Source organism: Miscanthus floridulus, unplaced genomic scaffold (assembly GCF_019320115.1).
Source record: "Miscanthus floridulus cultivar M001 unplaced genomic scaffold, ASM1932011v1 fs_301_3, whole genome shotgun sequence".
Taxonomy (NCBI): domain Eukaryota; kingdom Viridiplantae; phylum Streptophyta; class Magnoliopsida; order Poales; family Poaceae; genus Miscanthus; species Miscanthus floridulus.
Window position 1 is genome coordinate 1 of NW_027096545.1, and position 69,753 is coordinate 69,753.

General features: G+C 46.9%; 1 protein-coding gene, 2 long non-coding RNA genes and 1 pseudogene across 3 annotated transcripts; 1 reads left to right on the forward strand and 3 right to left on the reverse strand.

The window, feature by feature from the left end:
- The first annotated feature begins 20,283 nt into the window (after positions 1 to 20,283).
- LOC136531197 (uncharacterized) lies at positions 20,284 to 21,280 on the forward strand. Its single transcript, XR_010777982.1, has 4 exons — positions 20,284 to 20,368; positions 20,438 to 20,656; positions 20,740 to 21,055; positions 21,141 to 21,280. It is a non-coding gene; the product is annotated as an uncharacterized lncRNA (long non-coding RNA).
- Positions 21,281 to 23,496: 2,216 nt separating this feature from the next.
- Positions 23,497 to 24,125, reverse strand: LOC136531199 (uncharacterized). The gene is made up of 3 exons (XR_010777983.1): positions 24,098 to 24,125; positions 23,794 to 23,877; positions 23,497 to 23,717 (listed from the first exon to the last, which is right to left on the reverse strand). It is a non-coding gene; the product is annotated as an uncharacterized lncRNA (long non-coding RNA).
- Positions 24,126 to 60,119: 35,994 nt separating this feature from the next.
- On the reverse strand, positions 60,120 to 62,632 carry LOC136531198 (protein Rf1, mitochondrial-like; annotated as a pseudogene).
- A 92-nt stretch (positions 62,633 to 62,724) lies between these two features.
- On the reverse strand, positions 62,725 to 65,200 carry LOC136531200 (protein Rf1, mitochondrial-like). Its single transcript, XM_066523889.1, has one exon. The coding sequence runs from the start codon at positions 65,174 to 65,176 to the stop codon at positions 62,855 to 62,857; it is 2,322 nt and encodes a 773-aa protein (XP_066379986.1). The 5' UTR covers positions 65,177 to 65,200; the 3' UTR covers positions 62,725 to 62,854.
- Positions 65,201 to 69,753: the final 4,553 nt, after the last annotated feature.

Sequence of the window (69,753 nt, forward strand, 5' to 3'; positions counted from 1 at the left end):
CCCTCAGCGGTTTGCAGACGAGGCGACCACCGCTACTGGTGGAGTTGAAAGCGGAGAGCGATTGGCGACGATAGCGGGCGAGTCGGCGGAGTCACCAGGAGCAACGGCGAGAGCCGCCGAATCTTCGGAGGTGAGAGCAGGAGCTGCCGACATCATGCCGGAGTCTAAGGTACAGAGGCCAGAAGCATCAGAGGAACAAGCGGCGTGCCCAGAGATGCCGCAGGGCATGGTCGAACGCTCTGTGCGACCACCGAGCCCCCAACGAGCGCCACCGGCTGCGGAGGAAGAGGACAAGGTCGAGGAGATTGTGCGTGAAAAATCATGACCTCAAGCCATCCGCATCCTCTACAAGTGGGGGGATCAAGTGGTGGTCATGGAAGAGGAGGACACCACTAGGGAGGTTAAGAGGCTACGGTCCACCCTTTCCACAACCATGAAGCAGATTGAGGTTAGTATTGCATCAACGGTGTCCGTCTTTGATGCTAGAGAATATAGTCCTTTTATAATCTTGGTGCTTTGTAGGGTATAGCATGAACTGTTGTACAAAGGCAGTAGCTAATCAAGAGGATGGAGCCCCTCACCGAGGAGAACATGAAGCTGAAGGAGGCGGTGAAGCTGATGGAGAAGAACATCCAGAGGGCCCAGCACAAACATGATCTTGCTGAATCCAACGCCAAGGACCTAGAGTACCAGAAGGGCATCCTATCCGAGCAGCTGAGAGGCATCTCTAAGCAGAAGAAAGGTACTGTGTATCGGTGAATTTGCTCTGCATTGCCGAACAGTTTTGATGTTGCTGACGATCGTCATGTTTGTAGAACAAGATGCGGAGCTTGGCTAGTTGCATCAAGTCATCAGTCAACTCCAAGAGGAGAAGGAGAGGGCGTCTGGGTGAGTTGAGAAGCTGGCCGAGGATCTAGAAGGTGAGTAGTTCATGGTCCGAGTTGTTGCTGATATGATTGCTTCATTTGACGAATCCCTTTGGTGTCTGTAGAATACTGTCGAATGACCAAGGCACATATCGACATGCTGGAGCTGGAGGCACAAACCTAGAGGGAAAAACTCAATGCCATGGTGGCCGGAGTCAAGCTAGTGCTCAACTATATGGACATGGAGGTAGCTCCTCAGCCCGACGACCAGCCACCACGTCCGGACACCATCATCGACAGGTGCAAAGCGGCATGGGAGAACTTCAAGAGCTTCAACCGAGACACCACTATCTCCGTCGTGACACATGCCTTGGCGGTGGTCCAGTCCCACTACCCTGCCATCAATCTTAGAGCGATAGGGGCCAGATTTGCTAGAGGGACGGGTGCAATGAAGCAGGAGCAGCTGAAGGATGAGGTGGAGGACGCGGCGAAGAGGCTGGCCGGCGATGTCGATCTGTTCAGCGAGGTAGACGGTGATGGCCAAGCCCAGTAACCTGAGTGTTGAGAAAACCTATATGGGACATCTGGAGAGGAGAGTTAGATGCACGAGGGCATAAGCAAACATTTATGTATTTGTATAAATGTTGTATGTAGATGACATGTGCATGTTTATGTGGCTTGCTAGCACTTTTGGCGAAAAATAGATGTATTGTTAATCCTAACGCATTTATACATGGTATAAGTAGCGTCTGAGCAGTTAGTTCGTTACTGGGCTCTTGGCCTTGGCTAGCCCGTATTCCATAATGTCAAGCGCTGGAGTCCGTGCACGTGTAGGAGGAACAAGTGTGATCAAGGAACCACAGCCGACCACCCATAACGTAGAGCGCGAAGCCCGTAGCACGTGTAGGGAGAGATCAGAGACAGGGTTTTCTCCAAAGAACATAGAGCAGAACATGTGCTGCTCGTTGGTTGGTGAAATATCTTAGAGATATTTTAGTACGAAGAATCGGGGTGGAGTGTTTATGGAGATCACGTATAATTGTCGGAGTTTGTTAAGGAGCAGCTCGGAGCTAGTAATCATAAGTGGAGATTAAACTAGAGTGGAGAAATAATGGGGATGAAGTATGGCGACAAAAACTTTATTCATTACGGAGTGGAGAGTACATATCTGGAGTGTTTCAAGGATAGAAACATATAAGTTACTCAATGTGCCATGAGTTGGGGATATCGGTTCTGTCCATGTCACTTAGCTGGTAAGACCCTGGTCGGGTAACCTCTTTGATCAAGTAAGGCCCTTCCCAGGAGGAGGAGAGCTTGTGCATCCCTTTGGTTTTCTGCTTCCTATGGAGAACGAGGTCGCCGATAGCAAATGAATGACCTTTGATATTGTGATTGTAGTATCTTCGCAAGCCTTCTAGGTATTTAGCTATGCGGATGCAAGTGATTAGGCATTCTTCTTCGGCCCTATTGACGTCCTCTGTTCGAACAGCTGTGGCTTGCTTTTCATTATAATGCTCTACTCTGTGTGCTCGAAAGGCAATGTCCATGGGAAGTACGGCCTCTGAGCCGTAGACCAAAAAATATGGAGATACACCGATGTTGCGACTAGCTTGAGTGCGTAGTCCCCAGACCACAGCTAGGAGCTCTTTGAGCCATCTGCCTGGATGCTTTTTCTCTTTCTGGTATAGTCTCTTTTTTAGTTCATCGAGGATCATGCCGTTCCCCGTTCGACCTAGCCGTTGGCTCTAGGATGGGCAATAGGGACGTATTTGACGGAGATGCATCGATCTTCGTAGAAGTCCCAAAAATGGTGACCAGTGAATGTAGTTTCGAGGTCGGTGATAATGCTGTTTGGGAGACCGAATCTGTGGATGATATCTTCAAAGAGCTCAATTGCCTTCTTTGCAGTGGCCAAAACAAGCGGCTTGTACTCAATCCACTTGGAGAACTTGTCAATGGCCATGTATATGTACCGAAAACCGCCTGGCGTAGGCTTGAAGGGCCTGATCATGTCTAGTCCACATCATGCAAAAGGCCAAGAAGCTGGGATGGTCAGTAATTCATGCGTCGGCACATGTATTTGCTTGGCGAAAAATTGACATCCTTCAGAACGTCGGACGAGATCTTCTGCATCAGTGATGGTCGTGGGCCAGTAAAAACTAGCTCGGAAAGCTTTGTCGACCAGGTTTCTGGAGGCCGCGTGATTGCCACAGGAGCCAGAGTGAATTTCAAGAAGTAGTTTCACTCCCTCTTCTTGGGTGATGCATTTCTATAGTATCCCTTCCTTGGCACTTTTCCTCATCAAGTTCCCATCTACCAGCACGTAATGCTTGCTACAATGGATGAGGCATTCAGTTTTGGTCTTATCAGCAGGTACGTCGGCGCTGGAGAGGTACTTGATGAACTGTTCCCTCCAATCTACGACCGGTGAAGGTACTGCAAGTACCAGCTGCTCATCAGGGGGGATTTCTTGAACTTCCTTCTCTTGCTTAATAGATGACGTAAAGAGGTCTTGAACGAAGACCCTAGGCGGAATCATGGCGCGAGAAGAGCCTATCTTAGATAGGTGGTCAGCGAGCTGATTTTGATCTCGTACCCGTGGTGATACTCGATACCGTAGAACTTTCCTTCGAGTTTCCTGATCTCAGCGTAGTATGCATCCATGTTCTCGCTGAAACAGAACCAATCTTTGTTGACTTGGTTGATGACCAGCGTGGAGTCTTCGTATACCATGAGGCATTTGACGCTAAGCTCAACGACTATACGAAGTCCGTGGAGACATGCTTCATATTCCGCGGCGTTGTTGGAGGCTGGAAAATGAATTCGGAGGACGTAACAGAGCTTGTCCTTAGTTGGAGTAATGAATAAAATGCCAGCACCAGCACCGTTGATGTTGAGGGCGCCGTCAAAGTACATCACCCAGTGCTCGGGGCAGGCAGTGGGGATGGGCTCTTGGATCTCGGTCCACTCAGCGATGAAATTAGCCAGCGCCTATGACTTAATGGTAGGTCTACTTCTGAATTCTATGGAGTAAGTGCCGAGCTTGACTACCCACTTGATGATGTGGCCATTGGCCTCTTTGTTATGGAGGATGTCCCTAGAGGGAACTTGGTGACCACGACGATCTTGTAGTACTCGAAGTAATGGTGGAGCTTGCGCGACGTGAATAGAATGGCATATAACAGCTTCTAAACATGAGGGTAACGAGTTTTGGACTCATTAAGAACCTCACTGATGAAGTAGACCAGACGTTGCACCGTATAGGCATGCCCGGCTTCCTCGCGCTCGACGACGATAGCTATGCTAACGACATGAGAAGTGGTGGCAATGTAGATCAATAGGGTTTCATCTGGTTGAGGCACCATCATGATCGGAGGCTTCGTTAAAAATGACTTGAGCTGCTCAAAAGTCATATCAGCCACCTCTGATCAGGAGAAGCGCTTGGAGGCCTTGAGTAGTTTGAAGAACGGTAGTCCCTTTTTGCCGAGGCGTGATATAAAGTGGCTGAGAGCAGTCATGCACCCTATGAGCTTCTGTATATCCTTTACGTAGGTTGGCCATTTCAAATTGGTGATGGCAGAGACATTGTTAGGGTTGGGTTTGGTGCCGCGGGCACTGATGATGTAGCCCAGGAGTATGCCGGATGGAACTCTAAAGATGCACTTTGAAGGGTTCAACTTCCATCGGTATGTTTTTAGGTTGGTGAACGTTTCTTCGAGGTCGGCGATGAGATTGTCGGTGGTTTTGGACTTGACGACCACATCGTCAATGTAAGCTTCGACGTTGCGGCCTATCTATTGGTCAAGGCACATCTGGATGACCCTTTGGTAGGTCTTCTTGGTGTTCTTGAGTCCAAAAGACATGGTGGTATAGCAATACGCACCGAAAGGCATGATGAACGATGTTTTGATCTGGTCGTCCTCTTTGAGGGATATCTGGTGATAGTCGGAGTAACAGTCGAGGAAGGAGAGGAGTTCGCAGCCGGTGGTGGAGTCTACAACCTCGTCTATCCAAGGCAGACTGAAGGGGTCTTTAGGGCACTAGGATTTCTAGGTCATCGGCAGGCACCGTCTTGGCGTCGGTGACCATGCTAGCCATCTGGATGGAGAGGTTGGTGGCTTTGATGAGGGCGAGACTCTCTATTTTATAGGCATAGGAGATGGAGAGGTTGGCCCGTAGAGCCAGAACTCCTACAGGCGAAGGCATCTTCAACACCAGATAGGCGTAATGCGGTATGGCCATGAACTTGGCTAGAGCTGGCCGACCAAGTATGGCGTGGTAGGCGGTGTTGAAGTCAGCAACGTAGAAGTTGATGTGCTAGACACGGTAGTTGCTAGCCATGCTGAATTGTATCGAGAGGGTGATCTCTCCATGAGGTTTGGATGCCCTGCCAGGTACCACGCCCCAAAAGGAGTTAGAGGGAGTGAGGTCTTCTATTCCAAGGCCCAGCTCCTTTAGGGCTCCAGCAAAGAGGAGGTTCAGGGCGCTTCCGCCATCGATGAGCACTTTCCTAAAGAGTACTTTCTTGATGGTTGCATCAAGAACAAGGGGGAAATGCCCTGTATAAGGGATGTCCACCCACTGGTCGGCCCTGCTGAAGGTGTTGGGGACCTCAGACCAGGGGCGATAGCTGGGGTTGGCAATAACGTCTTCTATGTTGATGACGAGCACCCGATGGGCGGTGAGCTTTCGATCTCTTCTGCTCTCGGCGGCGGCGAGGCCCTCGAAGATAGTGGCGACCACTTTGCCATGATCCTAGAAGGCATTATTGTTGTCCCTAGGTGGTCGGCGACCTTTGGCTCCGTCGTCGTCGTCCTTCTTCTTGGCTTGGAGCTCCTTAGCCAAGCCGATGCAGTCCTTCATCTTGTGCTTGCTATTCTTGTGGAGGGGGCATAGGCCTTCGAGGATTTCTTATATTGCTCGTCGTAGTTACACTTGTTGTGAGGTTCGTCAATAGCAGCGATGATGTGGTCTGGTCGACGGCGGCGATATTGACTAGCTCTGGACCCTTCTGGCCGATCACGACCACTGTCCTGATGGTGGCCGCGGTTGTCGTGGTGGCGGTCACTATGGCGTCGTTTGTTGGGGCGCTCGTCGCTACGGTGAGTTGGGCGGTGAGTGCCTGCATCCTCGTTGAAGTGAACTTTGGCCTCTTCAGCGTCGGCGTACTGATCGGCGGTCGTGATCATCTCGCCAATCACCTTTGGTGGCTTGCGATTGAATTTGGAGCGGAGGTTGCGGTGATGGAGTCCTCAGACGAAGGCGGTGATGACTTTTGCTTCCATGATGTTGGGAATATAATTCCTCATCTCGAAAAATCATCTGATGTAGCTACGGAGTAGCTCGGACAGTTTCTGATAGATGCGATTTAGATCGTGCTTGGTGCCTGGCCGAGTACACGTAGCCATGTAGTTCTCGGTGAAGACCTTCTTCAGCTATTCCCAAGATCCAATGGAATTCAGGGCGAGGCTCATGAGCCAGTTCATTACGGTTGGCGTGAGCATGATGGGAATATAGTTTGTCATGACACTGGTATCTCCCCCGACGGCATGCATAGCAGTGGCATAAGCTTGCAGCCACTATGTGGGGTTCAATTTCCCCTTGTAGACTTTGACCCCGATGATTTTGAAACCATGGGACCACTGGAGTGTTTAGAGTGCCCTTGTGAATGCTCAGGGCCCTTTGGGATTGTCACCGTCGTGATCTGCGGCGTTGCCGATGTTGAGTGGCTGGAGGGCTGTGTCCGAATTATCGAACTCTTGCTCGTATTCTTGACGCCGGCGTACTTCCTCTTCATGATGAGAGAAACATCGCCTATCGATATGACGCCGTGTGTCCCAGAGATTGTTGATGTGCGCTCAGACATCTTGGTCGACTTCTTGGTCGTGTTGGCAAGGGTAGTCGATGCGGTTTCCCCTAGCTCCCCCTAGAGGGGTTGTCCATCATCACGCTATTGGTCGGCGAAACGGCTTCGGCTGGGGCGGCAATTGGATCTTGGCGCGGTGGATCGGTGAATCGAGCTTGTTGAGTAGGAAGATCTCTAATCCTAGCAAATCTCGCTGACCTGGCAGTGCGTCGCTTTAAGCATGGCGGTGACCTTGGGGACTTCTGGCGTTTGTTCGAGCCGAGCGAGCTCATTAGCACCCATGGCCAAGTTGGCGCTTGGAACCTTGTAGACATCGTGGACATCGACACGGACGAATTCGTCATCAAGGTTGCGGTGAAGTGGGCGTGGCCTCCCTTGCGAGTCGAGCTATTCTGCATTGCGAGCAGCCTTGGCTAGCAAATGGTGGCCTCATTTGCTCGGCGCTGCGCACGGTTGGCATTTCTATTGACACGAGCGGCGCGGTCCTCGTCGGTTTCCCTATCCCGTGGGGGGCTATCGACTCTGACATTGAAAATCCTGCCTCTTCGGAAGGGTGGGAAAGGAGGTTGAACGACTTCAGTTTCGGCGACAGTCTCCATAGAGCCCTAGGACTCAGAGTCTGGGTTTTCCTCCAGGATGGTTTGGAGGGATCCTTCGGGACGCCGGCTGATTTCCAGCATGTTGACAGTCAGCGAGAGCTGGTCGGCGATCGGGTCGGTGAGAGGATAGATGTCTCCCACCTGGTCGTCGAATCTGCCCCTTAGGGCATCCTGACGGGTGGCGGTCGTAACCCCTGGAGTTTCCTGATCAGCCTCCGATAGATCAAGATCAGAGGGTGGTCGGCGTTGAACTAGAGTGTTCAGAGCCAATTCTACGATGGAGAGGCAGTCGGTGAGCTTCTGGCCAACCTAGTCGATGGATGCGATCAGATCATCGTTGTTGATCTGGTTCCTCGGATAGTGGGGAAGCAGACGGCGAATTGTTGATGAAGACGACCTCGGAGGCGGTTTCGAGATCGGATCTATTGTTACAGGTGCTGGTGTGGTCGACGCAGAATCAATCTACACCGGGTCGATGATCTCTCTGTCTTCGTCAGCATTGATAACCCAGGAGATCGATCCGACCGTAAAGATCTGGCCGGGCTTTGGGGAGAACGAAGAGCCTGCAAAACGTACCATCTTGTTCGTCATGGAAACAGCAAGCATACCCTACTTGACGCATCAACTGTCGATAGAATATCGTCGGCAGTCCTCCGAGGGGTATCCCACGAAGGTAGATTGATCGACAGAGGTGCGCGTAATCAAGAACCAGAAGGCAACAGAGACACAAGAGTTAGACAGGTTCGGGCCGTCAGCGCGACGTAATACCCTACTCCTGTTGTCAGTTAGTTTGTATTGGCTATCGCGTGTGTTTTGAGGGGGTCTCTGCCCGCCTTATATAGTATGGGGGGCAGGGTTACAAGTTGGTTAGATTTAGGAGATAACCGGAAAGTAATAACATATTATAGGAATTATGGGATCGTACATATCCTAACAGATCTCATAATATCTTCAGAATATCGTCCTTAATGTCTTGCGGTACATGTTGAGCAGTACCGTGCACCGTAGGTCTTCGTCTTGTGGGCCAGACCGCCTCTGGGAGCACAACCCATGTAGTCTGCCGTGGGTATCCGGGGTCGTACCCCCCACAGTCCCCTCTCCTTGTCATCAGTAGACTTACCGGAGAAAAAGAAGGAGACATGACCTAGACGGCAGCGACTGTGATAGCGAGGAGCAAAGGAATGGCAGAGGTCTCTATGTGAACGTACAACCTAGCGCACACAACACACCTTACAATACACGCATATCTATATCTCACCCTTTTCTAGTCTTTATTGCGGAAAAAATGAAGAGGAACTGTAAGTTATTCTTGCTTGTATCACGGGACATGTTGGATATCACATACACGTGCTTTATTACCATGTCACTCGACAGACATGTTTCCATTACGTGTCATCCGTTATATATACTAGCCCGGTAGGTGTGCTGCCGCCGCGCTCTGTAAACGCGCGGAAACAGTGAAATCGCAAAGCGAACAGTAAAAACTAGGTGAACAGAACGAAAAGCGATGAACAATACCTGAGAAATTTATCCCGTGTTGAGGGATTATATTATGTTTTTTTTAGCATCTTTTGTTGTAGTGGTTAGTTGTGTGGCCCCAAATTCACTGGTACTTATGTATGTTCAATATTTATTTTGTCTCTTTTGAATTACTCCTAGTACTTATGTCACTATCGGATTCAGTTTTTTTGTCGAGTGTCTCAGGTACTCAGCAAAGACTAATATACACTTAATAAAGCTTTTGCCGAGTGTTACACTCGGCAAAGTGCGCTCGGTAAACAGTTTATCAGCAAAGACCTCTTTACCGAGTGCACATTATCGGGCACTCGGCAGAGCCTTCGCCGAGTGCTAATCTGACACTCAGCAAAGCCTTTAACGGCGACGGCCCTTTGCCGAGTGTTATTGTTTGTCGAGTGCTCGGCACTCGGCAAACTACCTCTTTGCCGAGTGTCAGTTGTTTGCCGAGTGCTTTATCTCTGGCACTCGGTAAATAGCCTCTTTGCCGAGTGTCCGATAAAAAGCACTCGGCAAATAGCCTTTTGCCGAGCGTCCGATAAAAAGCACTCGACAAAGTATGTGACATTCAGCAAAGAAGCCGTCTCCGGTAGTGTGCATGTTAAATTTGCCAACTAGCTCACGCCGATGGACTAATTTTATTGGACTTCCATTAATGAAATGGACATATTAAATCGGTAGGCAGTAACACACACCCCAAAACGGAGAAATTCCTGTTGTACAATTTCTATGGCATGTACCACGCTCGTAGCCTCTTTCTTTGCAAGGCGTTTGGCAATCGAAATCCCCCCTACAGCGTGAATTAATAGCGACGCCAGCTGGCGAATCTTGGGCGGTGGCCACGGTGGCGACGGGGAAGGGCGGATCAAACCTACAATCAATAACACAATATAGAAATCCAACAAGACTGGTTGGTTAACTATTTTTTTCTAAAAGTATATCTAATTGAAACACGATGGAGGTATGCATGTAAAGTAATAACCACACCTGGCTGACGTCAAGGTTGAAGGCATGATAGTAAGAATCAAGAACATAGCAATCGTCACGGGCGCGATCCTCATTCTGTCGCTCTTAACGGGAGTCATGCAGAAGAGAGACACAGAGTATATATATTTTACTACTCTTTTCTTTTTTATATATACGAGGAGGTAGTGGAGGAACCTCCGGTCCAATTAATATATTGTGTTTGAATATCTTAAGTTACACCTACGACACCACGTGAACAAACACGATTATATATAATATATAGTGAAAAAGGTTAACTTTATATCTATACAGTACATTTCATCTTGTATATCTATATCTATATCTATATCTATATCTATATCTATATCTATACTTATATCTATACCTAATATCAAAGAGCAAAATTTCTTCCTCTAGGTTTTTGACGAGCCCAGTCACTCAGTGTCTTTCGGTCCAAATATATCTATATCTAAATCTATATTTGCATCAATATCTGTATTTGTATTGTATCTATACCTAATATTAAATGGCGATTTTTTTCTTAGATTTTTGTCCAGCCCGATCACCAAGTGTCCTTCAGCACTAACCACCTACTTAGTCCATTCCGTCGACAGTAGGGATGGAAACAGAATGGATTCACATGGAATCGGATCTAGATATCACCTTTCACCATATTTTAATTTGAATTCGAATACAGATATATATATATTTTTAAGATGTCTCAGATTCAGATTCCTATTTAGATATTTACTCAATTCAACTCATGAATATTGTTAAATTCAACATACATGAACAGGTTTTACTACTAACTTCACCCATAAGCAAGGTGAAATAAAATCAAAGTACGCTTCTAATAATCTCCGGTATCGAAGCGAACTAAAATATAATGAACAATATTTAATAAGATGATAGGTCATGTGAAGAAATTTAGATAAAAATGATAGGCAACAAGTAGCCATTTTGCTTTATCAATATTTTTGTAATTACAAAATTATTACACAAGTGGGGATTAAAGTGTGTGGGTGTATAACAGAGACAAGGATAACTCATCAAAATAATATAGTTATAAATAAATATTTTAATAAACTCTATAAAATAATATATTGATTAATCGATCAACATTTATAATATTATCATGAACTTATAAACTCTATAAAATAATTTATCACTAAAAATATATTAGGTTTAAACTAAATTAGAAAATTGCTAAAATTAATTTAATCTTTATGTATCATTAATAATATTAAAAGATATTTATAGATATACTATTAAATAGTTTCGATGCATCACTAGTAATATTAAAATTAAATAATTAGTCACTATTCATGAAGAGAAACCTTTTAAATAGATTCATTATAACTTATTTTTCGTGGATGTGGATAAATATCAGATATTCTATATTTTTGTCGAATACGGATCTGGAATCGGATATAGAAAAATACTAAAAAACGAATTCGGATACATCTATTTAGGGTCGTTTGACCGGGCTCCCGGCAGATCCGGCTTCCCCGCTGTACTGCCACTATAGCTCTACTATAGCACGCAGGAGTCAAAGCCAGAGAAGCTCGAATTTCTGGCTCCGGTTGCTGCGGTGGTGTTAGTGAGAGGGGAAGAATGGATTCTGGTAACAGTGTAGCTACATGAAAAGAAAATGTGAAAGAATAATAAAAGAAAAGGCCACATGAAACCATAAAGCTTTAAAACTTTAAAATATGAAAATAAATAACTACATGAAACAAAAACTTCACAATGTAATCAATGAACCCTAATTGATGTGCTAAACAGCTTTCCTTAAAGTGTTGGGCACAAACTATATAAAGTGAAGGATGAGATACGGCAAAACCCTAAATTGTTAATTAACATTTGATAGCTTTTGTGGAGCCAATTAAATGACTTGCACAACTGTTCGATTTTTAATCTTGAATTACAAAACTGGGTGTTGGGGGAGGACTCAATCTTTTCGCACCCTGTGCGGCCCTCCGCCGTCCTGTGCGTGCAAGGAATAACTGTTTGCACCATTTCGCCTCAGCGAAATGGCACACCTTTCTATGCAGACATGGCGCGGAGTAGGGCGACCTCGCTTCAATGTTTCACTAGTGCGAAATGACGTGTCCTATCAAGAAGGGATCCTAGGCGGATTCACCATTTCGGCCTAGCGAAACCGTAAAGCGGCCATGAAGTTTCCCAGGGGCTAGGCCGAAAGGGAGGTTTATTTTTTATCTGATCTTCAATACCATGACTGTGTTTAGTTGGGTGAAATTTAGGAATTTGGCTACCGTAGCATTTTTGTTTTTATTTGACAATTAGTATTCAATCATGGACTAATTAGGCTCAAAACGTTCGTCTCGCGATTTCGAACCAAACTGTGCAATTAGTTTTTTTTTCCGTCTACATTTAATGCTCCATACACGTATCGCAAGATTCGATGTGATAGCTGCTATAGTACTTTTTGAGAAAACTTTTTGAAACTAAACCAGGCCCATGTGTGGTCTCGCTTGTAGGTGGCCCCCAAGGTTTCGCCAGGGCGAAAGGCTACCAGGCCGTGAAGGGCCTCTGCGAGTCCTCGCCTGAGTAGGCCCACATCGGCTACGTGGCGTGGGGACCCAGTGGAAGCTATGGCCGGTGACAACCCAGGGAGGCGTTGGCCACATTTGATGGCAGCGTCCGGTTGGGATCGGAATATGTTTAGAATGTGTAGTGGTTGCAGGGGCATTTTGGTCAGATGAAAGCCAACAAGCTTGTATAAATAGCGCCCCCAAAGGGGTTGTAAGGAGGAGGACAACTAGATTAAGAAAACCCTAATTCATTGGCCATTCGTGTTCACTTCGTCGTTTCCTTCTCTTCCTCGTCATTTTGAGCGGCAACTACGTGTTCGAAGGTCCAATAACAACACTGAGTATTAGATGCCCTCCACCTATTGAACTCGCACAAATTTGGTCTTACAGCTAATTTTAAAGGTGGTTGTATATTTTCTAAAAATAATAAAATCTAATCTAATATTTAAAAATCATAATTAATTTATTTAAACTAGAAAAAATGAAACTAGTACTATTTTTTAATAAAAATATTATCTATTTGTTGGTATTCTATTTGGATCTTATGTGTTCATGTTTCCGGTGTTTCATTTGCTTGTAGCCACGTTTGTTATTTATTTAAGTCTTTAACCAAATTAGGCAATCAACTTAAAGTAAAGTGCTAGCAAGGTCTATAACCTAAATAGGATCTATGCATATGGTGACATCCGAGAGGTTTGTATTGTCTTTTTATATTTTTCTATGTGCTCATAGCCTGCTATATCCTCTTGATCGGTCTATAGGTCTGATATAGTACAAAACGATAATTTAAGTAAATAATAAACATTATTGTGAGCAATAAAATAATAGAAATAGAAATAAGTAAGATTCAAATAACTCTAAATAGATTGCCAAAATATAGATGATTTTTTAGAAAAAAAAATGTGCTAGTTATTTTTCCAATATAAAATAAATTAGTTATGATTTTTTAGATTAAACCAGATTTTTATTATTTTTTAGAAAACAGAAAACCACCCTTGGATCCGAACTAACTAGAGGACCAAATTTGTCCGACTTTAATAACTAGATGGTGTCCGGTACCCAATTTTGTAGTTTAGGGTTGAAAATCATACGAACATTCGGGTTGGAGGTTGAAAGTGTTTACTCTTGAATAAATTGTCAAAGAAAAGACTATCACTTTTCAGTTTTAAAGCAAGGTTCATAAAAACTCTGTGTAGAGGGCTGGTGGCGGTCCGGGGCCCGGCCTTCCGGGGATGCGACTTCTCCTCAACCATGTCCATGTTTGAGGGTGGCGTCGTTCCGTGTCCCTGCCAAGTGGGCCCAGATATTCTAGCTCGTACGGGCGCCCAAGCCAAATTCCACGCCACTTCGTCTCATCTCCTCGATCGGCCAGCCACGGGCTTCTGCGGCGGCCGCCCCAGCGGCACGGATCACCTCACGCGTCCAGCCACGGTGGCGCCGGCGTCCGCGGGGCGGCGCGCGGCATGGATGCAGTACCTACAGCTCAGGGTCACACAGAGATTGCATACTACCACGGTGACCGAGTCTGAACTGAAACCTGCGACTGCATTTCAGGATCAGTCGAACAGGTTGCAAAAGCAGGCAGCAGGCAGCAGCTTATATAAACAGAGTTCCTCGTTTTCAGAACACAACAGAACAGCACACAGAGCTCGATTGTTGATCGATTTATTTGTTGCATGCTGAAGTGCCGATGATCATCTGTGTCGACGACCGTGTTGAACTGGACATGCTTCCATAGCAGACACTCGACACATTTCTCTGTCACATGGTTCGTCTGGCCGTGAACACATTTCAGTACTTTGCCGCCGAGTTCCTTTCCTTTGTCGTCACCACCTTCTGTCTTTTGATCAGGTTCACCAACTTGAAACAAGGAAAGAAAACCGGTTCATCAGTCATACAGTTTGGCCGCAAATGGTTTCATAGTCATGAAAAAACAGAAGAAACATTTTCTGGTTTCTACAGGATGCACTCATCATTTGACTGAAGTAGGAGTGCATCCTTCAGAGCCGTACAAATACATAGAACAGAACATTTTCTGAACCTGGAACCCTGCTTTTTTATGGAAGTACACGTGTTAATTTACTTAGCTAAGCTAAGTCTCCTTATTGACCATGTGCTAAGTCATAGGTGATGCGGTTTCCTGTAAAATTGCTATGCTTTTCTTTTACTTTTGTGAGTTTTTCAGTTTTCAGTTTGACGTGAGGAAGTCTGCCCAAGCCCCAAGCCCCAAGCCCCAACTAGTAGTGGTTACATATGCTTCAGTTTCAGTAAACTAGTTTCCATGCCGACTGAATTTGTTGTACGGTGCAAAGGTACCTATCAGTTTCAGTAAATTAGTTTGCATGCTCACTGAATTTTGACCGGAAGGGTTTGCTTGAATTTACTCAAAATTTCGCTTGATAAATTACACAGTTAACTTCTGTGACTGAGGATCAGACGTGAGACGACCACTAATTGTTCAGTAACTCTAATGCGTGAAGATTGCATACTTAGCTCAATTTGAACATACTGCTAAAACTGAAATTACCATGAAACTTACTTTCTACTAATATATACTATAGTAAAAACTGGCGCACTATATTCTTCTGTTACGGTGGCAGAACTCTTTGTGTCAGTACTCAATCATCAGTGGTGTCCAATGATCTTGTTTCCAATGCATCCCGATGGAGTGAACCATACATCAAGCATTTTGAGGAATGCTAATCCAGGCAAGCAAGTGGGGTAACTGACTATGCACAAAACAATACTACTTTTGTAATTGGGTACAGCTTTATTTCGAAAGCATTTTCATCCACTAATGATCAGAACAAATTGCCACATCAAAGTAGAAGTAAAAAATGTGGGTTCAGAAAATAAAAGGGACCACAGTCATCAATCCAATTTCAAGCCACATTTGCCGACCCATTGTAGCAACATTTGCATTTATTAACTTACATTTGTTCTGGTCTCATATGCTAACATTCCATTATATATTTTTTGTTCCCTTATCTAAAAAAAATGCTAATATTCCATTATTCTAAGCACCAGCCATTCAACTCAAGAAAATTTCATGAGCACCAATTGTTGAAAAGTAAAATGGAAAACCAGAGCACAGATACATTTCTGACAGAAGGATTCCCAGCTCTGATGGTAACCTAAAGTTCTGGAGCAGAGTAGAATACTGCTTGAGTCAGCATCCTCAGGAGTTTACACCAACCGGCATGAAAGCTGCACAACAAGATCAGCATCAGCACAAGAGTTCACCATCCCGTTCTACCGCTGTCCACTATCCCGTTCTTCTACCGCTGTCCACCACCGGTGCACCACCCTAGACCAACCCCGCGCTACCACGTGGATCCACGTCAGCGAAGACTAGGTCAGTGCCGCCACATCACCAGAGACCCAGTCAGCCGAGCACTTCTGCAAAATACCCCTCATCTTTTCAAAAATCAAACCCGCAGTCCTTTGGGAGTTTAAAAATCAGATTTTGATTTATTTTAATTCTAAAATGAGTTCCAGTTATCTACAAAACTGCCACTGGACACTGTTTTCATCATATCTTTCCCGTTTAAATCCGTTAAAGTTGCGTTAGGTTCAAAATTTAGTAATCTAAGTGTTAGTAATATTTTTTAACATGTTATAAGAGATTAATTTGATGAATCTATATGCAATTAGTTTTCTAATTAAAAGTAACTTAGACTTTTGACATCGATCATTTATAAATGAAATATGATTAATTTTACCTTGTTTTTCCAATTCAAATATAATTTGACTTTTAAATCAACAAAAGGGTATTTATCTTGAATATCCTTTGCACATTTTTATTAAATAAAATAAATAAAGCCTATAGGTCTTTCTTTTCCGTTTTCAATGTGAGAATCTTTCTATAGTCGTTTCCTTCACACCATAGCTTCGATTAGCGTGCTTTTCGTGTATGTGTGTTCGAAACAATGTGTATATTAGTTTTAAAACCTTTTCATCGATTGGTGTATTGTTCTAATTTAATTTGTATGCTATGTATGTCTGTGTGGATGCTTGTGTGGTGCTTTATGATCTGTTCTAGTCGGTGAGCTTTACATGGATTAAGAAGCAATTCTTTGAAGGCTAGGAACCAACAGAAGATCTGAGTTTAAGGCAAGTATAATATGAGGTTCTCCTTGTCTCCAAATAACTTTAATCGCATCTATGCTCATGTGTGCATGTGTATAACTTGTTCACCCACTAAGGATCCATTCTAGACATTGCTATCATGTTCCTTGAAATCTTATGGTTTATGCATTAGCTAGCTTAGGCTAGTTGCTCTACTTAATAAAACTCTTTAACAATGATTAATGGCCTATGAAACAAAGGTTTAAAACTTGCTTTTTGGCAACATGGTTTAAGAGGGCTAGAGCATTGGGCTGTTTTTTGGTGCTCTAGTTTCTCTCCATAAGGACTTATTTGTAAGCTTCAACCAACCACTTGCAGTACAACCACGAGGACTATATGGCTCTAGTCTTGTCCTAGTACTGTGAGCTTTTCTAGCTCATTACCGCTTACCGAAAGGTGCAAAAGGGGCTTGATTGAGTTGGGTATAGGACAACCTCTGGTGTTATGAGTACTTTTGCATGAGTGTGCCATAGTAGTGGGGGGTTCCTATATTTGCGGGCCATTGAAACCTATAGCGGCTACTAACTTGTTAGAGGGGACTTTGGACAACCTTGTAGTGTACCCTGCCGCATGTTGGCGGTCCTTATCGACCAAATCCGACCGCCAAATAAGACACAAATTCAGGAGAACTAATACATCTTACGCACATATGTTATTCATATTGACATATTTCCACTTGTATTGGAAGATTAATTTTTTGCAGACCACATTCATGAAATACATGGGAAATAAAGTCAAAATGTGCAAACTAGCAAAGCATAATGTAGATTCAAGCCAAGGAATAAGAAGAAGGCCCACGTACCTTGAAGATTTGGACCCCAAACTGACATAACCAAGGTCCAGGCCCATCCAGAGGCCTGCCACGCGAAGGCGGTGGCGAGGCGGGCCAGCCAGGTGTGGCCGCACCCCCACTGCCACCTCTCGGCCCCACCTTCGACAAGCGGTGCCATTAATGCATAGGAAGGTTAGTTAGGGAAGATTCCCCGAATAATTCCCCCCAAACCGACCTGTAGACTAGTATAAGAGGAGAGGGAGAGCCCCCTCACGAGACACACCTCACTCAAGAGCCTTTCTCACTCCACTTGTATTCTTTTTACATTTCTTAGTAGTTGGAGCTAGGAGACGCTACCTTGGAGAGCTTGAGCAACTTGAGCCTTCTGGTATGAATAATATCAAGAGTTTCCTTTTGTACTTGCTCTCATAATATCAATATAGCTATGCTTATGAAATAGAGCTAACTTCTTATGTTATTAGTTTAGCATATAGAACTCTATGCTTAATCTTTCATACAACATACATGGTTAGATTAAGACCTAAGTTGAGGTGGTGAGTTCTACTTTAAGTTAGTCTTGTTCATTATTTACTTGCAGGTTCGTCGTTCGTCCTTGCGACGAATACTCTAGTAGAGGGACCTGATGAAGACGGATAACCCTGCGCAACGCTAGAGTAGTAGTCGATAGCATAGACGTGGTGTCTAGGCTAAAGGCTACCTTAGTTTGCCTCGTGCCCCACGGTTGAGGGGTAAGCGGCGGGTGGTGACAGCCCTGTCCGTCCCTTGTAATCCCCCACGTTCGGGTTCGGCGTAGAGCTACAGGCCAGCAACGCTTGGCAGACCAAGTGTTATCCGGTGCCCGAAGCAAGTCTTTAGTGACCAAGGCTATCTTAACTTAGGATCTCTATCCTTAAAAAATCATGTATGTGTATGATCATCTGCTCATCTTAGCATAACTATTTAGGATAAGGCTACTCCAGTTTAGGTATATTCCTTTATTCTTTATTATTTATTCTTTCTTGTATCTTTATCCTTGAGATTGGCTTGAGTGTGTGTCACACTATCCAATATTTATCCTGGCTTACCCCTGTTATGAAAATTGGTCTATTGTGCAGTCATGTTATCTTGTCCGTATCCATACTAGAGACTTTTACACCATTGTCTTCCTTTGGAAAAATATAAATGAATGATACCCTGAAATACTTCCGGGTGAAATGCTACAATGGTAATTTCGTGCGCTTGCAGATTTGTTCTATAAACGTAAAGAACTACCAAGGCGTTTCTAGTGTTGTTGCCTGGGAATACGTTCCTAAGTAGCGACGCTAAGAAACGCCAACACCGCACTTCTTTGGAAGAGGTGATATGGGCCTTACAAACCCTGGCACATGGGAATCATGACTCGTAGTGAAAGTTTACGACCTCTACAGAGTCTTTTTAAATGGGTTTTTTGGGTCCACGCCATTACAGTTTTTGAAGTTCTAAGATCTGCCATTACAATTCACCTATTTTGAATCTTGCCATTATAATTCTTTGTCTATGTAATCCTTGCCATTTTCTATGTCTCCCGGGTGCCTAGGCCCACTATCAGGCCATTATACGCGATGCATCTTTCGTATGGACCAAAATACCACGGCTACTTCTCTTCCTCCACTTGCTGACATATGGGCCCCACACATCAACTTCTCCTTCCACCTCCGCCAGGTGCAGCTGCAACAGCACAGGAGGTCAGGAGCGGTTACGGCTCACCGCCGCCGGAGACCTCTCCTCGATCTGGCATCGCGCTTCCCCCACCCGAATTTTTTACTTTTTGGCCCTTTTTTCGAAAGTTTCTCTCAAATAGACCCCTGGCGGAAAGAATTCCAGAAATGGACCCTTGGCTCGGCGCCAGAGTGAGTGGCGCCGAGCTCGGCGCCACGGTGACTGGCGCCGAGCTCCTGGCCACGGGCAAACGGCCTGCAAGGGGCTCGGCGCCATCCACTCTGGCGCCGAGCTCGGTGCCGTAGATCTTGGCGCCGAGCTCGGCGCCACTCACTCTGGCGCCGAGCTACCTGCATTTAACTCCAACCCAGCCTTCTTCCCTGAGCGTTCTTCCTCTTCTTTCTCCTCGGGTTTTTTTCTCGCCACTTCATCCTACCTCACGAATCGACATATTGGACCTTGAAAACCTTGATTTGATCCGTAGATCTTCGAGAGCAAGGTATACTCGCTCACCTCCTTGTTTTTCTCATATAGATTCGGTACATATTAGTCGGATTTTTGAACCTAAGAATCGTCATCACTTAGGGTTTCATTGTATCCCTCAATATATGTATTATACAACCATAGGTTCATTTCAAGGCGTGAAAAATGCTAGCAAACCAAGCCGCATGTAGTTATGTTATGGGTTTATTGTTGTGGATGAAATGAGAAACCCTAGGTTTAGGGTATAATGTTAACTGCTTTTGGTTCTTATAACGAAATTGATTGTATTGTAGTTATGGTTCTCATTGATATTTTATTGTGATGTTTTTATTTATGTTTGCTAAATTACATCCTATTTGTTAGATGCAAGAAATGTTTCGGGAGGAGTTTTGGCGAAAACGGGGTCGTCCTCGCGAATTATACCCCGATGCGTCTAGCAAAGATGCCCCTGTTCCCCCTGACCTTCATGTCCCTAACTGTGATTGTTGTTTCCCGGCCCATGTTTTTCAATCGAAACATCCGGACACAGCCGCGCGTTGCTTCTACACATGTAGTCGGTTTAATGTAAGAAATTATTTGTACTATCCTTTTTCTTTATTTGTTTAAGTATGGTACTAATATATTATTGGAATCTCGTTGTGTAGGACCATGAGAGGTGCTTTTTCTTTCAGTGGATCGATGGTGCAGAAAAGTTTGATCCTAGGTACCTCTTTTTCGACGATTGGTTTAGAGGGAGACATCCACGTGAGCACTTCAAGCGGTGGGTTCCACCCCCCCCTAACCCTCCGGCAATGACGGCTAAGGAGAAGCACCTAGCCGCCGTTAGACGACTCAAGGAACCTCCTCTGTGCGATTGCGGAGATCGAGCTGTGATAAACCCTGAGAATACGTTGGAGTTTGTGTGTCCAAACAAGCATGAAGTAAGTGCAAAGTGTATGTGTTAAAATCTTGAGCTATATGTGTTTATGTACTAATGTCTCATTATTTAGGTGTATTCAATGGCGAAGTGTCGTTTCAAGGAGTGGTTGTATGGTCCTAAGAACCAATGGCCGGAAGAACCGCGGAGGGTTAAGGAAAAGAAGAAAGAACGTGTAATCTACAAAGCACCTCCTGTCATGTGCGAATGTGGTGTAAAATCCAACTATGGCCTAGTCCCTTCGGAGCTTGGAATAGGTCATTATTGCGGCCATATGATTGAGTATGATGAGGTTTGTTATAATTCTGGTAAACATGAAATCGTATTTTGTTTGTTTTCCTAATACATATATGATATAATATTTGTTTTGAACAGAGTACTAGGAAATGCAGTTGGGAATGTTATGATGGTCAAGCTAAGTTCTTGGATGAACTGAAGAAGAGGCAAGTAATTGCACGGAAGAGGGGATATGGACCTGACTACGTCAACCTATTCGTTAAACATCACAAAGAAAAGATGTGTGAGTTTGCTAGATAGCGCGGTATTTGTAACCCGATCGATGTTGGGCTTAACAAATGGGGATTGGAGAGGCGAACGACGTTAGAGGAGGAGAGGGCAAGGAATGAGGCAAGGGAGGAGACAAGAGTACAGATGCAGGTCTTGGACGAGCATGTTGCTACATTATGTGCCAGTGAGTGCTTGAAAACCTTTTTTCGTTGCCTGGTTTTAAATGTAATATTATCGAGTTGCTAACTGATTGCATTTTATACATCAAGGGATTGGTTGCAGCGGAGAACATGCTGCAGAGGTGGCTCGTGCAAGATATGAGGAGAAGAAGTTAGATGCCCATAGATCACGAGCTGGTTGCACCGTTCAATCACCGATTGTGCTGTGTGATGATGGAGACGAGGATGAGGACGACACTGGCAGACTGAGTGAGCTCATTGCTTTAGCAGAGGCAGGCATACAGGCGCATGAGGCTGAGGACGACACAGGCAGACTAAGCGAGCTCATCTCTCTAGCAGAGGTGGGCATTCAGGCGCAGGAGGCTGACAACGACACTGGCAGACTGAGCGAGCTCATCGCTCTAGCAGAGGCAGGCTTACAGGCAGAGGAGGATGACGACACATTCTTTACTCAGGCCGCAGCGGCCGCAGACGAAGCGAAGGCCGCTTACTACAAGCGACAGGCAGGTGAGAGCAACACAGTTGAGCCTAGCCGCAGCAACAGGGTTGTAGTAGAGGACTGGTACTCGGATGATGAGTTGCTTACTCAGTACATTTCAGATTGAGGATTTCGAAGTGCATTTGCGCCTTTGTCTACTGTCGGCACTTAGTTATACTATTAATATGTTGTGTAATGTGACATAGTATCTAACTTTTCATTATGTGGTTGTTTTCATTATCAATGGTCTTAATATTCCGCTTAATGATACAGACTTATTTCCATTTGAACACGTGCTGCAAAAAACAGTTAACGACATACGATATTATAGAAATCAACACACGAAACACATTAAATGGCATGTGACTACAGGTACCGAACCTGGGTACATAGTTTTCTTTGACTAAACCTAACATGCCTTAGGTAATTAAACCATGCCTTCGGTAATTAAACCTAACATGCCTTAGATAATTAAACCTGGGATTCTCCACAAGAAAAACATAAAGTCATCCTAGTAGTGTGGCCACACAGCAAATTGTGTTGCACCTTCTCCATAGTAGCCTCCCGTTGTTGTTGGTGGTGGTGGCAGGGGGTGATGGGGGAGACCCCTTTTTCTTGTGGTTAGGGCAGGTGCAATATGGATCATTGCAGAGTGCCTCCTGTGAATCGGCACCATTGTTGTTGTCGTCCTGTTCGTCGTCCTTGTAACCGCTGCTAACTTCCCTTTCTAGATCAAAGATACGGTCTTGTAGGTAGTAGATGTACTCCGCATGCGGATAAATAGGTCGAGGATCGACCCACCTACTGAACCCATAGTTTTCTTCGGTCAAGGAAGACTACAAAAAGTATGTCGTGTAAGTGATATACAAGACAAACATATTGAAGAAACAAATAGTAAAAGAAATTACCCATGCTCGCGGGCATTTGAAGAAACGACGACCTCCATCTATTCCCTCGGTGAACATCTGCACTAGGCAGTCCTCACCATGCATGCATTTTGACCACTCTTCTTTCCTTTCATCGTATCCTGTCAGTGGTGCCTCTTTGGTGAAATCACTTTTGCTCTCAACTGGGAACCTCTCATAAAGAGCTTCCTCAAAGAAATCGGGACCAAGAGGACCCTCCCACCCCCAGGTAGTTTTCTTCCCCTTTCCTCTCCCTCTGGACGACTCTCCAGACATTGGTACTACAACGAAAGCAAATGCTGAGGAGTGTTCTTCTTCCTTATTGTTTGTGTGAATGAGAGGGAGTGAGTGGTTATTTATAGGTCGAGAGGAGGAATGGAGGCCTGTCAATGTGCCATGTCAGCGATCCGTGTGCCGCTTTACCTCAGCCCTTGGATCAAACAGTCATAAGATGGATGGTGGAGATAGAGATTAGTTGTGCTTCCTTGCATGTTGTCCTTGCAGCTGAGAGGTCTATATCAGTGATGTGATAATTCGATGATGTCCGTGTATCTGAAAAGTCTATATTTATTCTCTGAAAAGCATAGATTCTCTAAAATGCATAGATTCTTGTACACAACGTATGTACAAATATTCCTAGATTATAAACGTAATAAATTTATAGTTAATCTGTGTACTACATTTGTGCCTTTGTACAAGTATAGTATGATTAAAGATTCACGCAAAAAATTCGCAAGATACGGTCTTGTATTAGAAGCATCCATAGTTACAAACAGAGACATCAATATATATTCTAAACATTTACTCATCCAACAAGCATAATGCAACCACAACGAATATCACAACTAACATAATATGTCATGCAAAGTACAAATAGTCCACAATATCCATATGGTCCCGAATAATTAAAGATAAGTAAATACAATAGTTCATAGTAACATCTACCACGTCCCTCACTGTCTCCTACTCTTGCCCCTACCCTTGTGACCCAGAGCGCTGGTGCCTGGAGTGTAAGGGTCACGGGGACTGGCGTCGCCTAGTGCCTAGAGGCGGTGTAGGATAAGTCGATGGAGCGTCATGGAGCTGAGAGGGCCCAAGCTCATCGTGCCTCTTGTCCATGTCATCGTCGTCGTCGGCCTCCTCGTCCTCCTCCTCGTCCCCTGTAGCTGCTTGACTAGAGGAACCCAAGGCTCCTCTTCCTGCGGAAGGATCGTACACGTCATGCGTCGTGTTTGTCCTGCAACCACAACGACCAGCCGCACGGCGTAGACGACGTGACAGCCTCTGTTGTACAAAACAATGTTAAGTGAAAGAATATAACGTATTAATGATTTGTTTGAAAGAATATTTGTAATCTTACATCTAGGAAGCCAAGTATGTAGTCATCATTGACTCTAGGCCGAACGCGCTCGATCTCTTCAACTGAGCTTCTCAGTGTATTGCCCTGCAACAATGTTTTCAATATTAAGACTTCTGAACACCTAATGTATTACAAGGGTTATATATTTAGTTTTGTTTTCTTTTGTACAAGAATGTAACTTATTACAAGGGTTATACAGCGCGAAGGTTGCAATAACTACAATAGATAACTCCTAACGTCGGTCCAAGAACACCTAATGTATTGTTATGTAACTAAACGTAACAAAATAAGTCGATTGGCTTACCACTCTGTCCAAGATCGGTCCTGCCTCCACCTGCCTTCCAGCACGAGTGGACCGGTCGTACGTCGTGTCCTCATCGTCAGAGGACTCGATGTCGGCGTAGTCAGCTTCGGTCCACTGTAGTCTGAGCCTACACCTTGTCGAACGCTGGTACCAAGCTTGGTACCGCCTGAACTCACGGTTCGTGTGCGGCTCATTGTTGTCGTCCAGGTTGTCGTGCATCTCCTCCCATTCCTCAATGTAGGACTGGTGGTGCCTCTCCCAGTCAAAAATCTTCTTGTTCCTCTGACGATCCATCCTGCACGTATGTCATCGTTACATTAATCCACGTACGTGGCACCATATTATAAGAAATGGACCATCATCATGACTCATTTGAAATATCAAAACACTTACTTGTGTAAGTCAACGCCAGTCGAGAACAGAGGCATAGGCCAAAGCTGTCTCACTCCAAATTGGCGTGCAACCCTATCTGGCAGGTGGTACTCGATAGCATAGAAGCAGATTAGAGGGCACCTCATCCTATAGAAGTAGTCGTCGGCCCCACATACGGTGCTCAGCTGAAAAAGTAGTGCGTCCTCTCCACCATACGGCTCCCACTCTACCTGCATCATATTCAAATAAGATGTTAGATGGTATACTAATCCTTTTAATAGGTGCATGGAAAATAAAATTTACTTACACTAGACGCCGTCAGCAAATCTAGCTCGTTCGTGTACTGAATGTACGCCCGGTCTATCCTCGTGTGCGAAACCCTGACCTGGTCCCAAAGGTACGCCCACGTCGGCTGGCGACTTGGAGGCTGACCTTGGAACCACTCACGACGAGCCAGTACCTCTAGACGACCAACTGGAAAACAAGCCCACATCCACAGCTGTAATAGGTACACGCATCCACTAAGTGACGGGTTCGCCGTAGACCGACGACACCCCTCGCACAGCTGCCGGTATAGAAAACACAAGACTGCAGAGCCCCAGCTGTACTGACCCGCCTGGTCCCAGTTACTAAGGTAGTGGATCCACATCCAGGACGCATTGTCACCCGTCGTGTCAGGAAAGAGAACGCAAGCAAAAAGGTGTAGGATCCACGCCCGGCAGTAGTACACAACCGTCTCCTCATCTGCCTCCTCGGGGCACTGTGCGAACTCTGTACGTAGCCATGAGATGGGAACTCCAGAAGTGCGAGCCCCTTGCTCGCCAAGCTCACGCCCAAGGAAGGCCTCCACTCGTGCTCTCCATCCCTCTGACCTGCACTGCCCGGTGACTGGGTTCCCATGAATCCTTAGGCCTAGCATCTTCTGACAGTCCTGAAGCGAGACTGTCATCTCACCGAAGGGTAGGTGGAAGCTGTGAGTCTCCGGCCGCCACCTATATTTAAGACCAAGGAAGATTACTTGTCAAAAAGTCAATCGCATTAACAAATGGCCATGAATGGAGGCAATGATTCACTTTAATACCTGTCTACCAACGCAGTTATCGCCGCTGAGTTGAACTTGGGCAACCCACGACGAACCTGAAAGGAGATGACATCTAGGCCAGCTCTTTGTAGGAAAGGAGTGTACCTATCATCGTACCGAATGTCCAAGAACCCACTGTGGGTCCTAGAACGAAGGTGCGGAAGGTCCTGCATCGAATATAACATAGTCACATGTTACTTCACGAACACATGTACGAATAAAACTTATAGATTATTACCTGCCCCAGCGCAACGAGACGTCCTCTGTGGGTCTCCTCGTACGTCGGGTCGAGCAGGTGGAATTGCTCCATCCTACAAAAAAAGTGAATGAATTAGAATTGCAATGTACAATGAAACATGAACTTATAAATGTATACATAATTGACACAAATACAAGCATAAATTGAGACATGCATAATTAAATATATGATACGACAAAATATAAAATAATACTATAAACCAATAGTCCTACCTCACTAATCTGCCAATGGCAACTTCGTGAGTTGTGGCCAAGTCTACCGCACTTGCCGCACTCGTACTGCTCGGGATCAGTAACAAATGGAGTTCCTCTCCCACGCCTAGTTCTTCCGGGTATCTGATCCATAACCATCCTATGCCTCGTCCTCTGCCTTGATCCACGCTTGTTCCAACGGTAAGCTGGATCCGCAATGTACTTCGGCCCATCATAAGGAGGCCACTCTCCAGGGTCCCGGAAAGGCACGAAGCGAGGGCTCCATGTGTTCACAAGCGTGTTGACACTGAACTCGTGAGGTATCCTCCTCTCGATATTATAGTTGCGATGCCTAGCTGCTGCCACCAAATGCGAACATACAAAGTGGTATTGCCTTGGTTTACCACAAGTGCACTTGAAATCTTGGAGGACAACCACATGTATCCTCGACTCTCGGACCTCGCCATCGGATGTTGTACCACCCCTATGCTCGACCTGATAAGTCCCTGTGGCGTGGTCAAAGCATGCAACCTCATGTGTGCCAGCCCTTTCTCTTGCCTTCTCTAGGTGTGCCTTTGGTTTCGGAGCCCATATCTCTCCATCACTACTCAACTGCAATGCATGGGCGTGTCTATCGTTGAACCAGGCAACAAGCTTATAGAAGGTGAATTGAACAATTGCATTCACGGGCATACCACGTATCCCCAATAGCAACTTATTGAATGACTCTGCCATGTTGCTGCACTGAAACTCGTACCTCCAGCCACCGTCGTCATGAGCTCTCGTCCATTTCTCCAAATCCCTCATCAAACCTGTGAGCCATTGTCTACCTTCTGCATTTGATGCGGTTCTGACCTGCTCCAACTTTTCCCTAAAGTACTTGTCCTCAAGCTGTCGAGCAGCCTCCTGCAACAGATCAAAGTTTTTCTTGACACTGTCCTTCCGTAGGAGATTCTCGGCAAGGTGTCGAGTACACCAACGATGGTGCAAAGGTGCATACCCCTCTAACTGCTCTCGCACGGCATTAAGTATGCCCTGATGCCTATCAGATATGACGCCAACCTCCCTGCCAGGGCCAACCACATGTATCCGGACTAGCCTCAAGAACCATCCCCAACTGTCATTGTTCTCCTTCTCAACTAAAGCAAATGCCAAAGGAACCAACTTGTTGTTCGCGTCATAGGATATGGCTATAAGAAGTGTGCCCTGGTATTTGCCAATCAAGAATGTACCATCAATGGAGAAGACGGGACGACAATGCCTAAAGGCCTCGACACACTAAGGAAAGCACCAGAAGGCACGGAAAAATATCTGCCTCCCATCCTTCCATGCATTAGGTTTTGGGATGTACTCATAATGCATGCCTGGATTCACCGCTTTGATTGCATTGAAAAGAACTGGCAGCTGCTCATACCCATCCTCCCAGTCCCCATATATCATGTTCCACGCTCGCTGCTTAGCCCTCCATGCTTTACCATAAGTTATCACATATCCTCCATACAACGCCTCAACGGTCCTGATAATTGTTCTCACCTTCATGTTGGGTTCTCCCTGCAAAATTCCCATCAATCGCTTGGCAATGAGGGTAGATGTCAACTGCCGATGCCTCAGTGTCAGCTCATGGTCAGCACAATTGTGTGGCCCAACTACTTTTGTGATCTTCCATTTTCCGGTCACCTGTTGCTTCCTTGCACAAACCCTCCATGGGCAGCGTTCCTTGTCACACACAACTGTATAACGGCGCTCCACATATGAATGCAATACCCTGTAAGGCCTCTTTCGTATCACTGCAAAAGCCTGCAACCACCTCTTCAAAGCAGGGAGGTCATTGAACACCCTCCCCTCCTCAATTACCATGTTAGGACCGGCCTCAGGAGCTTCTAGGAGCTCATCATCACGTCCTTCTACAAACGCCAGATCAGAATGAGCAAGATCACTAAACTCATGAACTCTAGGATCACGGCGGTCGGGAAAGATACGTCTCATCATCTCAACATCACTCTCCGTCAGCTCTCCAACAGGACGATCATCATCAGAATCAAGAGCCCTAGCCATCTCATATGGCTCCGAATCATTCATAATTTCAACATTATTGGAGCCACGAAATCCATCTGAAAAGTGCACTTGCGCAGCAACATGGGGCACATCGATATTCTCAGGAATGTCTCCTGCAACGTCATTACAGAAATGAGGAAAGAATGAAATAAATAGATGTAAGGAACGGGATAAGCTCCCAAAAACCATGCGGTTAAGACACTTACTCGAATGATTCTGTGTCAAAGGGATCTCATAAGGAGGATCTGCCACGAAAACATGAGTATGACAACCATCTCCAAATAACGCATTGGGGGCAGATTGAGCATCAGGAACCGTAGGCGCAATCTGCACATGCAGGTAAGGTTCCGAACGGGAGGGTCGATGTGTGCCGGATGATCCATTGCTGGGGTAAACCCATGAGGGATTGGATCAACTAACACCCGACGAACAACCACGTCCAAACATTGCAGCTGGCTCTTCATAGCCGATCTCACATAGTTGTCCCACTGATCCGCACAACCAATTGAGATCATTCGCCTGAAGATGTTCGGAGGACAACCTAGGTGCAGTACACCATCAACTGCAATGTCATCATCTCCAAAGCAATGCAGCTCCTCCCGAGCCCTTGCAACCATATCACTAAATGAAGGCCTATCATTGAATAGCACAGGCACGCTTTGCATGTCAAGAAACTCAACATATCCATAACGATCGCTTTCAACCGTGCCTCCATGATATATGGTCACTAGGTTATCCATCTATTTAAAAAACGTAACGAAACACATGTCCTTTAGTCCAAATTATACGATAGATAGTACCTAACAAGTACTTTCTAACTACAAACTAAGTAATCATGATAATAACTACGTATATATTTATAGTGTACTCACTAAATAGCAAGATCATATGTAGTTAACTACAAATATAACTACATATCTAAGTAGCTATCTAACTATATCTATTTATCAATGTATCTATGTTTCTATCTATCTACATATATATATAACTAAATCAACTAACAAAGTCATCACAATATAACTAGTCAATAACATACACCAACTAAATAGGTACATTGCATATTCATATTTTATACCTTTCCGGGTCGACGGACGATGGGCGTAGGTCAAGGCGAATATCCGGGACTGCGGTGGCACGGCCAACGACAGAGGTGGCGCGCGGCGGTCGCGGGGTGGCCGGCGCTCCACGCTGCGAGACCGGCTCGACGGCCGCGGGAGGCAGGGGCGAGGCGAGGACAGCGGTGGACGTCGCAAGGCGGGGCGAGGCCGAGGCCGGCGGTGGAGACAAAGGCTACGACGACGGTGGAGGGCGTGGCGGCTCGGCGCTGCAGCCAACCAACGGCCAACAGCGCGAGGGCACGGCGGCGCGGTGCGGGCTCGGGCGAGGGAGCGGAGGCAGCGGCGCGGCGCGGGCTCGACCGCCGGAGCAGCAGCGGCTCGGGCAGGCGGAGCGCAGCGGCTCGGACGGGCCCGGCGCGGCGCGGGCGCGCGCGGCGCGTGGGCGCGGGGCGCGGCGGCGTGGGCGGGCGGGTGGCGCGGCGTGGCGCACGCGGCGCGGGGCGGGCGCGGGCGGGCGCGGGCGACGTCGGGCGCGGGCGGGCGGTCCGGACGCGGGCGGGCGCGGGCGTGGGCGCGGCGGCGGCGACGGGGACTGTATTGGAGCAAGGAGATGGGGAAGAAGGCCGGGTAGATATTTAGGCCGAGCTCGGCGCCAGAGTGAGTGGCGCCGAGCTCGACGCCAAGATCTACGGCGCCGAGCTCGGCGCCAGAGTGGATGGCGCCGAGCCCCTTGCAGGCCGTTTGCCCGTGGCCAGGAGCTCGGCGCCAGTCACCGTGGCGCCGAGCTCGGCGCCACTCACTCTGGCGCCGAGCTCGGCGCCACTCACTCTGGCGCCGAGCCAAGGGTCCATTTCTTGAATTCTTTCCGTCAGGGGTCTATTTGAGAGAAACTTTCGAAAAAAGAGTAAAAAAAAAAAAGTAAAAAATTCGGTTCCCCCACTGGCCCTCTCCTCGATGCTGAGCCCCCGATGTGACTGCACATGCACCATCGCTTGATTTGGCCGAAGGCCGACGATAGGGTCTGATTTGGCCGGCCCCACGCGAAAAGTCTCCTGCCACACGCGCCCCCAGCCTGCGTAGCGTGCGAACACGCCCACACGTGTGGCCTGCTTACGCGCCGGCGGACTTGCGCCCACCTGCTCATGAGGATGCATCGGCCTGGGTCCGCTCGGCGTTGTCGAACCTCTCTACGGTTAGTGTTTGGGCTCAGTTGGAACCGTGGTGGATGGAGGGAAAAGAAAGAGTAGGTCGACACAGCGTACTAGAGGCGGTGAAATAGTTCTTTCTAAAATTAATGTCCGCTAACCGAAACTAATGCGGAATTAAAATTATTGGTCTAACCAAGACTACAACTCTGTGGGAAGTATGACCCCGGATACCCACGGCAGACCACATAGGCTGCGCCCCTAGGGGCGGCCTAGCCCACAAGATGAAGCCTTGTGGGGCACGATCCTGCTCGGCGCCGCCCGCAAGACTTAAGGAAGATATCCTGAAGATATTACGAGATATGTTAGGATACGTACGATCCTATAATTCTTGTAATCTGTTATTACTTTCCGGTTATCTCTCAGATCCAACCGACTTGTAACCCTGCCCCCGGACTATATAAGGCGGGCATGGACCCCCTCCAAGTTCACGGCATATCATACGATAGCTAATACAAACCAACAGACCACAGGAGTAAGGTAGTACGTCATATTGACGGCCTGAACCTGTATAACTCGTGTGTCTCTGTTGCCTTCTTGTTCTTGATTACACGCTCCTCTGCCGATCAATCTACCTTCGTGGGATACCCCTCGGAGGACTGCCGACGATATTCTGTCGACAGTTGGCACGCCAGGTAGGGGTGTGCGTGCTGTTTCCTTGTCGAACAAGATGGCTTTTTTTCTGCAGGCTCTTCATTCCTCTCGCAGCCCGGCCAGATCTTCACGGTCGGATCCATCACGTGGGTCATCAACGCTGATGGAGTCGGAGAGCTCCTCGAGCCGGTGCAGATCCGTTCTGCGCCGACCACCCCCACACCTGCGACTGCAGATCCAATCTCGGAACCACTTCCGGGGTCGTCTTTATCAGCTACTCGCCGCTCGCTTTCTCGCTACCAGAGGAGGCATGCCAACAATGACGATCTAATCGAGTCCATCGATCGGGTCGGCCTGAAGCTCGCCGATTGCCTCTCTATTGCTGAGTCGGCTCTGGACACCCTCATTCAGCACCGACCACCTTCCGATCCCGATCTGTCGGTGCTCGGTGCTCGGCAAGCTTCGAGGGCCACCGCCCTGCCCTTCGGGCTCGCCAACGCCGCCGCTACATACCAAGACGCCCTGAGGGGCAAATTCGTCGACCAGATCGCCGACCAGCTCTCGCGCGACTGTCAACATGCTGCACGCCAGCCGGGGTCCCGGAACATCCCTCCAAACCATCCTGGAGGAAAATCCGGACTCCGAATCCCAAGGCTCCACGGAGACCCTCGCCGAGACCTTCACCGAGCAACCCCTCTCCCGCCTTTCCGGGGTGGCGCAATCTTCAACGTCAGCATCGACAGCCCCCCCGGAACGGCGAAACAGATGAGGAACGCGCCGCTCGTGAAAACAGGAACGTCAACCGCGCGCAACGCCGTGATAACGAGCGCGCCCTTGCGATGGCCGAGGCCGCTCGTGATAACCAGTTTGACTCGCAAGGAAGGCCCCTCCATCGCAACCTCGACGAAGAGTTCCTCCGCGTTGACGGCCACGACGTCTTCAAGACTCCGAGCGCCAATCTGGCGGTGGCCGCCAACGAGCTTGCATGCCTCCCGCAGACGCCCAAGCTCACCAAGGTCGCCGCTATGCTTAAAGCAGCACACTGTCAAGTTAATGAGATCCGAGAGGATCAGAGACCTTCGTGCTCCACAAGCACGATTCACCGATCAGCCGTTCCTAGATCCAATCGCCGGCCCAGTCAAAGCCGTTTCGCCGACCAGTCACTACCTCCCCAAGGGGGAGCTGGAGGCCACCACGCCGAGCATCATCGCCAGCACGACCAAGAGGTCGAACAGGACGCCCGAGTGCACCTCAGTAACCTCCGGGATGCACGACGGCGCATCGATCAACGTCGCTTTGGGCGCCATGAAGATAAAGTACGACGCCGCCTGGAGTATGAGCGAGAGTACGGTAATCCGGACTCAGCTCTGGAGCAGATCGCCGCCGGCAATGTTGCAGATACCGGCGCCGACAACCCAGAAGGCCCCCCAGCTTTCACCAGGGCACTTCGAACACTCCAATGGCCCCGTGGTTTCAAAATCACTGGGGTCGAGCCCTATGAAGGAAGGATGAACCCAACTCAATGGCTGCAGGCTTACACCACCGCCGTTCGCGCTGTCGGAGGAGACACCAACATCATGGAAAATTATCTCCCCGTCATGCTCATGCCAGCTGCCATGAGCTGGTTCACCAGCCTTGCCTCGGACTCCATCGGATCTTGGGAAGAGCTGAAGAAAGTCTTCACCGACAACTACATGGCTACATGTAGGCGGCCGGGAACAAAGCATGATCTCAATCGTATCACCCAAAAGCCGTCCGAGCTCCTCCGCAGCTACATCAGACGCTTCTCCGAGATGAGGAATTCTATTCCCAACATCACGGAAGCCGAAGTCATCACCGCCTTCGTCCGAGGACTTCATCACCACGAGCTCCGTTCTAAGTTCAACCGAAAGCCTCCTACCGGCATCGGCGAGATGATCACAACCGCCAACCAGTATGCTGACATCGAGTAAGCCAAGGTGCGTTTTAATGAAGATACGGGCACTAATTGCCCGCCTCGCTGCTACGATGACCACACCGATGACCGGTGGCACAACGTCCGTAGTTTCCACCGGGACAACAGACGCGATCGGACAGAAGGATTCAAGCCTGGTCAGAATCACCGCCGCCGACCAGATCACTTCGTTGCCAACGTCAACGAGCCTCGCGCCAAGCGTAACTACGATGAGCAGTATAAGAAGATCCTTGATGGCCCGTGCCCCCTGCACAAGAACGCCAAACATAAGATGAAAGACTGCCTTGGTTTGGCTAAAGAGTTCTAGGACAAGAAGCACGACGACGACGCCAATGGTGGGAACGGAGGCCGCTGACCACCTGGGGGTATCAACAATGCCTTCCAGGATCATGACAAGGTGGTCGCCACCATCTTCGGGGGCCTCGCCTCCAACGAGAGCAGAAGGGAATGGAAGCTCGCCGCCCGACGAGTGCTCGCCGTCGCTTCAGAGGAAACCACCGCCAACCCCAGCTATCGCCCATGGTCCGAAGTCCCCATCACTTTCAGCAGGGCCGACCAGTGGGCGGACATACCCTACACAGGGCGTTTTCCCCTCATCCTCGACGCGACTGTCCAGAAGGTACTCTTCAGAAAAGTCCTTGTCGACGGTGGGAGCGCTTTGAATCTACTCTTCGCCGGGGCCCTAAGGGAGCTGGGCCTCGGGATAACAGATCTCACGCCCTCAGACTCCTCCTTTTGGGGTGTGGTACCTGGCAGGGCATCCAGACCACTTGGGGAGATTACCCTACCAGTACAGTTCAGCACGGCAACCAACTACCGTGTCGAGCATATCAACTTCTACGTTGCCGACTTTGACACCGCCTACCATGCCATACTGGGGCGTCCGGCTCTGGCCAAGTTCATGGCCGTTTCGCACTACGCGTATCTCGTGTTGAAGATGCCTTCGCCCGTAGGAGTCCTGTCTCTGCGGGCCAACCTCTCCGTCGCCTACGCCTGCGAGACAGAGAGTCTCGCCCTCGCTGAAGCCACCGACCTCTCCATCCAGAAGGCTAGCGTGGTCGCCGAAGCCAAGATGGCGTCTGCTGATGACATGGAGATTCCAGAGCCTCCTCATGCCTCCGCCAAGTCCAAGGAAGTCAAGGAGGTCGGCCTCGGCCTCGACGACCCCTCCAAGATGGTGAAGATCGGGGCTCACCTTGACCCCAAATAGGAAAGCGCGCTTGTCTCCTTCCTATGTGCCAACGCCGACGTGTTTGCTTAGAAACCTGCAGACATGCCAAGGGTACCGTGGGAGAAGATCGAACACTCCTTGAATGTCTCGCCGACTGCTAAACCGATCAAGCAAAAACTTCGCCGATTCGCGCCGGACAAGAAGGAGGCTATTAGGGTAGAAATAAAATGGCTCTTAGCTGTCGGATTTATAAAAGAAGTGTATCATCCAGATTGGTTAGCTAATCCTGTTCTTGTTAGAAAAAAGAATAAAGAATGGAGAATGTGTGTTGATTATACTGATCTTAACAAACACTGCCCTAAAGACCCCTTTGGCCTGCCTCGGATAGACGAGGTTGTAGACTCCACCGCCGGCTACGAGTTGCTCTCCTTTCTTTACTGTTACACCGGCTATCATCAGATCTCCCTCAAGGAAGAAGACCAGATCAAGACGTCGTTCATCATGCCTTTCGGTGCATACTGCTACACCACTATGTCCTTCAGACTCAAGAATGCTGGAGCGACCTACCAAAGGGCTATCTAGACGTGCCTCGACCAACAGATCGGCCGCAACGTCGAAGCCGACATCGACGACGTGGTCGTCAAGACTAAAACCGCCGACAATCTTATCGCCAACCTTGAAGAAACTTTCTCCAACCTGAACAAATACCGATGGAAGCTGAACCCTTCAAAGTGCATCTTTGGAGTTCCATCCGGTATCCTGCTGGGCTACATCGTCAGCGCTGGAGGCATCTAACCAAACCCTGACAAGGTCTCCGCCATCACCAACATGAAACGGCCGACATGCGTCAAGGATATACAGAAGCTTATAGGTTGCATGGCTGCGTTAAGTCGCTTCATCTCGCGCCTCGGTGAAAAAGGGCTACCTTTCTTCAAGCTCCTCAAGGCCTCTGAGCTTTTTTACTGGTCAGAGGAGGCAGACACAGCTTTCGAGCAGCTCAAGTTGTTTTTAACAAAACCTCCAATCATGACAGCGCCACGATCAGATGAAACTCTGCTGATCTACATCACCGCCACTTCTCGCGTCATCAGTACGGCTATTGTCGGTGAACGCGAGGAAACTGGACACGCCTACAAGGTGCAACGTTCGGTCTATTTTATCAGCGAGGTACTTAATGAGCCCAAAACTCATTATCCTCAGGTACAAAAGCTGTTATATGCAATTTTGATTACGTCACGCAAGCTCCGACATTACTTCGAATACTACAAGATCGTCGTGGTCACCGAGTTCCCTCTGGGGACATTCTCCGCAACAAAGAGGCCAATGGTCGTATCATCAAGTGGGCTGTTGAGCTCAGCACTTACTCCATTGACTTCAGAAGTAGACCCACCGTTAAGTCACATGCGCTTGCTGATTTCATCGCTGAGTGGACCGAGATCCAAGAACCTATTGCCGCCACTTGCGCCAAGCACTGGATGATGTACTTCAACGATGCCCTTAACATCAACGGTGCTAGTGCGGGCATTCTATTCATCACGCCGACCAAGGATAAACTCTGGTATGTTCTCTGCATACACTTTCTGGCCTCCAATAATGCCGCGGAATACAAAGCATGTCTCCATGGCCTCCATATAGCTGTTGAGCTCGGCGTCAAACGCCTCATGGTGTATGGGGATTCTGCACTGGTTATCAACCAACTCAATAAAGATTGGTCCTGTTCCAGTGAGAAGATGGACGCATACTATGCTGAAATCAGGAAGCTTGAAGGGAAATTCTACGGTATCAAGTACCACCACGTGGTAAGAGATCAAAACCAACCAGCCGACCAGCTCTCAAAGATAGGATCTTCTCGTGCCGCGGTTCCGCTAGGGGTTTTCGTTCAAGACCTCCTGGCACCATCCATTAAAGGAGATAAGGAAGTTGAAGAAGTTCCTCCTGCCGAGCAGTTGGTACTTGTGGTACCTTCGTCGGTCGCCGATTGGAGGGAGCAGTTCATCAAAGACCTCACCAGCGTCGAAGTACTCGCCGACAAGATCGAAACTGAACGTCTAATTCGCCGAAGTAAGCATTACATGCTGGTAGACGGTAACCTGATGAGGAAAAGTGCCAAGGAAGGAATACTGCAGAAGTGCATCATCCAAGACGACGGTGTGAAGCTACTTTCTGAAATTCACTTTGGTTCCTGTGGCAATCACGCGGCTTCAAGAACACTGGTCGGCAAAGCTTTTTGAGCAGGTTTTTACTGGCCCATGGCCATCTCCGATGCAGAATACCTCGTTCAACGATGTGAGGGATGCCAGTTTTTTGCCAAGCAAATACATATACCAGCACAAGAACTGCAGACCATCCCAGCTTCTTGGCCATTCACATGCTGGGGACTGGATATGATCAGTCCTTTCAAGCCAGCTCCAGGGGGTTTCCGGTTTGTATACGTCGCCATTGATAAGTTCTCCAAGTGGATTGAGTACAAACCGCTCGTTTCAGCTACTGCAAAGAAAGCAGTCGAGCTCTTTGAAGATATCATACACAGATTCGGTCTCCCGAACAGCATCATCACCTACCTCGGAACCATGTTTACCGGCCATCATTTTTGGGACTTCTGCGAAGACCGGTCAATCTCCGTTAAATATGTCTCCGTTGCTCATCCTAGAGCTAATGGCCAGGTCGAGCAGGCTAACGGTATGATCCTTGACGCCCTCAAAAAGAGGTTATATCAGAAAGAAGAAAAGCATCCAGGCAGATGGCTCAAAGAACTACTAGCTGTGGTCTAGGGACTGTGCACTCAAGCCAATCGCAGTACCGGCGTATCTCCATATTTTTTGGTCTACGGCTCAGAGGCCATACTTCCAGCGGATATCGCTTTCCGGGCACCTAGATTAGAAACTTATGATGAAGAGCAGGCCACCACTGTTCGAACAGAAGACATTGATTGGGCCGAGGAAGAACGCCTGATCACCTGCGTTCGCATAGCCAAGTATCTAGAAGGTTTGTGGAGGTACTACAACCGCAACGTCAAAGGTCGTTCTTTCGCGATCGGTGACCTCATCTTGCGTAGGAAACAAAAAACCGAAGGGTTACACAAGCTATCTTCGCCCTGGGAGGGCCCTTACGTCGTCAAAAGTATCACCCGACCAGGGTCTTATCGCCTATGTGATTTAGATGGAATCGATGTTCCTAACTCCTGGCACATCGAGCACCTTATACGTTTCTATCCCTGAAACGGCACATATATGTATTATTTACTTTCTGATTAATAAAGTTCTGGTCTCCATAATTTGCCTCCATTTTTTCTCCATTATAATTTACACTTACGATTGATGGGCTATACGTCACTCCATGACAATCTCCAATGCGCTCGCCAAACGCGCCGAAATCGCCGAACACGATTTCTCTAAATCGCCGAGCACGATTTCTCCAAATCACCGAACATGATTTCTCCAAATCACTGAACATGATTTCCCCAAATCATCGAGCACGATTTCCCCAAATCGCCGAGCACGATTTCTCCAAAAATTGCCAAATATGTTTTCTCCAGATCGCCACAAACTTTTCTCCAAAAACGCCAATGATTTTGCGCTCCAAATCTCCTAACATACCCCGCCGATCATCCAGCAGCACACGTTTTCTTTTATGTTTTCTATGGAGAAAGCCCAGTCTCCGATCTCTTCCTACACGTGCCAGGGGCTCCACGCTCTGTGTTATGGTTGGTCGGCTGCGGTTCCTTGGTCACACCTGTTCCTCCTACATGTGCACGGGCTCTGCGCTCGACGTTATGGACTATGGGCTAGCCAAGGCCTAGACCTCAAACATGAACTAACTGCTCGGACGCCACTGTAACTACTTTTTGCCGCCAAGTTACCCAATTAGCCGCCGAGCAACATGCGTTTTGCTCTGATCTCTATGGAAAAGACCAAGGCTCTGATATCCCCTACACGTGCTATGGGTCCATGCTCTGCTTAATGGGTGGTCGGCTATGGTTCCTTGGTCATGTCTGTTTTGCCTACACGCGCATGGGCTCCACGCTCGGCGTTACGGACTAGGGGCTAGCTAAGGCATAGAGTTCAGTAATAACAAACTGCTCGGGCGCTACTTATATTATGCACAATTACATTGAGTTGTTTATGCAATGATTCTTCGTCACAAATAAAGCAAGTGATGCAGGTGACGATATACAAGCACATCGTTAAGCTTCGCCAGCACCGTCTGTTTCGCCAAACAGGTCTATATCGCCGACGAGCATCTTTGCTGCATCTTCCACCTCATCCTCCAGCTACTGGGTCTACGTGTCACTCAGCCCTTCGGCAAACCCGCCCTCTATCGACTGAATATCGACAGTTGGGTAGTGGGACCAAACCACCGCAAGGGCATGAGTAGCAGCGGTCATAACGGCGTCGCGGTTGAAGTTCTTGAAATTCTCCCACGCTGCCTTGCACCTCTGGATGATGGTGTCTGACCCTTGCTGCCTGCCGTCAGGACGAGGTGCCGATTCCATATCGACGCAGTCGAGTACTGGTTTTTTTGCGGTGGTTACAGTGTTGAAATTGTCTTTTTAGACCTTGGCTTCCTGCACCAGCACATCGAACTGTGTCTTGGCTTTATGGCGATAATCTACAAGCATTACAATGTTTTGTCATACTAGAAAAGTACTACAATAGTAATTCCGACCAGGGGGTATTTACCTTTCAGTTCCTCGATCAGTTTGTTTGCTCGCTTTGACTCTTTTGCTTTATCTTATCGGATTTGCTCGATGGTCTGGCGTAGCTGGCTGAGTTCCGCATCTTGCTCTGCAAGCAAAACAGTTATCACCAAAAATATGGATGGTCAACTATTGCAAAGTACATTCGCTGATAAAGTATACCGAATTTCTGCTTGGATACATTCTCGAGCTGCTCGCACTTCTGGTCCAACTGCTCGGATTTACTTTTGAGCTCTTCGGATTTCTTGCCCAATTGCTCGGTTACATTTTTTAGCTCCTCGGATACACTCGCCAGTTGCTCAGATTTCTTCTTCAGCTACTCGGATGCAGCCGATAGTTGCTCGGACAGAACCCCCTTCTGATGTTCCAGGTCCTGCGAGTTAGACTCCGCAAGGTCTCGCTCGCGCTGGGCCCTCTAAATACTCTTCTCCGAAAGATTCAACGCCTCTTGGATTTTCTTGTTCTCCTCGACGAGGGGCTCCATCCTCTTCATAAGTCGGTGCCGTTGCTCGGCTGTTCGAGTTATCCCCCGCGGATGAACAATGCTAGTGATAAACTTTGGTCTCCAACAACATATATTAGTATTTCAGATGCAGTACTTACCTCGATTTCAGTCATAACTCTAGCAACGGTGGATCTCAACCTCTTTATTTCCCTGGTGGTGTTTTCTTCCTCGACAACTACCACCTCTTCACCGCGTTTTCGGATAATACGGACGGATTGGGGTTGAGGTTCGGCACGTTCGATCACGTCAATCTCGTCCTCCTCCACCACGACTTCAGGCACCATTGGGGGGCTTTGTGGTCGGACAGCAGGTTCAACCATCCCTGGCGTCTCCAAGGGCAGTACAATTTGCTCCTCGCCCGTCGTCAGAAGTGCTTCACTGGTCTCCGGCGCATCACCAGCAACTGCGGCTTCCCCTCTCGAAGTTCCAACGTTTTCAGTCGTAGCCTCGGTCGCCGTCACCGACGCGCCTGTTGTGTGCGCCAATGATTCGTCGCCGCCAGGACCGCTGGCAGCGACGGCTGACCCATCCTCTGCTTGTCGAGCACTCGGGGACTCTCGGACAGGAGCAGTCGGCATTGTCCCTACTGTGGGTCCGGGCCTCGGTGTTGCCCTGCATAATATCGGCCTGTCAGTACCCAAAAGAAATCAAGGAACAACATTACTACTCCAAGACAAAGATACTTACGGTTTGGTCTTCCGGTTCAACTTCTTGAACCGACGATGCCTGCCTGATCCCCTAGGCGCAGTTGCTTGGTCTATCTCATTGCTCTGATGGGGGGGTTCTTGCTCTTCTACAACAGACCGCTGCTCCGCTTGGTGCTCCGGAGCCCCCTCTATGTGCTGCTCTACGGTTACTCCCCCTTGTTGCTCGGGGACTCCGGTCGTCTGCACCGCTGGAACTTCCATCGTTGCCTGTGCATGACTCTCTCTTGCTCGCTACTCGGGGACTTCAGCACTCTTCGGTGGCTCCTTCGTGCTCGGCGGATGCGCTGTCTAGTTTTCGTCGTCGTCAGACCACTCCAGCACCACGGTCCTTCGTGGTCGAGTGGTTCGGTCATCACCAAGCGAGATGCCACCCGGTTTGTGTGCAGTGGAGCCTGCGGTTTTTCTCCTCTTTTGGACTGGCTCATCTGCTGCTGGTCTTTTCCCACGGATCTTCTCCGATACTGGGGATGGACTATCCGACGAGGTGCTTGGCTCCTCCTCTTCGGGCTATGGCGGCCACCGGATGTCTACTCCTTTCGGCCAATCGGCTCTCGGCACGCTCGAAAAGTATATTGCCCTATCCTGCGAATGGATCTTTACATAAGTAAGTCAGTCCCCTGCTCAGCAACCGTTGACTGATCAATGCGAAATGAGATGGTTACCTAAAGAGGTGGATTGGTGCAGTTGAAGGCCTTCGTTCCCTTTGGCCAGCTGAATGAGATGTTGGAAGTGAATAGGTCCATGGCCCGGTCTATTACTTCTTTCTTCGATAGCCGGTCTGTGCTTTCCCGGGTACCGTCGTCGTCACCTTTGTAGTCGAACACCGGGTGGGCCCTCTCTTTGCAGGGCTAGATGCGGCGCACTATGAAGCTTGCTGCAACCAGTTCACCCCTAAGCTCCATGCCCTTAATCAAGTCAAGAAGCTCCATTACTTGCTCCATGTCAGCACTGTTGGGTCTCTCCGACCAGCTACTATGGTTCTCCGGGATGTGGTGGACGTCGCATCGAATTATTGGGTGACTCTGTTTGACGTAGAACCACCTGGTGTTCCATCCTTTCAGGGAGGTGTTTAGCGGTACGTTGATGTACTCACCGGCCATCCCATCCCTGAGCTGCAGGTACACACCGCCGACCACCTTAGAACCGCTACCTCCTTTCTTCTTCAGACAGAACAGGTGCCTGAAGAGGTTGAAGTGTGGAAGAACACCTAGAAACGCCTTGCAGAAATGGATAAAGATCGACACGTGCAGTATGGTGTTGGGGTGCAGATTGCAGAGGCTAATCGCCCAAAACTCCAGCAGATCCCTTAGAAAGGGGTGAACAGGAAACCCTAATCCTCACCAGAAATAATCTTCAAATACTACAACCTCATCAGTATGAGGTGTCGGAAAGGGCTCACCACTGGCTGGCCGCCATCCGGCAGTGAGGCGGTCTGGAAGAACGCCCGCTGCCACCATTCTGTTGAGGTCCGCCTCCCCCGTCTTCGACGGCACCCACTCCCCATCGCGGCTGGCTCCGGTGGACGCCTTCCTCGGCTTTGTGGCTCCCTTTTTCAGCGCCATTCTCTCACGTTTGGTCTAAGATTGAAGGCGAGTGCTCGCGTTGGTACAGATTGTGGAGCGCAGGGATTGCGAAGGAAGGAAACATGGCAGAATGGCAAAGGTAGGTGGCGTGGTATGCGGCGGTGCAGTTATAAAGTTTTTTCTCCACCCGTTCACATTCAAGGGTTTTTGGGAAACCGTTCCCGCGATCTGCGCTGCTCTGGATTCTCCGACGCGGTTTAATGGGCCACAACATGGGCTTTCACGCAACCGTAGCCCGCGTCGCTCATTTATCGCAACCGTTTGTTGTTACTCGCCGAATAATCGCCGATTTCTCCGCAATTTAATGAGGCTCAGTAACCGCTACTGTACAGCCATTGCTCCGGTTTTTTCTCCATGACTCGATTTCTCCAATGTTTTCGCTTGGAACCTGGGGACTGGCTGCCTGCTTGGCTGGTTTTCTACTTTGGACCCTAGCACCACATGACTACGTCATCTACTGTCAGGCTCAGGGACTAAGTGGGCACACTTCACCTTACGGTGAATGTGCTTTAATCTTTTTAGGGGCTACGCCCGGGGACTGGCTGCCTGCTCGGCTGGTTTTCTGCTTTGGACCCTGGCACCACATGACTACGTCATCTACTGTTAGGCTCGGGGACTAAGTGGGCACACTTCACCTCACGGTAAATGTGCTTGTTTTTCCTAGAAGACTCCATAGTCGAACTCTAAGTGGGCACGCTTGGTTCACTGCAAAGAAATTTTCAATTCTGGACTTAAGCTCCTTACACCCTTATGGCAAGCCATGCTTTGAACATGCTGCTCGGCGATGACCCATGTTGCTCGGCGATGGTGCACGCTGCTCGATAGCTGCTCACAACTGCTCGACGACTCATTGTGGTGGTCGGACCATGATTTGGATTGCTTGGCTTTGGTTCGCACCTGCTCGGATGAGATCAAGATGGCGTTGCACAACGGGTACAAGGCGCTCGAGGACTAGCTGTGGGGAGTACGACCTCGGGTACCCACGGCAGACCACATGGGCTACGCCCTAGGGGCGGCCCAGCTCACAAGATGAAGCCTTGCAGGGCACGATCCTACTCGGCGCCACCCGTAAGACTTAAGGAAGATATCCTAAAGATATTATGAGATCTGTTAGGATACGTACGATCCCATGATTCTTGTAATCTGTTATTACTTTCCGGTTATCTCTCAGATCCAACCGACTTGTAACCCTACCCCCGGACTATATAAGGCGGGCAGGGACCCCCTCCAAGTTCACGGCATATCATACGATAGCTAATACAAATCAACAGACCATAGGAGTAAGGTATTACGTCATACTGACGACCTGAACCTGTATAACTTGTGTGTCTCTGTTGCCTTGTTCTTGATTACACACTCCTCTACCGATCAATCTACCTTCGTGGGATACCCCTCGGAGGACTGCCGATGATATTCTGTCGACAAACCCTCTATCTAAATTCTCAGGCACCTTAATAAGATCCTAATATGAGCAACTAAGGTACCGGACAAGGTAGAGCTCACCTAAACAATTCAGTTAGTAAGGTCACACAAACCTATGCAACTAGTACTCAAGCAATCGGGGAGCTCCTACACATGCTAGTATGCAAAGCGCACAAAGCCTAAGCTCACTAGCACTACTCAATAGCAAGGCTACACAAGCCAAACTAGAGAGTTCAATAAATACTTAGCTACATAAACTAAGCAATGTAACTAGCAAGGCTACACAAGCCAACTAGTTACTCAAGAGAGCTACTACTATGCTACACAAGCAAAATATTAACACAAGAGCAACAACTAATCACTAGCACAAATATGAATAAGTAAATACAAGCTAAAAAAGGGAATTGCAAACCAACGGGATAAACAAGTTGACACGGTAATTTTTATCCCAAGGTTCGGTGGTTTGCCAACCACTTAATCCCCATTGAGACAAGCTCAAGTTTGCTCAAGGGTGCTCAGCATCTAGCCGAAGCATGCTTTTATAGACCCAACACCAAATAGAGTCGTTGCTCAAAAGCTGGCTGCACAACCGTTGGACCGGACCCGCAAGCGGGACCTTCGGACCATTCACTTCAGATCCGGTGCTCGGATCGCTGCCATGTGGCACTAGCCGTTTGAAGGAGACCGTTGGAGCACAACGGCTACTTTGCGCACCACCTCCAGACCCAGGCTCTAGACGTACACAGTGCCAGACTGGACCATGGTCCACCAGGGTCCGGAGCTATCCAGAGAGCCTCCGAGTGTGCTAAAAGCCGTCGGATCGAGTCTAGCGCTCTCACTGGGACCATCACCCAAGGTCTGGAGCCGCTGCTCCCTCTCTGTTGTATGCTAGGGTTAGCCATCAGAATGACAAACCATGGGCCAGAGCCCTGCCTGGGTCTGAGTCCGGCGCTTAGTCCAAAGAAGCTTCCAGCCATGGTTTGCCACCGGACCGTCACGCCATGGTCCGACGCCCTGCCAAACCAGGGTTCGACACCACCAAAAACACATCCAAGCTACTTTCTTCAACACCTTTGCAAATGTGCCAACTCCACCAAGTGATACACCACCTTGTGCACGTGTGTTAGCATTTCAAAACATTTCTCAAAGGATTTTCACTTGCTCTCACCACGCCTCTCGATCCTAGCAACATCGCAAAGTTAGATCGCTCAAGTAGCACTAGATGACCGATATGCAAACAAATTTGCCCCTCTTGATAGTACGTCTATCTATCCTAAATCCGGTCATAAATTTCTCTACACACCTATGATCGGTGAAATGAAATGCCCTATAAATATACCTTTGCCTTGTGCATTCCATTTCATCTCCTCCAATGTTGATGCCACACAAGCACCAACCATCATCATCAAATGATATGATCCCCTTCATATAATCATGTGACCTTATTGGTTCATCGGTCTTGACCTTGCTCACTCTTCACTGGTGCCCTTGTCCATCGGCGACATGTCTTTGCTCAAGCTTCCTTGCCACGTGTGGTTTGTCGCTTCAAAACCTCCAACTTGCCCTTCACACTTGCAACCGGTCCATCAAGCCAAACCTTGTCTTGATCTTATCCACCTAGCTAGTCACATGACTCCATGTCATGTCACATATGCAATAAGCTCCTTAATCACTTGTGTGAGCTTTGCAACATATCAATCCATTTCCTCCTCCATGGCATAGGTTGCTCACACTAGTGTACCTATGGACTAAATCACTTGTGTATCTCATATCAAACACATATCACTCAATTACCAAAACCAAACAAGGACCTTTCAATCTCCCCCTTTTTGGTAATTGATGACAACTCTACAAAGATGGAAATTAAGCATATTTGAATTTTATGCTACTCATCCAACATTTAAGCTCTATGTTAGGATTTGGATAAGCACCATAAAATCCGACTTGGTAGTGATAACTCCCCCTACATGTGTGCTCAAATGGTTTGGTTTCAAGTTTTGCACACATGCATGAATATGAAATTTGTGGGAGTGTTAACACTACTAAGTGATGCTAAGGTATATAGGATAAACCTTTGAAGTGTGATACCAATCGGAGTTGCACCTTTAAGTCCATCCTTAGCACCATGGTTAGCTAGACATCAACAAAACCACTAGATACCTCATGAGATCAACATTATATGAGAGGCTCTAGTACCACTTGTAAAAAACAACATATCTAGCTACCAACCTATGCATGCTAGTTATCATTTCATCATTCAAATTTTATAACTTAGCATACACCACACAAGCATGTATATCAAAATTAAAACTTGTGCAAATGCAAGCAAGCACATGAGTATGCACATATCAAATGCAATCAATCAAGTTCATGAGCTTTCTCCCCCTACTTGTGTGATCCACTTGTTTAAGAATTTTGATCCCTTTCCATTCTTCAATCTTGCTCCCTCTTGGTCCATTTCCATACAAACTCCTTATCTTTGACCAACTTCTCCCCTTAGTGCATACACATCTTTGTACCAACACATCATATTTTCATTTCTTTGCATTAACTTCTCCCCCTTTGACATCAATTTCCATAAAAGGTATGCATCATCATCAAAAGGGTTGCACTAGGGTGTAGATCGTTGACACTTGAGTCTTGCATTTTTATGGACATTACCACATGTGTTGGCATGACACCATTTGTAGATCACTTGGGCATCTCCCCCTTTATCATAGCATGGGTCATATCACTTGATAAGCTTGAGATTTTTGTAGATGAGGGATGCTTTCTTGATTTGATCACTTAAAGTTGAGGATCACTTGAAGTCTTGTAGGATACCACTTGAGATCTTGATCTAGACACCACTTGTGAATACCAGTTGAAGAGTTCTTTGTTCCACTTGTAGGCACTATTTGAGTCTAGATACCACTCACTTGTAGGTTGAACTTGATATCCATTTGCATTGTTGTCCCATTCGATCTTGAACTCTTATCATTGTCATGAACTTCTATTGTTAACTTGAACCAAATTGATTTGCCTAAGCTTCCAAGTCCAGTTTGAACCCTCTCTAAGCTTCTTCACACGCATTTAGCGGTTATCTTATCAAGGTTGTACTTGTCACTTGTTGGCAATTCAAGATTAAATCAAGTGCAATGATTCACTAGCTCATGAACAAACTCATACACTACCACTAGATTCAAATAACCATTCAAGCAATAGTGGTGGGCTATGAATTTTAAAATTTTCATTTGTTATGCATGATCTATAAGCATGTTCTATATGCACTAACATACTAGTAAGGGATGAAATGATCATGCATATTACAATGATACTTTTGCTATGTTGGAGTAGAGGATAGTCATATAGATTTCAATTTGGCTCCGCAATAGCAATGTAAAGTCCATTTATAAGGTTTGTGAAGACCAATCATCATAGATACCAATTGATAGGCCAATTAATACTAATTGATAGAATCCATCCTTCACCCATATGAATTGAGAACCACTTATGATCAAGTGCACTCTTCTTGTTGTAGTTGGCTTGCTTCTTTTTTTGATCAATGCTTGCTTGAGAGAACCATTGAGAATACCACTTGAATTTTCATGATTTGCTCTCTTTTGGGTGTTGCCTGCTTTTGATCAATCTCTTGATTTCTTCAACCAGGTATCTCAAATGTCCCTTAGATCACCACTTTGTTTAGCCTTCCAAGCCACGTGCTCGGTTATCCCACAAAGGGCGGCATCCCACACATGGGCGAAGCGACCTATCTCCAAAGAACCATCCTTGATACCCAAATGAAATAACTTTGTTTGATTGATCCAACAAATGATGAACTCTTCTTGATGTATGTTCTTGAATTCTTGCTTGAGTCCAACTCTTCCTTGTTAAGTCATTTTCTTTCTACCAAATGAATTTCAATTATCACAAGAACTTAAACTACATCTTCATCTTGAGTTTGGTCTTGATTTTCAACTTGGAGTACCAAATTTGTGCCAAATAAACTCCACAATCAAATAGCCTTGTACCCTTTGATTGTAATGATTCTAGCTCAATTCAAAACCAAACATAGGTCCCACAACCACTTGTAAATGTGATTCCAACTTGAGGACCTTTCAATCAAAGTGACTCTTGATCAATCCAATTATTGTCACTTTTCTGGCAGATTTGGTACTCTTCAATGAAAAATTCATATCTCCCCAAGTACATATCCAATGACCACAAAATCTGGTGGAGATGTGATTCACTAAGTCTTCTTGCAGCTGTAAAAATTTGAGATTCATTAGAATTCTCATTTGCTTCCAGCAATCACATCTTCCCATATTGCTACATGCTGAAAACTACTGCACTTGTGTTGACAAGATCCACTCCAAAATCGAAGCATCTCTTATCCAATACTCATAAAATTTGTACAAAAACTAATACCATAAGTGTAGAGCATGAACACCAAATTTAAAGCCAATCCAAATAGATTTAACTACTCAAACATGACTATCATCACAGCTCACTTAGATTTGCAATTATTGGACAAATTTCTATAATTGAGCTATTCTTCTTCAAATTGAACCAAACTTGAAATCAACTTGTTTGAATACTCTCACAAGACGTATTTCCATTCAAAATACTTACTAAAAGAAGTCTTATAAACATATCCATTCAAATCAATCCAAACTTGATCACTCATCATTAAATCCATTCAATCATCTCATAGCAAGCAACATATGCAAATTTATCCAATTCAATCAACTCATATACACCCAAATGAAATTGATCAACTAAAAATATACCTTGGTAGCTCATGATCATTACATAGCAAGCTTCAACTCAATTATTTTCAAACCTCGAATTATAACCAATAAATCATCCACAACTTGAATATTGCACTTGTATGTTGTAGCATTTGGACTTCACTATCTTGACTTGGCATTGGGATGAGAGTAGCACTAAGTTTCAATACTTGACTCAATCATATGATGAATAAAATGAATTTAATTGAATCAAGTCTCCAATGCCATGGTACCTACATATATTCATCCACTTTTTGATGGTACCCAAACTAGTTTGGGTTCTCTCAAGTTAGGAGCAACATACTTAGGCATTGCCTTAGTATGAATAGCGGGATGTTTTGCAATAGCAACCCATGAGGTATGATCACCATCCTTTCTAAGCACATTATTATCATCAATTGAAATAGGCTTAGAATTATTACCTAGGGGACATGAATTAGCCATGTGTCCCCTTTCTCGGCATGAGTAGCATGGTCTTGTACCAAGTTATCATCAGCAACACTAAGTTCCTCATGAGCCAATTTTAGCTCTTCATGTGAATAAGTAGTAACATAAAGTAGATGCTTTTGTTGTTCACATACATTCTTTAGAAATGAGTTGACATTTTTCAATTTCTTAGTTTTAGCCATCTCATTTTCTAAAGCTTTAGTGAGTCAAACAAGCTCATAACATGGATCAATAAGATCAACCACAATAGCATTAGATACATTAGTGTCACCTTGTGACATGAAGCGATGTGGTGATGTTGGAGAGCTTGTGGAGACATCACTCTCATTGCCCGAGCATGAATCATCATCATCATCATTATCAAGTGTGCTTGGAGTAGATTCATCAATTGCTTCACTTGAGCTTGGGCCATCATGGTCAATCTTGTCAAGTGATCTTGTGGTAGAGATATCATCATCATCACTTGACCATGAGGTGGAGCAATCTTATACAATCATGGTGTTGTAGATATGCTCAACATTGTAACATCCTAAAATTTGCTCCTTCTGAAATAGAGCTAAAATGATCTAATTATGAATTTATGTGCTCATAAGAAAATAGGGAAATAACATTTTTCATAAAATTAAAATTAATCATAGGAGTTAACAACATCGTTGATGCATTCATGCTGGTGCATTTGACTTTTTGTGTGATTGGTTTTGACCAAAATTAAAAAGGACTCAATTTCCCTTTTGAAAATAGCTTAAAAAGTTAGTTTAAGAAAAAGAAAAGGCAAAAACCCTCTCCCCTCTCTTGTTTTGGCCCAAAGGCCCACTCCTCTTTCTCGGCCTGCTCCCTTTTACTCTCCCTCCTTTAGCCTAAGAAGCCCATCCTCCCTTGCAGCGTAGGCCCAACTTGGGCGAGGCCCATCTCACGGCCAGGGCAGAGCCCAACACTGCTCGTAGGCCCACGGCCCATGTCACACCAGCCTAGAGGCGCGCCGCGTGGAAGCATCCCCTATCTCCCTTCTTTGGTTAACAGCCCGACCCCGCCTCTTCTTTCGCTGACGCTCCAGGCCTGCCCGTCGGTGTCGTCTTCTACCTCCATCGTGCCCAAGCCGGACTCTATCCGTGTGGATATCCCGTCGCTCCCGAGATCCTCGTGGGGGTTTTGGGCGTGCGTGCCACGCCAGGGCACCTTATAAAAGCTGCCGCCCCCTTCCATGCTCACCTTTCCCATCTACGAGCAGCTGCCGCCTCGCACCCATCTCGTACACGCCTTTAAAACCTTAGCCCTAGCGCTTTGTGGCTCCCACCGAGATTCCGCCGCCACCCATTTCCGCTGTGGCCGCATCCCCGCAGACAAGACCACCACCAGGATCTACCCAAGGAGCTAAGGAACGCGTCAGTATAACTCTCGCCCTCTCAGTCCCTACCTTTTGCGTAAATGAGCTCACCGAAGCTACGCCGTCGACCTCGAGCCTAGCACCGCCTCTGGCCATCCTCCGTCCTCCCTACCCCTCTAGATGAGATCGCAAGCTCAATCTCTTCACCCCCCTGTGTTTTTCCCCTAGCCCCCGTAAGCCTTGCATCGGTGAGCTCCTTGTCGTTGGTCATGGAGGACCACCGCATTGGGATTCCTATTCAGGCAGGCCGAATCGCCCCAACGCTCCAACACCATCCACTTTAAAGGCTATGGCTCAGATTAGATCTAGCCGGATACCCCCTTCGTCGGTCCACCGCTTCAGTCATGTACGCGGTCCACCATCTTGGTCCATCGCCGGTCCACCGATCCACCCAGTCTCGCTCCGCCACGTGGCCACTGACCGCATCAGCGTGGACCCGTCGCCAGCAGTTTTTTTCAAAAAGGCCCCTGCCTTTTGACATCATCAACCAGCAATCCATCTCTTTAGAAAATAATTAGATCCCGGCCCTTTGTTTTTCCGTTTTAGCCCCTGCCTTTTCTCAATATAGTACATGCGGTCCTTAGCCAGTTTCAAAGTCTAAATTTATTTATTTAAATTTGAAAATCAAAATTTCTAGTATTTACAAAATTGCCACCAACCCTATTTTAGCCATAAAATCTTCGTTTTAGCTCCGTTTTGACCCGTTCAAGTTGTGTTAGATTCGTAATGAAGTAATCTACATTTTAGTAATGTTTGTTTCACATGTTATAAAATATTAATTTGACTAATCTTTATGCAATTAGTTTTCCAATTAAAAGTAAGTTAAGTTTTCCATCTTGACCTTTTAAAAAAATATATGATTAGTTCTCTCTTGTTTTTTATAATTGAAATATAATTTGACTTAATTCAATTTACTTATTTCTCTGAAAATATCTTATACATGTTTTATATAATCATTAAAATAAATGAGTCCTATAGTTCTCTTTTCAAAGTAAATCTTTCGGTAGTCGTTTCTTTTTCACCATAGCTCCGATTAGAGTGATTTTCGTGTCTGTGCGTTCGTAGCAATGCATAGATTAATTTTCAAACCTTTTCATTGATTGGTGTACTGTTCTAATATAGTTTTGTTTGTATGTTATATGCATGTCTGTTTGGATGCTTGTGTGGTGCTTTATAATCTTGTCCAGTCGGTGAGCTTTACGTGGTGATCAAGAAGCAGTTCTTTGGAGGCTACGAACTAGAAGAAGGGTCTGAGTTCAAGGCAAGTATAACATGGGATCATCCTTGTTTCCTACTCACCTTAATACAATTTAATTCATGTGCATATGTCTACCTTGTTACCTCTAAGGATATACTAGCTATTGTTACTTTGTACCTTGACACCGTGAGATTATTCATTGGGTAGTATTTATGCTAGTGCTCAAGATAAATAACCATGATCTGTAACTTGACTAATGGTATATGCAATAAATGTTAAAATATGATTTTTAGCAACTTGGAAAAAGAGGGCTAGAGTATTTGGCTACTTTCCAAATGCTTTAGTTTATCTCTCTAAGGACTTATCTGTAAGTGATAAACCAGAGCTTACAGTACAACCATGAGAGTTATGGCTCTTGCTTTGGCTTTAGCTAAGTAAACTGAGCTTTTCTAGCTCATTAGTGGTTACCGAAAGGCGCATTAGGATAGGACTAGGTTGCATAATGGCTTCTTGTCTCTTAGGGTGTGTATAGCCTGCGTGGAATGTGCCACTTTGTTAGACGGGCTCCATTCGCCTAGCTGCTAAAATCTAGCGGCTACTAACTTGTTAGAGGGACTTTCGAAATGCTTCATAGTGAACCCTGCCGACCTTCCATGGAAGTGGGTCAAGAGGCTAGCTACCTTGGGTGAAAGGGCAAATCACGACTCATGGGTAAAGAAGTACAACCTCTGCAGAGTGTCTTTAAACTGTTATAACATCCATGCTCACGGTCACGAGCGGTCTGGACTCCACTCTGAATAGATGGTGAACACTGATGGTACTGATGATATTGAGGATACTTAATGATTATTGTTTTTGCTATACATTATTCTTGTTCACATGATCATGTGGTTATTTGGGGCTTATTGAACTTGTTGCTACTCAATTGCTAAAACTTGACAATCTAAAAATGCTAATCGTAGTAAACTCGTGTCAAACCTTGTTGAGCCCCATGAACCCCATGTTATTCTTGTTGAGTACGAGATGTACTTACGCTTACTTTATTCTTCTCAATACTTTGGAAAAATCCTGGATGGGTACCAGATTGCTAAGAGTTTGGAGAAGTTAGGCTTGTGATCAACCAGTCAGTTGTCCCTGCGGAGTTGGAGTTCTCGCTTGAAGATCGAAGTTGTCTTTCCATTGTTTGTTGTCTAAGGTTATATCCTTTGTACTAAGTACGTTATGTAATAAGCATTATCTTTTGATATTACCCTCATCTATAGCTATATGTGAGATTTGACTTCATTGGCTCACATATGGTGTGTATCTGGTTTTGTCCTTAAAACTGGGTGCTACAAAGTGGAATTGTAACACCCTAAAATTTGCTCCTTTTGAAATAGAGCTAAAATGATCTAATTATGAATTTATGGCTCATAAGAAAATAGGGAAATAATATTTTTCATAAAATTAAAATTCATCATAGGAGTTAGCAACATCGTTGATGCATTCATGCTAGCGCATTTGCCTTTTTGTGTGATTGGTTTTGACCAAAATTAAAAAGGATTCAATATCCCTTTTGAAAGTAGCTTGAAAAGTTAGTTTAAGAAAAATAAAAGGCAAAACCCCTCTCCCCTCTCTTGTTTTGGCCCAAAGGCCCACTCCCCTTTCCTCGGCCTGCTCCCTTTTTCTCTCCCTCCTTTAGCCTGAGAAGCCCATCCTCCCTTGCAGCGTAGGCCTAGCTTGGGCGAGGCCCATCTCGCGGCCAGGGCAGAGCCCAACACTGCTCGCAGGCCCACGGCCCATGTCACGCTGTCCTAGAGGCGCACCACGCGGAAGCGTCCCCTCTCTCCCTTCTTTGGCTAATAGCCCGACCACGCCTCTTCTTTCACTGACACGCCGGACTCGCCTATTGGTGTCGTCTTCTACCTCCATCGTGCCCAAACCGGACTCTATCCGAGAAGATATCCCCGCCGCTCTCAAGATCCTCGCAGGGTTTTGGGAATGCATGCCATGCCAGGGCGCCTTATAAAAGCTGCCGCCCCTTCCATGCTTCCCTTTCTCATATACGAGCAGTCGCCGCCACGCACCCATCTTGCACTCGGCTTCGAAACTCTAGCCCTAGCACTTTGTGGCTCCCGCCGAGATTCTGCCGCCACCCATCTCCACCGTGGCCACATCCCTGCCGACGAGACCACAACCAGGATCTACACAAGGAGCTAAGGAATGCGTCGGTATAACTCTCGCCCTCTCTGTTCCTACCTTTTGTGTAAATGAGCTCACTAGAGCTACGCCGTCGACCCTGAGCCGCCACTCCGAGCCTAGCACCTCCTCTAGCCATCCTCTGTCCTCCCTACCCCTCTAGATGAGATCGCAAGCTCGATCTCTTCACCCCCATGTTTTTCCCCTAGACCCCATAAGCCTTGCACCGGTGAGCTCCTCGCCGTCGGTCATGGAGGACCACAGCGTTGGGATTCCTGTTTAGGCCGACCAAATCGCCCCAACGCTCCACCACCGTCCACTTTAAAAGCTATGGCTCAGATTAGATCTGGCCGGATACCCCCTTTGTCGCTCCACCGCTTCAGTCATGTATGCGGTCCACCATCTTGGTCCACCGCCGGTCCACCGATCCACCTAGACCCGCTCCGCCACATGGCCACTGATCGCATCAGTGCGGACCCATCGCCGATAGTTTTTTTCAAAAAGGCCCCTGCCTTTTGACTTCATCAACTAGCAGTCCATCTCTTTAGAACACTGATGATATTGAGGATACTTAATGATTATTGTTTTTGCTATACATTATTCTTGTTCACATGATCATGTGGTTATTTGGGGCTTATTGAACTTGTTTCTACTCAATTGCTAAAACTTGACTCTCTAAAAATGCTAATCGCAGTAAACCCGTGTCAAACCTTATTGAGCCCCATGAACCCCATGTTATTCTTGTTGAGTATGAGATGTACTTACGCTTGCTTTATTCTTCTCAATACTTTGGAAAAATCCCAGATGGGTACCAGATAGCTAAGAGTTTGGAGAAGTTAGGCTTGTGATCAACCAGTCAGTTATCCCTATGGAGTTGGAGTTCTCGCCTGAAGATCAAAGTTTTCTTTCCGCTACTTGTTGTCTAAGGTTATATCCTTTGTACTAAGTATGGTATGTAATAAGCATTATCTTTTGATATTACCCTCATTTGTAGCTATATGTGAGATTTGACTTCCTAGCTCACATATGATTTGTATCTAGTTTTGTCCTTAAAACCGGGTGCTACAAACATCCTGATGTGCCTCCTCCTTGGGCTCATCATCATTGGAGACGGTCCCATATTTGTCATTTAGATAGGACCAAAACTCATGGGCGGTCTCCATGTCCATGATCTCTCCAAAGATGCTATCGTGCAAAGATCTATATAGAATGCTAGTAGCTTGGTTCTTGAGATCTAGGCATTTCTCTTGTGCTCGAGTTAGATTATTTTCATCCAACATATGAGGAAATCCTACATCTACAATCCACCACATTTGAGGGCAAATAAACTTAAAATTGCTAGTCATCCAATTTTTCCACCGTTTAAAGTGTGTGCCATAAAAAATGTATGGACAATCAACATCTAGCCCATAAGTCACCATCCTCTCGAGTCGGTAAAAACCACAAATGAGAGACCTCGGCTTTGATACCAATTGATAGGTCGAGATGGCGAACTAGAGGGGGGGTGAACAGTCCTTTCTAAAATTAAACACGCCGGCTAACCGAAATTAATGAGGAATTAAAACTATCGGTCTAGCCAAGACTACACCCCTCTATCTAAATTCTCAGGCACCTTAATAAGATCCTAATATGAGCAACTAAGGTGCTGGGCTAGGTAGAGCTCACCTAAACAATTCTAGTTAGCAAGGTCACACAAACCTATGCAACTAGTACTCAAGCAATCGGGGAGCTCCTACACATGCTAGTATGCAAAGCGCACAAAGCCTAAGCTCACTAGCACTACTCAATAGCAAGGCTACACAAGCCAAACTAGAGAGCTCGACAAATACTTAGCTACACAAATTAAGCAATGTAACTAGCAAGGCTACACAAGCCAACTAGTTACTCAAGAGAGCTACTACTATGCTACACAAGCAAAATAGCTACACAAGAGCAACAACTAATCACTAGCACAAGTATGAATAAGTAAATACAAGCTAAAAAAGGGAATTGCAAACCAACGGGATGAACAAGTTGACACGGTGATTTTTATCCCGAGGTTCGGTGCTTTGCCAACCACTTAATCCCTGTTGAGACAAGCTCAAGGTTGTCGCCGGTCCTCTTGCTAGTGGTGTCCCATAAGTCACACTCTCCCACGTGGAGTGCTTACCACAAGCTCTAGCACTTGACATGACCGGACCACTTAATGCTCTTCATGTCTCGCTCTACTAGTGTTGCTCTTTGCGTCTCCTGCGGGGTGAGCACAATACCCCTCACAAAGCTCTTCTCTGGAGCACCGCACAAGCTTCTTGCAGGCTTCACAATGGAGACACGCCACCAAGCCATCTAGGAGGTGGCAACCTCCAAGAATAACAAGCACCACTGGCTTGCAACTCGATCACCTAGTGCCTACTCTTGCAATCTTACAATGCAAAACCTCCAAGAATAACAAGCACCATTGGCTTGCAACTCGATCACCTAGTGCCTACTCTTGCAATCTTACAATGCAATGCACTAGAATCACTCACTCGCAATCGGATGCAACCACTATATGTTCAAGTGAGTTAGAGGGCTTCCAAGCACACCTACACAAAGCCACAAAGGCCCAATGGTGCTCAACAGCCGGCCAAGGCCGGCCAAGGCCGGCCAAGGCATGCTTTTATAGCCCCAACACCAAATAGAATCATTGCTCAAAACCTGGCTGCGCAAACGTCGAACCAGACCCACACACGGGACCATCGGACCATGCACTCTGGGTCCAGCGCTCAGATCGCTACCATGTAGCACTAGCCATTTGAAGGAGACCGTTGGAGCACAACGGCTACTTCGCGCGTGCTCAGCAACACCTCCGGACCCAGGATCCGGACGTACACAGTACCCACTTGTTCTGCTGAGGCGGATGCAGCATGGGACCCTTTCCCTTTGACTTTGACGAGGAGTTAGCATTATTATTCTTTTTCTTATTGTCTTTCACATAATTGATAGTGCCACCATTGGCAGCTTTCATTCTCTCCTCCTCTTGCACACATATAGCCATGAGCCTCTCTAAGTCCCACTTCTCGGGTTGTATGTTGTAGTTGACAACAAAAGTGTCAAATTTCTTTTGCAAGGAAGCAAAAATCAGATGGATAAGGAACTCTTCCTTGAGAGCCAGATCTATTGGTTTTAGCTTGGATGCCAAATTGCTCATCCTTAGTATGTGCTCTCTTATGCCACTATTTCCTGAGTACCTTTCTGTCATCAGCTGCTTTATCAGTTGGGTAGTATATGTCTTTGAAGAGCCAGTGAACTGACTCTTTATTCTATCGAGATACTCGATGGCCGTGTCACACTTTGGGATTGAGCCCACAATTGCAGGCTCAATCGTGTTCTTTATCACAACCAAACATTTCTTGTTGGCAGTGACCCACTTCCTATGCTTAAGATCATAGGACATCTTTTGGGATTCAAAATCCCTCTCTCTAGTTGCCCAAGCGGCATCAGCCTTGTTTATCTCCCTCACCGGTGCCACAAGCTCAGTGGGACACGGTGAGGTGACTACCCAGTCCACCTCAGCCAAGATGAAGACCAGGTCAATCTTTTTCTTCCACTCCGTGTAGTTGTCACCATTGAGAGTGGGGATCTCTTTGATACAACCCATCAAGTTGTATCCGCCTGACACCACAATTCATATAGAGTGAGAACATAAATAATAATAACAATTGCATGACTTGATTCCAACGTTGGTCAAAATCAAAACATACAACTGTTTATACATTAAATCTACATCACCATTGGGCAGAAATAAAAATAATGCATAAAATCATTAAAATTATGATATTGTCATTAACAACGTTGGTCAGAAAATAACAACACCATAATCATGTTAAAATCTCTTTTTCTCCAATTAAATATCACGTTGGTTCAAAATAACTGGAGAATAAACTATTTCTTTAGCAGCGGAAACATGAAAAAATTCATTATCTATTTTTCAGAAGCATTAAACTTTTCTCAAATACTCTGAGAAAAAATATCCCGTTGGTTCAAATTTTAACAGATATATTAAACTAGACAAAATTCATCGAAATCTGCTTCTGAAAATTAAATAAACTCGAAACTTTATTTACTGTTCATTCTGGCCCGGCCTGCAGCAACAATAATCGGCCCAGCAGCAACAGTGCGCGGCTCGGCCTGCCACAGCAGCCCATGCACGCGCGCTCGCGGCACCTCCCCGCGCCCAGGCCACAACCTGGGCCTGGGCCGGCAAAATCGCCCGCCGCGCTCGCCCGCCTGGGCCGATTTTGGTCCGGCCGCGCTCGTTCGTTCATCCAGATCCAACGGCCGCGCGCGTGGATCGGGGACATAAAAATCGACGCCGCGGCGACCTCGGTAAAACCCTAGCCCATTCTCTTCCTTGCCTAGCTCCTTTCTCTCCTCAGTGCAGCAACAGCGAGCAACCGAGCGAAAGAAAACGCGAACACGGCGCCGTCGCGGGTCCCCTCGCCGGCGTGCGCGCTCCCCAGCGGGTGAGCATGCCACCATCGAGCGGTCTAGGCGGCGGTGCCCTAATCCCCTCTCCGAAACCCTAAATTTGACCCGATCGCTTCTCCTCCTCTGTCTCATCCCCGTGACGGCATGGAGTGAGACGATGGCGGCGCCGTCGCCTGCCCTCTCGCCGACGCGCGCGCTCCCTAGCGGGTGAGCGTGCCATCGTCGAGCGGCCTGGCTGCGGCGTCCTTGGCCGGAGCACATGCCCGCACGTCGACAAGGCGGCAGCGTGGTGCAGCGGCGAGGTAGGCCTCTTCCCCTTCCCCTTTTCTTCTCTGATTTGATTTTCCTTTCTTCTCTTCTCGGATCTATCCGATTTAGGGTTGGGGATGGGGTAAGGATCGAGATTAGGGTTTGGTTAGGGTTAGGGTTTCATTCACTGTTCTTCTTCCCCGAGTTTGATTCACGAGTTAGGGTTCGGCTTCGCGTGCCGAGACCCCTTTCTTTTCTCTGTTCTTCACCCGATTAGGGTTAGGGTTCGGTGACCCTCTTCCCTTCTCAGATCCGAAAGGATCTAATCTGTTTCTTACCCCTGACATGATCTACATCTAGACAGAGGGTTCCGATAGGCTAGATCTATACCCAGTCCTCGCTCTGGTACCATTGTTGAGATCGAAAAGATCATCTAGGGTTAGATCTAGCGGGTTCTCTTTACTGTGAATGCGATATCGAGAGTAGAGAGACAGAGAGGAATAGAAGAAGAACGTGTCGAACCAGACACCGCAGAGGGAGATGGTCCAGAAGCCGCCATCTCATTCGTCGGTGAAGTCTGCGCACGAGCAGCGACGTTCGGGGAAGAGGTCAATGAAGTCGTCGACGTCGGTGGAGCGGGACAGCGTGGCTGGTGGCTTCCCGTCACTGGCTGCGCTCCTCTCTGATCGGGATTAGGGTTTAGGTTTCGGTGGGGAGCTCAGCTCAGGCGAACCTCGTACTCAGAGCTCGGCCCCCACCTCTATATATAGCGCAGTGTGACAGGGGCTCTCCAGCCATAGTGGGCTAGGCGCCCCCGATCAGGGCGCGGATCAAAGGCCCAACTGGGCCGTTGGGCCCAGTTTAGGATTAGAGATCAATCTAACACTGGCAAGTCCAAGAGATTAGCTAAACATAGATTCCAAAAATCCATGATTATCCATTCTCTAAGAGAAAACCTAAAAAAAAACATGTGTACTCCAACCTCTATAAATTTTCCATTTTCTATATTCAAAACCGTGACGTCATATATCTATTTCCTTTTGTATCCAACGTTCGCAAACCGTCAACTAGGCCTTCTCGCCGCTAGAAATCTTCGCCCATTTACGTGGCCGCGCCATGGCCTTTGGGGAGGTGGGGAGGGGTTGGCATTCCAGGTGGCTGCAACCGGCGAACAGCCAAAACAAGCATTGCTGGCAAAACAACGCGCGTGATTCTCCGATGGCCAGGGAGACTTCCTATCATATTCTAGAGATCGAGCTCTGCTGGATGGAGACCGATTAAATTTAGAGACGAGCTTGGAAAGTGCTGGAGACGATTAGGCCTATATGAGCTACATTTGGCTTCACAAATCCTTTTCGCTAATCTTTTAGAGTTGTCGTTTACTCATAATAGCTAAATCGGGTGGCAACGCCCGCAAGATTCAAAAAGTTTTCCATTTTTCATTTATTTATAAGGTGATATAAGGTGACAATGGAGACGAATAAAAATTATCATATGGTATAGTTAACATGGAGTTCCCAAAATATTGAGCATATTTTCCACTTTCAAAAGTTGTAACATATCGAAACGAAACCTTAACATAGTGAGTTTTCATTAACAAAAGGAAAATCATACGGGAAGTACAGTTGGAGAGTAAAACATCAACACTGCACCATGCATCTGCCGAACGAATATACTTCCAAAAACATCAAACGCTCCTTCATCAGGTCCTTTACCTGAACATATACGGTAGAATTGTTGAATCAAACGCGTAAATGAACATTTGCATATCAAGCAGATCACCGAGAAGAAAATCTTCCAAGAAAGCATGCACATGAAGTGAACTAACTGTTTCAGATAAATCATATTTAGCCTACCTGTGGCAGGGAGCAAGGACAGACATAAAAAATATTCATTACATCATGCCTCGTTGTGGTCACAAGTGCTACATTCTGCATCATAACTCAGAAATCATTATCTCATTCAATCATTCTTCATAAGTGCAACAGAAGGCCAACATAAGTTCTGTTGCACCAATCCTTCTTTTATAAGACATACAGTTGTGGTTGAATGTTCAAGTGAGAAATTTCTCTCATCAATTCAGCCCTGACAATTTCACGTTTCTCTAGTAATTGCCTCTACCACCAATCCTTCTTTTATAAGATTTGTCATCATTACACTGTATGTCGCAACAGAAGGCACCAGTCCATTTCCTGAGATTCAAGCAAACAGATCCTTGGCTTCTTCAACTCTCCTAGTTTGAAACATTCCAACTATCATGATAGTAAGAGTTTTGATATCAATCTTTACAAGGATTGCACGTAGTTTTTTGAAAAGCAAGATTGCTTCATTAGAACAACTGTTTTTAAAAAGTTCAGCAAGAACTATGTTGCATGTATTTGTGTGCACTGAGATTCTGCTTTCAGTCATTTCATGGAATATTTCCAATGCAGAAACTGTTCTCCCAGCCTGAAATAACCCATCAAGTATGATGCTGTATAAAATAGTTGAAGGCTTCATTCCCTTATGCAAAATTCTTTGAAAAGTCTCAATCCTTCATCGATCCTTCCAACTTTACAATAGCCATTAACAAGTGTACCGTACACTACAACATTTGGTTCAATGCCAGCTGACACCATAGCATCAAATACTCTTAATGCTTTCTCCATCTTGGCAACTTTACAATAGCCATTAACAAGTGTACCGTACACTACAACATTTGGTTCAATGCCAGCTGACACCATAGCATCAAATACTCTTAATGCTTTCTCCATCTTGCCAACTAGACAGTACCCATCCATCAGCGTACTATACACCATAACAGTAGGATGCAGACAAATACTTACAGTTAAATCAAAAATATCTTGTGCGTCCATTACCCTTCCCACTTTGCAAAGGTTGTTTATTATCGAACTGAAGGAAACAATGTCAGGACGCATACCTTTATTCATCATTTCCAAAACCAACTACTTAGCTTTTGTCAAACCACCATGAATGCAAAAACCTTGAACCAGGCACCTGTAAGTAGCTATACTGGGTATTACTCCTTGGTCAATCATCTGATTAAATTTTTCCTCGGCATTATCCATCTTACCAATTCTGCAAAGCGCAGCTATCACTGTCAAATAAGTTACGACATTAGGTTCCACTACTTGCTCCCTCATTTCATTGAAGATAATCATAGCCCTATCTAGCATTCCACATTTAGCATATGCCTTGATCAGCACATTGAAAATATGGCTGTTAGGTGTAATACTGTCTCCTAGCATCAAATTGAAGAGATCTGTCAGATCAACTAGGCATCCTTGAGTAGCGTACCCATTAAGCATAATATGGTAGGAGACAACATTAGGTCTTTGGCCCTTCATTGCCATTGAGTCAAAAACATCTCTAGCATCCTTGTATTTTCCATGCTTGCATAGGGAAGCCATTAACATGCTCAAACTTCAAAGTAACAACATTTGGTAAGATGCCCTGACTTGTTATCTTTTTAAATACCCTAACTGCCTCCTTCCATTGACCCATAGAGGAATATTCATAGATCAAGTTGTTATACGTCCTGTTATTTGGCAGAACACCTTTATCAACCATTTGTCGAAGGACAGCCTCTGCCTTGTGTCCATTGCTCTTGCGTTACATAGTGCATGAACAATGGAGCTATAAATCACTAAATTTGGTGAAATCCCCCGCTGCATCATTTCATTGAACAGATCACATGCTTTAGCAACATCGCCCTCCTTAAAGAAGCCATCGATGACCGTAGTATACGCAACCACGTCGGGCGAGCAGACAACTTTCCTTTCAGCCATCATTCGTAGCAATTCATATGCCTGGCCACTCTTTCCGTCGTTGTAGAAGCTCTTCAGAAGTATGCAGTACGAGAAAACATCAGGCTCACAGCCCAACTTAGGCATTCTGTGGAGAAGGATGTCCAGAGCCTCGTATGTTAGCTTTGCTTCACAAAGGCCCTTGAGAAGGTTGGTGATCATGATGGTATTGACGCCCAAGCCTGTCTTGAGAACCTGGCCGAAGAAGGCCAGCGTTAGCTCCGGGTGGTGCGCGCGGGTGCAGCAGTCCATGAGGTGCATACTGTAGGGGACAGCACCTGTGGGCCGTCCGCTCGAGACGCGCGGTTGAAGAGAGCGACGGCAATGGCAGGACCATCTCTGCAGGCGGCGTAGGACGGCGCACGCGCGAGCGCGGAGAGGAACCCGTTCAGCGCGCGCTCGGGGACGGGGGTGGCTTGACGCAGCAATTCGTCGAACAGGTGGTGTGCCTCCTCTGGGCGGAACGTCCCTGACAGGACCCGCGCCGTGGCGACGGCGAGGGCGAGGTGGGGAGCGCGCGGCGACGGCGAGGAGGAAGCGGCGGTGGTGAAGACGGCGAAGGAGATGCGGACTAGAGCTAGGCGGAGGAGACTTCTTACACCGTAACGCTTGGCCCTCAGGTGCCCTGTTTTGCGTCATGAGCAGAGACCCCAAGTCCCCAAGCTCCTCCGTCCAGCTCCAGTCCGAGATCTGCTTCTGTTCTGCTTCTGTGCCATGATGGAGCAGAGAACCCAAGTGCCACATGAGGAGCTCGGTGGCTCTGCCAGGTCGCCAAGAGAGATCACCAACGCATGCTACACTCTCCATCAGAATTCAGCAGTCACAATCTCATTCTTCATAACTGCAACGTCGGTTGTGTTAACAGCCATGATTAAACATGCTACAAGAGAGAATCACACATCAGTTGTGTACGGAAAGCACACCGTTTGGAGATTAAAACATCAACACTGCTGCACCATCCGCCGGGCGAATATGCTTCCAAAAACATCAAACGCTCCTTCATCAGGCCATTTACCTAAACATTCGGTACAGAATTGTTGAATCAAAAAGTAAATGAGCATCTGAATATCAAGCAGGTCAAATGAGAAGAAATCTTCCAAGAAAACATGCACATTAAGTGAACTAACTGTTTTAGATAAGATCACATTTAGCCTACCAGCGGCAGGTGGACTGATTCCAAAAATGTTCATTATATCATGCATTCTGTGATCACAAGTGCTACATTCTCTGTCAGAATTCAGAAGTCATTCTTCATAAGTGCAACATCAGTTGTATTAGCAGCCATGATAAATATCCTAATGCTACCAGGGAGAAAATCTCACATCTACTTGACTTTTAACTTGCAGCTAATTTCCCAGGTGTAAACAGCAAGTCAAGATGGTTCTTTTTGGAGAACCATGCTTCCTTGTAAGATTTACTAACAATCAACACGCAAGAAAATGATACTTTGCAGGGAGAAATCTTATGTGTTCCCGACAAGTCCCTTTGCTTGAGAAGAGATCAATCATCAACGTTGTGGTTGAATGTTCAAGTGAGAAATTCCTCTCATCAATTTTGGACAGGTAAGTTCCAGCCCTGACTATTTCATTTTTCTCTAGTAATTCTCTAACCACATGATTCAGCAATCGAGAATTCGCCTCACAGCCAGCATTCTCCATGGATGAAAACATATCGTCTGCCTCTTCCACCAATCCTTCTTTTATAAGATTTGTCATCGTTACAGTGTAAGTTACAACACAAGGTATCAGTCCATTTCCTGAGATTGAAGCAAACAGATCCTTGGCTTCTTCAACTCTCCTGATTTGAAACAGTCCAGCTATCATGATATTGAGAGTTGTGATATCAACCTTTACATTCATTGCATGTAGTTCTTTGAAAAGCAAGATTGCTTCATCGGAGCAGCTGTTTTTAAAAAGTCCACCAAGAATTATGCTGTAAGTATATGTATCCATTGCGATTCCACTTTCAGTCATTTCATGAAATTTCACCTTTGCAGGAACTGTTCTCCCAGCCTGAAATAACCCATGAAGTATGATGTTGTATAAACTAGTTGAAGGCTTTATTCCCTTATGCAAAATTTCTCTGAAAAGTCTCAACCCTTCATCGATCCTCCCAACTTTACAATAGCCATTAACGAGTGTACCGTACACCACAACATTTGGTTGAATGCCAGCTGACATCATAGCATCAAATACTTCTAATGCTTTCTCCATCTTGCCAACTAGACAGTACCCATCCATCAGCGTACTATACACCATAACAGTAGGATGCAGACCAATACTTACAGTAAAGTCAAAAATATCTTGTGCGTCCATTACCCTTCCCACTTTGCAAAGGTTGTTTATTATCAAACTGAAGAAAACAATGTCAGGATGCATACCTTTAGTCATCATTTCCAATGCCAATTCCTTGGCTTTCAGCAAACCACCATGAATACAAAAACCTTGAATCAGGCAATAGTAACTTACCACATCAGGTTTCACTCCTTGCTCCCTCATTTCATTGAAGATAATCGTAGCCCTATCTAGCATTCCACAGTTAGCGTATGCCTTGATCAGCACACTGAAAATATGGATGTCAGGTGCAATACTGTCTCCAAGCATCAAATTGAAGAGATCTGCCATATCAACTAGGCATCCTTTAGTAGCGTACCCGTTGAGCATAATTTGGTAGGAGAAAATATCAGGTTTTTGGCCCTTCATTGTCATTGAGTCAAAAACATCTCTAGCATCCTTGATTTTTCCATGCTTGCAAAGGGAAGCCATTAACGAGTTCAAAGTAACAACATCTGGTAGGATGCCTCGACTTGTCATTTCTTTAAATACCCTCACTGCCTCCTTCCATTGACCCATAGAGGAATATCCATAGATCAAGTTGCTATACGTCGTGTTATTTGGCAGAACACCTTTATCAACCATTTGTCGAAGGATAGCCTCTGCCTTGTCCACTGCTCTTGCCTTACACAGTGCATGAACAACGGAGTTATAAGTCACTAAATTAGGCGAAATTCCCCGCTGTACCATTTCATTGAATAGATCACATGCTTTAGCAACATCGCCCGCCTTAAAGAAGCCATCGATGACCGTACTATACGCAACCACGTCGGGCGAGCAGACAGCTTTCCTTTCAGCCATCATTCGTAGCAATTCATATGCCTGACCACTCTTTCCGTTGTTGCAGAGGCTCTTCAGAAGTATGCAGTACGAGAAAACATCAGGCACACAGCCCAACTCAGGCATTCTGTGGAGAAGGATGTCCAGAGCCTCGTATGTCCGCTTTGCTTCACAAAGGCCCTTGAGAAGGTTGGTGATCATGATGGTATTGACGCCCAAGCCTGTCTTGAGAACCTGGCCGAAGAAGGCCAGCGTTAGCTCCGGGTGGTGCGCGCGGGTGCAGCAGTCCATGAGGATGCCATAGGTGCAGACTGTAGGGGACAGCACCTGCGGGCCGTCAGCTCGAGACGCGCGGTTGAAGAGAGCGACGGCAAGGGCAGGACCATCTCTGCAGGCGGCGGAGGACGGCGCACGCGCGAGCGCGGAGAGGAACCCGTTCAGCGCGCGCTCGGGGACGGGGGTGGCTTGATGCAGCAATTCGTCAAACAGGTGGTGTGCCTCCTCTGGGCGGAACGTCCCTGACAGGACCCGCGCCGTGGCGACGGCGAGGGCGAGGTGGGGAGCGCGCGTCGACGGCGAGGAGGAAGCGGCGGTGGTGAAGACGGCGGAGGAGATGCGGGCACGAGACGGCATTGCCGTGTCCGTGGGGTGGGATAAGGATTTGAAGGACGCGACTGGTTCCGCGAGGTAGGACGTAGGAGACGAGCACCAGGTTCAGAGTTCTCTTCGGTCAGAACTAATGACTACTCTCTCATTTGACATTCAGCTTAACAATATTTGACATGGCATGCTATACATCTCTTAACACGCAATTCAAGTATGGTTTTGAATTGTTTTGATTCAAAGAATTTTTCTCATTTTCTAATTTTTTAATCTCTACTCCTTTTTCAAGCCACCTGAACTGACAAAAATGTTGGCCTAGTAATACATATCGATTCAAGTCATTCGTTCGGCTCTCGATTCTTAGACCGCCTGCTCCCGACGGTTAAGGCCACTGCCTCCTTAGACAGCACACAAAAGTGGCAACACCACTGCCTCCTTCCGCCGCCCCTCCACCACAGGAGGAGAACCGCCCGCCGCAACCCCTCCAAAGCCACACGACGCCGCTCGACACGCTAGGGTTTCAGCAAACTCCGTAACACTAGAAGTTGCAACGGTGTTGTCCTCCACTAGCTGACGCTATGATCCCCTTTGAGATCCCTCTCCAGGGCATTTTTTTACAGTTTAGATGGCCTGAAAAAGGAGAAGAGATTAAAGAAAATAAAAAAAGAGAGAGAAATGAACAAAAATCCCTTGAATTAAAACAATTCGCAAGCATAGAGTTAAATATCCAGAGGTGTATGTAAATATATGAGGCGTGCATATTCGGTGTCAAATGTCAAAGTTTCTCGTCACTGCAAGGCGCCAATGCACTCGCTAGCAGATCTCAATACCCACAAGCGCCTTCATGTTTAGTGATGCCGGCTAGCAGTCTCCGGTGATTGCCGGCCATCGTCGTGGGTTTGCCCTGACATATATGAATTTTTTTATTTTTAATATTTTTTGTAAACTAATTTTAAATCTAACATTGTTAAAAAAAATCAAAACTAACACTTTTTGCCGCGTCTATTGCCATGGCGCATGGTGGCGCGGTGAGAGGGGTGACGTGGCGACGACCGGGACGCTGGCCGGTGACGTGGCAGGGTCTGTCGCGCCACCGATCTTGGCGCGGCAGTGACGCGCCATAGCCCACGGCGCGGCAGGACCAGATAAATAACGCCCGCGAGCCACCCTCCCACCCGCCTGCCCGCGAGCCGCCCGCCCTCCCTCCTACCTGCCCTCCTGCCCACAGCGCCGTTGCCGCCGCGCTTGCACGCCGTCCGCCGCGCCTGACGCCGCCTGCAGCGCCTGCCGCGCCATGCACGCCGGTGCGACACAGACGCCCTCACTGCAGTTCAACCCTTGCTGAGGCGAAATTTGGTGCCTATTTCTTCGTAATCAAAACCCTCGTACCTTCACTACCCCTTTATATTATTCGTTAGCCATTAGATTGAGAGATTCTTTTAAAATATACTTTAGCCGTTAATTTATCTTACATTGTATTATTATTTATATACTTTAATTGTTAATTTTCTTACAATGTATTATTAATTATAGCGAAAACAAATGTCTAATTAAAAGTCATGTGAAATATAAATCTATTTATGTGTTTTTTGTGCACTAGACATACATATATATAGCGACAAATTTGGTTGGTTGAGTTTTTATGATTTAAATTGTTATATGCTTGTTTTCTTACATGGAAATATTAATCCAAATGATCATTTAACTCAAGCATATATTGAAAGCACTAGAACCTCTAAAATCATGCACAACATCGTCGATATCGTACTGCTATGAGTCCATCATAGCATTGTGCGAAAAAAGTAGACGGCTTGTATTTTTAGACATATTAGTATAGAGTATAGGACTAAGTATGACATACATGATAGTTCTCAATCAATTCAATACTGGGCTACTCATCCCTAGGTTAAAATTATAATGAGCTGCTCTAGCAGATGCAGACAAGCTATTGTAATAATTTAATAAGAAACACTGGTGGACAGCAGGTCCATACATAGAAGTTGCTTATTTTTCTAGTAAAGTTGTTTAATATGTCTGTTAATGTTACTTTGAATATATACATGTGCTTTTATATTATGTTCCTATTGCATAACAAGTAGTTTAAATTTTGCAATGCTACGTAATATTAATTTGAATACTGTTAATTTGAATACTCTAACCCTTTGTTTATCAATTTATAATAGGATGGCCCCTCCCACGCAGTATCCGTTGTACCCCTTCTTGAGGTGGAGTACGACGAGCCGCACCGAGCATATATCTTGAGTGACACCGACGCAAAGGTGCCCTTGCCTTCTTTGAGGCCCCGCACGCACACCAGGGCACACCAATGGGACGAGCGTTACGCGCCGTACATACGGCGTGTTGGCTTTCTCGAGCTTGTCCGTGTTGTCAACTACGGTCTTTCACCCTTTGACCCAGCACTACTTACTGCAGCTGTAGACAGGTGCGAGTGCCTTCATTGTACGTAAACATTCTTATAACAAATTTGAGGCAATATAACAGGTGGAGGCCTGAGACCCACATGTTCCACCTACTTTGCGGCGAGATGACCTTGACCATGTAGGACGTGAAGGCTATCTTTGGCCTTCGGTTGAGGGGACTTCCAGTGACAGGTAAGTTGACAACGATCACTGAAGGGAGCTGGTGGCTCAGTTCAATGGCTTTCTTCCACCGGACGACGATGTTTCAAAGAAAAATAAGTGAGCAATTCAAGCATATTTAATACTTGCATTGCTTTCCTGCAGCCATCGGGTCTCATTTTCTTTGGTGAATTTCAGGAAAAGTTCCGGTGTTTTGTCGTCGTGGATCACAGAGCGCTTTGATTACTTGACCCATAGGCTGATGAGGCTCAGATCGACAGGTTCGCTAGAGTGTGGCTCTGGCACTTCCTTGGTGCTTTCCTCTTCCCAGACACCTCGGGCAACACCATCAACTAGATCTTCCTTGGCATACTACACCAGCCATGGGATAACATAGCGGCGTACAACTGGGGCAGCGTAGTCTTGGCATGGATGTATCGATAGCTATGCGTTGCTTGCCGTCGCACCTCAAGGTATGCGAACCTTGGGGTTGCTCCTACCTACTCCAGGTTTGGTGTTGGGAACGATGGCCCATTGGGAGGCCCCTTGCTACTGGTTTACCGGTAAGTACTTTGGTTCACTATATTCTTCGAGGCAGTTACATATGATTAAATTATTAATGGCTAATTCATTATCGTGTTCAATGTAGCATTGTGTCGGGTACCTTAGAATGGGGTACCCCAAGCAAAACATCAAATGGGTCGCTAAAGTCCCATCTAAAAAAATAATAAGCTAGAAGGTAAGTTGTGGGCCCCTCACCCGCCACGACCGAGCCCACTGGGTCCTCCCCCTCCTCGCCTCGAGCCTCGAGCAGGAGGTCTCGGCATCCTGACGCAAACTCCGCTTCGTGCGAGGCTCCCCAGGGAAGGCCTCGGCAGGGAACGCCGTCTCCGCCTCGCCCGAGGCTCTCCACGGAAGGCCTCGGCAGGAGGCGCGTTCTCCGTATCACGCGAGGCCTCTCACGCGAGGCCTCGGCAAGGAGCCTGATCTCCGTCTCGTGCGAGGCCTCATTCTCCATGTCGCTCGAGGCCGGCTCGTCCGCGGTCCGTCGCCCCCCGCCTCAGCCGACCCTCCCGACAGCGCGTCATGTCTCATTAATGCTTCAACCACTCCCACAATCTCAGCCGGACGGTGGCTTAACGCCACAGAATGGCCGACGCGACCCGAGGTCGCATCAGCGCCATACCGGCCGGGACTGGGCACGGCGGGGATTACCGGCCACTGTGTCCTAACACTGTGTCCACGATCAGCGCTATACCGGCTGGGACAGGGTACGACGGGGATTACCGGCCACTGTGTCCTAACACTGTGTCCACGATCAGCGCCATACCGGCTAGGACAGGGTACGACGGGGATTACCGGCCACTGTGTCCTAACGCTGTACCCATGATCAGCCGCCCGCTCAAGGCCTCGGCACTGTACACCAGGGCCTCGGCGATCTTGAGGTTCGTGCCTGCCGAGACCCCCCCACCGCAGTGCAAGCCTCGGCACCGACCAAGTCTCGGCCTCGCGCACAGTCCGTCCACAGTGGCTTGCACGTTCGCCGCCGCGTCCACTCCGAGGCATTCCCGGGGCTCCCACGACGCACAGGATCTGATGGGACGACCACGCCGCCCTAGTACTCCAAGGACGGACCACTCCGACGACCATGCCGCCACAGGAACAGGCCACAGGGTTCGGACATGCCGCCCCTGTTGGCATGACGCCGCATAGTAATACATGTACCATCCTTGTCCTCCCTTCAACTATAAAAGGAGAAGACTTGGGCCACTTAGAGGGGGGAGGAGACTCAGTAGCATACAGGCACACATTCCAGCCGCTTGAGAGCAACGTCTCAGACGGCCCATACGACACCCTGCCGAGACCGGAGACCAGTTCCTTCTCTCCCTTAGCTTGTAACCCCCTACTACGAGCACTTAGGTGCAAGGAATACAAGTTCGATCTCTCAGACTGGACGTAGGGCGTCGATTGCCTGAACCAGTATAAATCTTGTGTCTCTTTGCATCACCATCCGGAAGCGGGAGCACG

Excerpts from the sequence above, each read along its gene's own strand:
- LOC136531200 (XM_066523889.1), bottom strand. The coding sequence starts at position 65,176 with ATGCCGTCTCGTGCCCGCATCTCCTCCGCCGTCTTCACCACCGCCGCT.